Source organism: Liolophura sinensis, chromosome 1, assembly GCF_032854445.1.
Source record: "Liolophura sinensis isolate JHLJ2023 chromosome 1, CUHK_Ljap_v2, whole genome shotgun sequence".
In the NCBI taxonomy this organism is placed as follows: Eukaryota; Metazoa; Mollusca; class Polyplacophora; order Chitonida; family Chitonidae; genus Liolophura; species Liolophura sinensis.
Window position 1 is genome coordinate 73885931 of NC_088295.1, and position 72089 is coordinate 73958019.

Here is a 72089-nt window from a genome sequence, read left to right on the forward strand (position 1 = left end):
GGGCCTTTCTGTGACTTTCAAATCTATATCCTCTCTCTGCAGAACTCTGTGAAAATATAAAGCATCATAAAGCTCGGTATGAGTTTCGCGGTGTTTTAGTTCCAGTTTTGTTAAGAATAACATGGTTGCTAACCATGGTACTATTCCTTTGAATACCTCTGCCAGTGACAGATTAAGTTTTTCGCCATTACTGTATTACATAGTTCAATTATGTTTTATTTATTAACGGAGCTGATATATTCAAGGAAAACTATAGTATTACAAGATGGTGTCTGTTCATTTTATTGTGGATGCCATGTTCAATTCCGTTTTTGTAAAAAAGGTATTCCTTATTGGACGTGCTCTCAGAGATTTTGTCAGGAAAGACATAGAACACCGCAGCTTAGTGTTTACAATTATATCAGAATTCAGAATCAGAAATCAGAACGCAAAACAATTTATCTGACGATGAAATATTCACATTTTAGTAATATTTCCATTACCCCAGTTGACAAAAGCTGTTATGCTGTTAGACTGCTAAGCTAATCTAATTCTACACGTAGCTTTGCATGATGGCTTATTTTTGTGGCTAAATGAATATTCTAGCACACGCTTATCGCAGTTTACTTAATCGAAGCAGATATTATAGGCCTGCATGTATATAGCCTTTAGGAAATCGTATTCTGGACCAGTCCTTCAAACGATTATAACAGTATATTTGTGTTTAACTAAAATCGCCAAACCAATCTGAGCTTTAAGCTTACTTCAGAGAAAGTGGAAAGCTAGTCAGATTTAAAGTTGATACTGGTCTCAAATCTTTAACATAGTTTTGAGTAACTGGTCCCTGGTTCTGCTTAGCGGCCCGCTGCATTTTCTATGCCAATAAACCTATCATCTTATAAGATTTACTGCATCAGATGTTTGCTTCAAGTGTTTGTCTTCCAGGCTAGGCTCATTTTCATCACGCTGTGTTGTAAATTTTCCAACACAAGTGCTCATTTCATAAAATAGCGCTCACATAGTAAGCGGCCGATGGGTGATCGGTCATATAGTCTCCTATCTTTTCCCAACTCATTTCGGGTGGGCATAATCTTGGGCTTGAATCAAACGTTGTCATGTAGCTTTCGCTTCATTCACATTATACCTCTGCCCCATTTCATATTGCCCAGGTATTTTGTTAGAACGTTTAAAGGATGTTGCACTGGCAGTCTTGCAAAGCCTGTGATTTGCCCGTCTGGTTCGCTATTTCGAAACCATGCCTTGCTAGGTACTTGTGCGTTTGCCATTCTCTAGTTGATTTATAGTGCTGACTGTGTCATAATGATTTACCTTGCCACGAACAAGAAAAATTCTGTTCGCAATATTTAAAGAGTTTTATGAGTTTTATGTGATACGGCCTCCTGCTAGGGGAGATTTTATTACCCTGCCGAATAGCCCGGGGTGAATTTTCCGCGGCGACTGATTGGCGGAGTGGAACCACGTGGTGCTCAGATCAAAGGTCAACTCTGCACAATCAAGCGGCTGGTCCATTTTGAAGAAAAATAATGAAAGGATTAATCAAAAGGACGCCGGTTTCGCTCATGGCTGCCTTTATTTCTTTGTTATTTCGAAGTTAGGCGAATCGTTGCAGCTCGGGTGTCTCTTCGAAGCTGTGTGTTTGGTTTGTTAGGGACTGAAGGATTCCTTAGATATACTTCATCGATGCGAGTCGGAAGTGATACGCATCAGTATACCGGCTTTGGCGGAGAATGTTTACCGAACGAACCCTTGGAAATTCACTCGGGTAAGCATGCCTTCTTACACTCTTGTCTTTCACCACCATTGTGCCTTAGGTTGCTCGTGTTAGTGTAGCTCTACACTCAAGCTACATTATCAGATCTATTTCATCAAGTGCATCGTTCGTAGTCTTAGAAGCAATGTCTTCCTCCCAGACGCGTTAATATATCAGCCAGCCTTAATGTATCCGCATACATTATCGTAGCAAATCTGTAAGCTACTGCAGCCAATAAGATTCCCCAACAAGATCCAGCCCAATCACAGCAAATCCGGTACCACTTACTTATCACAACTCGCCAGTGGTGCTTCCTCAACAAAGTGTAAGCAACTAACGAATTACGAGCTGACTATCGGTTGTTTGTATCGCAAGTGTAAATGTTTTCCTGATTTCAATGTTTCATTCGTAATCTGAAGAAAATTTCAGTTTCTCCATGTTAATACTCTCAAATGACACAAAACAGACTCATTAACCGCTTCATTTTCCTCTGCAAAACTGTTGTATAGATCGAATAGGAAAAAGGAAATTGTCTTTTCATTTTACATACAGCTGTGGCTTAGATTGTCTAACCATAATGTAAGATTTGTTAACCGATATGATTAATTAATTTGTGCCAGCGATTAAGGTATGTTGTTGTTGTAAAGCTTTTACACAACGGATTATATGTAGTGTGTTATAGTCATTCATCACGAAACATATAAGATGCTATTAACGTATACGCTATTAACGTATGATGAGTCACCAACGGTTTTGGATAGTTCAATGACATCAAATAGCTCAGAATATAGTCAACGCTACACATGGTTTCATTACATATTTTTTACTTTATAAAATTTTGTTTCTTTTATTCTTATATAGCTTGCAGTTGGGGTAGAAAAGTTGTTGTTGAAAAGGAATATCTTTGATCTTGTACCTTGTGAATAAGCCAATTTGTAAGACACACCGGGACGGGTTTTGTGTCAATATCTAGCAGAAATCCGTGTTCTGTAGCCCTATACTCAGTTCCCTCTAATTTAACACGTGTTTTATGCGTGGGTCAGAGTTATAGGGTCTCTGGTTTCATATCCGGCTGTACATGTAATCACTGTGGGTATAAGTGTGTGGGTCATCGTTTTGTCCGAAGGTGTAGGACCCGGCCCTAGAGTCGTGATTTATGATTAGACTATCAGGTGTGTTGTTCAAATACACAGTAGGGGGAATTCACGATTGTAACACAGCCTGGCTGATACTTGTGGGATTATATATAATCATATCTCATTAACGTTGTCACTCATCATCATACTCTTTCACATGGTACCCTTATACACGGACATTGCAGAAGACTTTATCTCTCACACTTTATCTCTGTATATTAACATAAGGAGGTAATATACATATCAACATGATATTTTTGTCCATTGCACTTGTATATCTAATGCATTTCATGTTTGCAAAATTACCAAATAAATAATTCGGTATCACATGCGTGCGCAATCCAGCTTATAACTCATATCCGAAATATCAACTCATAAAATCACTTCCACTAATTTTGTCCCTGATATCACTTCGTACATCCGATGTTAGTAAGAGCAAATGCATCTAAAAGGAAAACAGAAATAATTTAGAAGCGTTGAATCTATGAACATGTACTCTAGCAGAAACGTGCTTTCAAAACAGACTTTTAATAAATATGCAACCAATTTCTTTTTCTAGGTATTATTTAAATAATGTCTTGAAGAGTTTAAATTCAACTCGTGGGTTTTGATTTTGTGATTTTTTCAAATACAATGTGCTATAAATTACCATAATATTCCCATGATTTTAAAAACCCTTTATTTACGAAAGCCCTAATTTTTATGAACATGTATATTGTTTACACAGATACAGTACAATACATGTGTTGACTCATGTAATCTAAAAATGACTTTTTGATTAACATAAGCTAATAACGAATAATTTTTGAAAGTATATAAGATCTTGAATTATACAAACCATCCCTCGATAACTATTGTTTGGTAAAAATATATCCCTATATCTGTTACTTTAATTATTTTGCCGAAAACAGTGGTAAATTCAAAGTGTTGTCTCGCAGAGTCTTGTATGATTTGGTACGATGCTATATATTGTAGAGTAATACTTGAATTCGTGATGGACAGACTGTTTATTAGTTGTGATTAGACGATTTACAGAGAGGGAAATGAACATGAGTGAAAATAATAAACCTTGTTTTGTAGAGAAATATCATGTTGTTTACAATTACATTATTCATGCTTGTTAAGGAAACACAATAAATAATAGGGTAATAGTGGATTTATGTATATCAGTGTATAAATTCTGTAGGAAATAGAAAATATATCAGGCCTTTTTTTAATTGTAGCAATAAATACATATACTTAGAAAGAAATGAAATGTATCAGATTTTTGTGAAAAACGTTGAAAGATAAAAGTATTCATTTGTATATTTTCTCTTCTATAAATGTAATGTGAAATCTTTTTGACTAAAATCGATTAATCACGCTTATTTTTACCCATTACCCATTCACACCATAAAGGATAATTTATCAGAGTCTAGGTATAATATTTAAATTGTGGTCAGACTTTTACTTGTGCAGAGATCATATGTAGGGTCAAACAGTTTGTCATGTCAAACAGTGCATGCACACCTATACAAACCGCAATTTTAGCTACATTATACACTCTGTGTATAGATTTAATTGGATATTGACAAGAATTTTTTAACAATAAACACAATTACAATTATCTGATATTTTCACTGAACAATAATAAACGCTGTGCAGCTCTAAAATCTCGCTCTTTTTGTATCAAAGCTATTTTTGATCAGTGTCTCTTGTGTGATATGTTCAGATTTGTAGATAAAAATATATCTTATCGTCAGATCTTGTATGGATATGATATATCTCGTTATTTGTGAATTAGAGTTACATTTCAAGACAAATCTTTATTTTAAAAATAACCCGAAAGCATTTTTTCTCAGAATTTTGATATCATATTCAGTAGGAATGTTGGATTGTCTGAAATTTTATTGCATTGTTATAAAGTGTCTTATACACTTTTATCCGAAAATAATTTACATTAGTTAAAGGGGCCTGAACTTTTTTATATTCACCCCCATGACCACAAGTTACCCTCTTGTATTTGTGTATCTATAAGTAACTTCAGAGGAAATAGGTCGATTTCCGAGCTTCGATAAGCATTAGAAAATGTTAATCGAATATAGTAACACTATGCTTCTATGCTACTATGCGTTAGCAAACTCCTCGCACTGCCAAGTAGAGTTTTGTCTCTGCTGCGCAGGCCTTTTACCCTGATTTATCGACTATTCCTCCGCGGAAAACAGGTTGAGGTCAAACGCGTTTGATCCGTGTGTGAATTTCCTCTCAGTGCTTTAGCATTCCAGTTGTGAGTTGACGTTCCACGGACAAGGGGAGACAATAAGTCTGTTTATGTTCTCACAAACATAAACACACTGGCTCACCAGCTCACACAACCCATAGTGAATAAATTAGCGCAGTATTTTACCAAATGCATCACGGATGCAACATTTAGTCACAGATGAATTTAGCCTATTTGCCCACAACAACTAGACCGACACATGTATTGCGTGACAAAGTGAAATAAATGTTTCATATTAAAAGGAAATCATTGGCTTAAAGTGAAAATTACATATTTCTCAAGCCATACTGATTTAGCCCTTTGTGTTATATAGAAGTAAATGAGTTATTTAAGTAGTTATTAACTGATGTAATAGTTTCAAATGTTGTGTGCTACCTGCGTCCCCATGAATATATTTTCAGAAAATTTCATTATGTTTCTCTCTATGCACACCTTTAAATAAAATATTATCTGTTTTTTTTTTCTCACCTGTACTAAATGGCTCTACCACCGAAAGAATCAGTGGACATTGAAAATTTTCATTATTTACATTAACAAAACTAACTCATCAAGATGGAAAACTAACTTCAAGCATGGAAGTCTCAACTTCCATAAGTGAGTCTATGTGGCGTGATAGAATATGGTGAACTGATGTTATCTAGAAGGAGCGGTTGATATTCTCTTAGATGATGGACTAAATATTTTCTGTCATAGTACAATGGGAATATCTGTCAATTTTTCTCCATTGGTTTGCTTCGTCGCGAAGAAGGCGAAATTTCTCCTGTAATCGCCAAGGAAGGTTCAGGGGTCATTGCGGACTTCTTGGCTTGCGTCTAGTGCTTGATGTCCAGACGAACACTGTCTGTTCTAGGTTATTTTGACAGATGAATTTATAGGACCGTTATCTTCTTCTGGTATACGCTTGATGTATATTTATCGCCTTCACACTTCATAAAACAACACCGGATGGTTTACCACACAGCTCGGATTTGGTGGAGCAAAGTCGAAAGAAAGTAACAAAGACGGTAGCTATAGAATAATTTACGAGGTCACAACCTTAAGATGCTGTCAAGAGAGCAGCTTGCGCATTCCAATGGTCATCTTGAATCTTGGTTTCGACAACAAACACAGTATTCCAGTTTTCCCATTATAAGGTATATCTACCACAGCAATCCCCCCCCCCCAAAAGACAACAGATAAATAAGAAGTCACATGAAATCGCGTCTGCTACACAATCGATGGAAATTAGTTTGTTTGTTAGCGGGCCGGCATAAAGTCCGCGATGGCTTTAAAAACAGGCTGAGTCGAAGCAAATGTCCGACGATTAATTAAGATAACTCTGTGATGTGTGACCAATGGTAGCAGGCCCTATGTAAAACAATATCGCTTGTTGGCTATCTTGACCTTTACACCCCTGACCCCTGACTCCAAAGACCTCCCAATGATGGCGCTGATGTGGAATCAATCTCAAGTATTGGAATCTGACTTCAAAGTGCCGCCACTGGCAGCCGGACAGTAAAATCATCGTAAAACTGTCCAGAATGCACGAGTCGGACTCGACGAACTAATTAATTGACCTTTTAGTAACCAGGAAACCAGGTTTATTTGACCTCACTCGCCGAATCAACATAAACTTGTCTCCACAGAAGGAGCCGTCTTATACAGAATCTCTTCTACATTGTTTCTTGATGTTTCTGACGATGATAACACACGAAATTGGCTACCAAGAAAAACAGCAGCGAAACAATTTATTTGGAAATCTGTACATATTGACAAATTTTTACTTTAACATACAGAAGGAGTATTATAGCAGTATGTATGGTTAAAACTTGAGTTTTTGGATTTTTAAACCCTGGCACTCGTATACCACTGGAGCGTAAACTTTGAACGGGGCGTTTTAAGTCGATCATTTCCCAAATAATGTAAACTACCGATCTCTAAATCTTACCAGGGTTATCCTCAATGTGTTTCTAGTTTCGACAAAGAGTCAGTTTTCTTGGGTTGTTCCCCTTGATTATTGGTCCTCAATGTAATTCTCGATGTCAGCGATTTTAGCTTTTACCATTTATGCATGGATATTTTATGTATCGATAAATGCATCCGGAAATCGGTAATGGCTGCTTTTAATCTAAAACGTCAGAGTCCTTGAGTTCCTTAATGCAAGTCATATTCAAGGCAATAAGAACACTTCAGCCTCTACTGTGACACATATAATTAATTATATAATATTTCATAACAAAGTATTTTCAATCAGTTAAATTGAACCAGATTAACGATTACATAATTTTATGCATTCCTAAGTTATTTAGCATTTGTCCTTCATTCATATAGTTCTATAAAATGCACAGGGGATGACAGTTATGATGACCTCATCAAAGCTTTTGTCTTAATTGTAAGGGTTAAGTGAGAATAAAACCCTTTACACACGGGCAGAGAGATTTGCAAAAATGAACATCTTAAACATTGGGAGATAATATAACAGATAAAGTAAATATGAATTTAAAAAGGCGTCTATGAATAAAACATTTAATTGGATATGAGCTATGCCTCACGTGTTGTCATAACTCTTAAACATGCTGCATGTGGCGAAAAACATTGAGAAAAAAACGATTAATTCAGCTTTACTGTCGAGCCGTTCAGTTCAACATAAGGCGATACATTAAATATTATATTTAACAAGGTAACAATGCCACAGACAGCGGCGTCTTGCTTTCATTGACCCCTGAGCAGTTTTTACCATAATATTTCCTCAGTCTGGCATATATGACAAATATGTATCCATCAATAATTTGGATCACCCACGTGTCAGAACATAGAATAAGCTGTCATATTGTGTTTATGGAGTGCTGTGCTAGGCCACTCGCCTCATCCATATTGAATACTCTGTATAATAAGACAGTTAGGATTGTCTGTTATGATGTAATACCCGATGTTTTCTCAACAATGCCTGGGGAGCATGTCACCGATGGTTGTGTTAAACACAGCTCTCTTCCTCACCCGTCTCCTGTGTCTTTACATATCTGCAGTCACCCGGTTTATTAGCTTTCTTCACCATACCGAGGTAAGAAAGTAGCATTTTCTCTATGAAATTACTTCTTAGCAGATGTTTTGCACAAGCGGGCATCTCCGAGAGCCTTGCGTCGTAACACAATAGCGGGAAGCTTTTCTGTTTTTACACTGCAGGTAATTAAAAAGGGCTTATGGCTCCAACTTTTCCTTACAAAAGATCACATACATGCCTACATGTTAACAGACAATGAGTTTGCATGAGTTTAAATATATCAAAACTAGTAGAAATTACCAGGTAGTAAGTTGTCCAGCGCGATACGTTTAAGGACAAAGATCTTGTTAACGAAATTGACCATCACTTCAATTGGTTTTATGGCAAAGCAATTTGTCGATGGACATACGAGGGACTTTGCTCTATACCCTATAGTGCAGTTTTGTAAACCGAACAATTTGAAAGATTGAATGGAAGTAGCCAAAGAGATTGTGGCCGTGCCTGCTCGGTCCAGACATCTCCCCCAACTTTAAAACCCCAGAAGAAATTTGCTAAAAAGGGTGATAGAGAAATCAATTTGGTGCCCTTGGAGAGCGCTTGTGGCTACCCGCTAACGTTCTAGATTTAGTTTATCACCCTTAAATTCGGAAAGTTGTCAGGAAGGAGCGTAGAATTGGAGAAGTAGCACCGGCTGTAAATTACCTGCCTTGTTAGGAATACTTGCACACCAAACAGCGCCTTTAAACACTTTACAGAATTTTCCAAACTTTGCCGAGTCATGCATAAGAACAACGTACCATTGCCGCGCATTTTTGTGATACTGGATATTGGGTTCACCAAAAAAACATTTGTGGCGTTTGAAGCTATTGATTTGGTTTTATACGATTCTAATTGTATTCCACCAAGGCAGAAGGAATCTGTATCCCGTATTGTACTTCAAACTGATGGTTTCTCTCTCATTGCATGTCAGGTCTTTTCCTCATTGATTTTATTCCCTTGTCGACCGGGCCACACGGCCAAAGGGCAGATAACTCAGGCTAGCACAAGAATCGGTGTACACATGTCTTTGCATATACTAGCTGGCCTTTGTATAAGAGTAATCAGTTTCGTAAGGTCAGTACTTATACCTAGCTAGTTTTTGTGTTACAGTGGAGGTATTGACTGATTAAAAAATACGTTTTTGTTCAGTTTTTTTTGACATTGTGACATTGATTAAATAAGATAATTAGGTACAAATAGGATCAGCTGCGTGATTCAATACATCAGAAGGAATTGTTGGAGGATTTCTGAAAATCCCAAATTCTTTCAGGCAATAATATTATGAATAAAATACCCTGCATATAAAGACCGATGATTAATTTCTGTTTGACGGAATGACCTTACCCCTAGTCTCTGCCTTATGCTTCCTCATGGCAAACGACCCTCATCTACTGTTTCTGGTGCTATCAGCACAAAAGGTCCCCACATAAAAAATCATCCATCGGTCAAGATTGATGTGCGGTTGAACTCAATTAGGTTCTGCTGGCCTAGATATATACAACCGACCGGATATCGGACTGCCTCCCAAACAAAGTTACTGTAGGTCATCGAGTACACCACAAGTCATAGTCGTTTCGGTGGGAGGCCTTAAACTAGTTCACTAAATTTGTGGGCTATGGCCGTTTCTAGAGTCGACTTATATTGCAATTTTGTAAGAAACAAAATTGTGCTTTTTTAAAATTGCTTTTATGAAACATTTCCGTGTTTTCAGAAATTAAGATGATAATAAGCACGCAGAGCAACCGACGAGAAGGAGAGATTTGCAGAACAAATCACTAGATACAACGAAAGAAATAAAAAACTACAAGTGATAGAAGGCAGTGATTGGGTTTGCCAGGGCGAGTCTTTTGTCACCATTAGCGAACACACAGCCAGCAGATTCCGTAATCACTTCTAGTCCCTTTTTTCCTGTGACTCGTTTATTGAATGTGGGCATCTTATTTCAGGCTTGTCAAAGTGTGCATCTCTCCACGTTATCTAATTCTCTTCAGCGTGCGTCAGAATAAATCCCCCTTGCCGAACTGTGGTACGTCGCCATCTTGCCAGGGATTTCGCGCGTGATCTCTACCTATCCTATTCAACTAGATTTCAAATCGGTATGTTACAAACTCTGACCTGCTACGATAGATCACAACTTAAACTACATATTATAACCAGTATAATCTTTAATCGTTCATTAGGCTATATTTAATGTTCACAATGGACAACAACATGTGCAGTGGACACCATTTTCCCCGGGTTCACATGCCGCCTCTCTTTTGTTGCATTCATGCCAGCTTGGTAGTCTTAGATCAGGCGTAATATTATGAGGAACTGATTACTTCCAAATTTCTGGAACGTCAATCTGTCTAAACAAGGTGGCCCTAGACCCTATCTAGACTTATATGTAACCTTTATCTTCGCGGAATTAAAGTCCCCATGCTTGGTTAATTAGAGTATGACATGGATCAATTTACCCAGTAATATTCTCTGATTGTGCAATTCCTCATGTCATGGATGACAGAGAGTTTAATTTATGAAGACCTTTTTCATTTTTCTTCCTTTTAAATGACATATAAATATTGAATTTTTTCACTAAAAATACATTTCAGAGAAAAAAAACCCAAATACTACTCGACGATTTCAGCTTGACATACGATAGGTGTATAAGACAAAAATAATATTTAAGGTTGGTTACCTTGGTTTCGCTGAATTTGTAGCGTATGCGATATTATGTAAGTTAAAATTGCTCGTGTGCATTGATGACAACTTTGCAACAATATTCAGATTTAGCTGTCTTTTTATGCCATGTTTATTAATTTTCCTATTCATCCTGAGTTAATCTAAGAAAAATTATGCAATATCTTTAACTAAAACGTTATTTTTTTTGACGGAAAATTATACATAAACTTCAAAGTTGACAGAGTATGTACAAGACGAAGAAGAGAAGAGTCTCCTTCGGGTGACTTCGTTTCCTATTTAACTGAACACTGATTGATTTCAAGTCACCTGAAATCGGAAGCTCTCGCTAAAGTCGCTTGAAACCCCTTTGGATTTATAAGGTGGCAGGCGATCTATTGTTCTCATCTATCTTCGTGTAAAAAAGTTAATTTCGTACGGCCTCTGTAGGTGCATCGCGCTACAGCGCCGCTGTCTGTGTCGGCGTCAGATTAGCCAAGAATCTACACTGGCTTCCATGCTTATTACCCTCGTAGATTGAGCGAGCTGATCAATACTGGCGACACGATCGATTTTCTATTCTCTATGTGAACAGACCACTTTTCCTGTCGGTCTGATGAGAATTAGCGCACAACAACACCCGCTATACTTTATTTAAACAATTTTATTTGTCTCTATGTAAAGTACCAAAGAATATGAAAGTTTAAGGAAAAGTAAACAAAGACATAAATAAAAATAAAAGAGAAAAAGAGAAAAAAGGTTTATGCTTTTAAATGTCGCATTCCTAGGATGAATTGTTCCGTATGATTTATGTATCTGTTGCCAATTCATGTCTGCAATCAGTGAGCTATTTTTAATGGCAGCTTTTTGTTTCATTAGAATGTAGCTATAGAGATGAAAACGATACCCCGGGAACCGTTTACTATAGTGATCTCTGGACCAAAACTGTATGTAAACATAAAGGCTTCCTTGACGACATACCCACTGGGTGAGTAGAAAAATTACTTTTGTAGCCCACTGGGTTTCGATTGCGTTCTTTTTCTCCTCGAATTCCACGACGTGGAAACGGCAAAAAAATCAATAATTTCCTTTAGTAAAGTGCAAATAAAGCAGTATCCTCCCTGACTGGAAATGTCATCTCGGATTTCAGAAGAGTGCAGATCGAAAGGTTTTGCAGAATGACACAAAATCACGAAAGATCTGCGTGTGAAATGGTTATATTTTGGTAATTCCCATATATGCGTTCTACCACCGGGTTTTGATTTAAGATAATGTTTATTTATTTTCTCTGTAGTGGATAAATTAGATATATTTATCCTGCTAAAACTGTGCATACTTGTTCTGCAGAACTTAACACAATTTGCTCGTGCGGATCACATAGCATATTATGGCGAATTGCTGTCTATGTCGCGAAGCTTAAAGCACAGAGGTACAATGTTAAGCTGCCGTGATTGGGTCTTGATTCCACGTGTCTTCAGTTAAAAAATCCTAATCATACTAATAGATAATTGTTCAGTTTTATTGAACCACGGGCTTTTTTTTTTATAGAAAACTTTGTGAATACTTGGAAATGCACCAGTGAAAAACGCTGGACCAATCCATGGTTTTACTCTACCGGCTGCTGAAAATGTTGGAAATGCCCATGTTTAAGGAAGAACACATTTAAATATTTAGATATCTCACCGTAGTCTTAGTGTTTTTTCGAAGATTTAGATTGCGTCTGTAGGGATGAAAATAATAGGCTAAATGAGGATCTACGGATAGGTTAAATGGTGCAGAAAAAAGACAGATCATGGACACCCTCGGTAATGAGGATAGTTGTCCACAAAAAGGCAAAAATTGGACTCTCAGTTGATTTTAAATATTTAACACAAATGAAATCCGGGTGGAAGAAATCCCGTTTTAGGCATTTTTTTTTTCTAAAAGTTTTTTCGTTCTGTTGAAACAATGAACTTACATGGAAATAAAAAAAGGGGGATTTTCCAGAAAAGTTTAACCATAACTTTGATCGCCTGGCAAACTATTTTTTATCTATCCATATTGAATTTATTTTTTTGTCTCGTTTATACTCTAAAATGGCATATCTGAAAATTGTTGTCAAACTATATGAAAAAAAAAACAACAAAATTAACCCACAAGAATGTAATGTAACACCAAATTCCAAGAGATTGGTGTGGGACCGAAATTTAACACAGAATGATCTTATGAAATAGAGATAAATGGACTGTCATGTCGGTTCGTCTTGTGTTTTTTATTTTTTTTATTTTTGATTCATACTTCTGTGATTCTGCAAAAATCTGAAGTAGTACAGGTTTAGGTGGTGGGTCACATTTGTCATAAAGGGTTGGAAGTCAGGCCACAAGGGGGAAATCTCCCAAACCTAAACCCCGAAATTCAAGAACTTGGGATTTTGTCTTGTACTGTTTGCACCATCAACAGACAACCGGCCTCTCAGTCGTTTCCATGCCAACGAGAGCAGTGATTGACAGGGGATCTATGGCAGATCAGAAGCACGCTGTTCTGACGCCCCGAGACCAACCATAAATGTTGACTCCCGACTGGAATAAAAAGCCAACAAAAACACCACATAACTGGCAAGCAGTTTTTTACGACCTCTGCCTTTTGAGATTTGCGGTGCATTGTTAGCACTCTTACCCAATTTTCGCAAGAACTCGTGTGTGATTTTGTCGCTTCGATCAAATCCAATAAACATCGGTAGCTTTTTTCTTTATCTTTTCTATTTATATATTTAATTATTTTTTTTTATCACTACAGAAAGTTAGATTTTCTCCATACGGACAAAACAATTTTTTTTTAATTCTTGTGAGAAATGATATTTAGTATTTGCGCTTTAAGTACGGTTGTCAATTGTTAAATAAAAATCAAACACAACTACTTGATGTTATGCGTGGAACATATTCGTCAGAAAATTTGCATTGCATCAAATTCTATTAACATATACAATTTATTTCTCCTCTCTCTAATACACATCAAAAAAAGTGGGTCTGACAAAATTTACAGGTTTATTAACAAACCCAAACTGCCTTGTAAGGAGTTGATCGGTACAGTCTATCGTGACACTTTCATTCTCAAAATCATTAAAATGTGCCATTTTCAACTTAATATCACATATTGACCAATTAGATATATAAATGGAACCATTCTGAAAAGTATCAAAAGAGACGAAACGCGTTAATGGTTTAAATACAAATATGATGTGTTAGTCACCAGAGTTTTAGTTCATTGTACAATTCACTAGCTGTAGCTAGCAAATCATTCTCCCAGATATATCACACGCAAGGACATATATATATATATATATATATATATATATATATATATATATATATATATATATATATATATATATATATATATGTATATATATATATATATATATATATATATACATATATATATATATATATTGTAAAGAAAAATGTTTTCTTTCTTTTCATGAAACACATGGAAAGGCAATAATGACATTTTGTTTTATATATGTCTCATTACATAGTGTTGTTTTTGTGGGAATGCTATGTATATATACCACAGAAAATATTGCATTCAAAATTTTATTCGAAAAAATACTATTTGTACAATTTTGTTACAGCTATAAACTTTACACAAGTTATAACTACTAAACTTACCTGTGCTTTTTAAAATAATTTTCTGCAGTGAATTCATAATTCGCCTTGCTTTTCTTATAGCGGTATTCAAGGACATGGGAGTAGAAAATTAATATTAAAATAACTTCCTTTTCTAAGCTAGGAGAAAACAAGAAAGCTTTTTTTGTAATTGGTAAATTGTAAGAACGTCTTTTGTTATATTCTATCCATTTAGCAAAAGGCAGTGTTGCTAGGTGCAAGGTTTGTAAGAACCGTGTCATGTTTTCACCCTTCTGTGCAGGCTGCCTCATAAATCACGCTGCAGTGCACAGCCACTTGCAAAAATACTTAATTGATATTTAATATTTATCTGTTGCGCAAACTGCCATTCATTTGGCTAATAGCAGATTATCTCATCATGAAACATCACGAAGCTTATGAAAGAAAAAAGAGGTAAGATGAGATTAAATTCTGACACCAGCTTGACAGGTACATTTTACATCATTGAACGGTACTTTGAAGAGTATGTGTGCGAGCTGATTTATGTTGAAAGTTGAGTCGCAAATCTCCCTACTTTCTATCAACCAATCGGGGAGCCGTAAAAGGCTGTCTAGCTAAACTGCCGCCTTGGTCCATCCCCTATTACCATATAAATTATATTTGAAAGACATTGTCGTATTTTTTGTATCACATGGTAATACTTCTACCTCGGTGGTCCACTTTTCATTAAGGATCAGTTTTGGCGACACGTTAAGATGGACGGCGTTATCAACATTGTGATAACTTAATGCATTTAGCTATAAGATGACCCGGCCTTTTCCATCCAAAGTGATGCAGTTATACCTCAGTATTATTTTACGATAATGAAGCATAGTTACGTAATTGCTTTATAGTATAGCGAAAGTGTTCATTAAGCGGTACACTGGCACCAAACGACCTGTATTTTTGACGTGCTTTTGTAGGAAGAACATTGATTTATGATCCTGGTAGCGACCAGACCTGTCTTGTCTTTCAACTTTGGAAAACTTTTCTGGAAGATGACGAGGTACTGACAGGAACGCGTGAAAAATTGGAGAAGGAGAGGGCCTTCTCTTCAAAGGAGAGTTAGGGATTCATGAACACGCTGGCGTTTTGTGTTTGTTTATGTCATTTTCTCGCACCAATACTTTCCCTGATCTGGTCTTTAGTCATAGGCTGGGTCTCCCCCAAGTCGGTCTCTGCTGTCTTCATCTACTTTGAGCATCTCTGACAAATGCCACATCGTCTGTGTATACAAGTTTAAGATTTATTTATTCCACCGCGTTCTCTGTTCTAAACACATGTTCGACATGACGAGTTAAACACCGACTTCGTCCCTGTGAGATTTTCCTCTCAGCCCCATGCGATATCTTGCTAAATCGTTTGCCTGGTCAAATACCAATAAACTATTTCGAACAAATTTTAGCCCAAGTGACTAAATATTTATCCGCGGATTAAACACTTAAATAGTTCATAATTTTATTAAACACGACTGGAGTATACAGAAGTACTTTTTGGGATGTGATTGCATGGAACAAGAACTGTATTGGCGCGATGGGGAAAAATATCTCATATGAGGACAAAAACGTGAAATCAATTATTGTGTTCTAAAATATACTCGGTGTGATCTCTGGTCAGACAGTGCACTTGCCACCAAGAAGAAAAAACGAGATGGCATACCAACTGCGAATTGGCGCTGCGGCTAATTATGCTTTATTTCTCCCGTTAATTATTAATCTGAGTTGATTAAACTTAGATAGCCTGGTGCTTGTCTCGCGCTGACTACTGACCTTTACGATACGACTGACTATCTCTCTCTCTCTCTTTCTCTCTCTCTCTCTCTCTCTCTCTCTCTCTCTACACGTCAACCCTCCAGCCTCTTCAAACTTTCTTCCATGCAAACATATATAGATGTGTAATGTACCTAACATGAAACCTTTTAGATGAAGATAAAGGGGGAAACGACCGTACTGTTCAAATTAAATATCTCATTAACTGTATGAACTGTACGCAATTTCCGGATGTTTTGTTTGCACGAACATCGCACGAAAACGATTACAATAATTTTCTTGGAGTTTTGAAAAAAAAATAAATACAAAGTACACTGTTCTTATTTCTGTGTGTTGGTATTTATGCTTTCCTTTGAACGGATTATCTTGTACATTTTATCTTGGGATATGCAGCAAGGTTCACGAACAATGACCATAAAGGGAACAGTTCGGCCAAAGGGTTTAGCTGAACAGCAAAATATAATTTCCTGGGGAGAATAGAATGGCCAATGTTTCTCTCAAATTGGCCGTGTTGAGTTTCCTATATTTTGGAGCATAAATGAAATGTGAGGAGATTGTGGCACGTTAAATGGAGATTGTGCTGAATTATGACCTTAATATTTCCGATATCTACGCAGCAACAACGCCAGGTTTAACAGTTTCATATCATTTCTTCATAACTCATACATTCGAATCCGAATTGTCTTCTGTTTATATGGGTCATGCGATTTTTATGTTTCACCGCTGATAGTATAAAGGGGCCCGGGAAGAAAGACAGCAAGCGGTAAAACGGCTGATTTCGAAAAATGAATTATTCGTAGTGCAACACCTTGTGGCTATCTGCCGTGATAGAAGCCCTCTCCTAGGGCTAAAAACAAAAGCCAGCGCTGGCCAAATGATAAAAAGCCCTAGTGATATGTGTATGGTGATAAACTAGACGATTGGAAGCTTTTATTGCGGTGCCGTCGGTGATTTGACAAAGTGGCACTTGGCTGAATTGGCCTATTTTGCCAATGCTTGGTTGTAGACGCCGCTTTGATTTATGACATCTTACATAATATAACAAATCAGGGTTGACGTATAAATGATAGAAATTAGGCGATGAGCGTTACGCTGAGTTTCCCTTAGGGGAATATGGGGCGATATACGTGTTAGTGTTAACCCCAATCTGGTGTTTTATGTTCATTTAACATGTTTTATAAAGTATTCGATAAGAATTAAATGGAAATTTACTATTAATCACAGACCAAAATCATTTTTATATTTCAAACAAAACAATATGAGAAAGTGCATACAATGGTAAAAACTGTAGTCGAAGTTTGCAGCTGTTATACATACCAAAATATTTATATTTCTAAAAATCAAAGGTTCATGATAAAATGCATAAGGTGGTAAAGTTAAAATTTTTAGAAGTAATTCAAACCAGATACGTTTCTATATATTCAAAATCAAAGCTTGTGTAAAAGAACGTGTATTTTTATTGAGCAGCCAACATAGAAAAGCGTGTGTATTTTTATACAGCAGAAACATTATAGAAAAGTGTGTGTATTTTTATACAGCAGAAATCATTATACAAAAGGCATGGAATAAGTGCATTACAGACCGGTGTTTGCCGAACTTGTGCAGGTGACCAATTGGTGGTATATCCCATGAGTCTGCTACTCTCACAACCAGCATCTGGTGAGAACTATACAAAAACCACACCTCCTCACATACGGTTTTCCCATCATCAGCGCTTTCAACTTCAGTCATCCTTCTAACATCTGTGTTTGGTCACCTGGTATATAGGGCGCGCATGACCTGTGTGTACGTGTGTGTGTGCTAGGCATTACCGATATACAATTTAAATTAAAACCTTTTGGCCGTGACATAACTCTACATTTTTCCAGTTACGAAATATTTACCATTTTATATTTTCTTTTAGTTGAAAGTACATTTTCAAATTACAGCCCTCCGGTCTTTGGACGATTGAAATATTTTTGGAAACACTTTCCAAATAGTCATCGCATACCACCCTGCACAAATAATTATATAGTAGGCGGGTGCCATGTAATTGTTTATGGCTAATTCAAACCTTTTAAACCAGTGTAAGATAATGGGACGTGAGTCTATATACACTTACGCCTTAAGACTGGAGTATGTTATATGCCCGCATACAATACGGAGCATAACCAAGTCAAACATCTTGACTTAACTCTCTAAAAACAGAGCGCCATTGGTAAAGAAGATATCCTGGAGTAATTAGTTAATTAATTAGCATGCCAATTATTGCACGTTGTTGTGTTTTGAATTGATTTTCGGGTTCATATCTTCCCAGATGTTAAATTAAATTACTATTAATTCCAAACAGTACAGTAATTTGCAAAGCCCTTATGAAGAAGAACGCCAGTGGCAATTTTTTATTTCTCCGTTGTATTCAGCTTGTTAGCCACATTATTAAGCTTCGATTGCTTTTAATAGTTGTGCTCTCAACATTTAAATAAAGAATAAACGGGCTTAAGGACCATGGGTGCCAGTTTTACATACACCTACTAAGCTTATCTTCAAATATTTAGCTGGGTCTCTTTGTAATCTTGAAGCCTATTTGCGTTTTGTTAAGTTAAGTGAAACACAAATAGAAAGACCCGCGCAGATTGCTATCGGTGTTAACAGCAGTAACAGCAAACTAATCGCACTTTTATGCGTACTTTAAACCATATATTGCTGTTCAAACTAGGTGGCTTTTTCTAATGAATGGGACATCTTTTATTATCTAATGTCTTAAAAGTCTGGTTTAGCCTTAGGCATCACACTGGACACACAAGCGCTGCTGCTGATTAACCGAATGAACCTATAATTATCTCCCCTTGCACACATGAGCCAGTCTCGCGCATCCACGCGTGAAGTTGCATCAGTGGTCGTTGACGTAAGTATGCATAATAAGCATAGCAGAGGAAAAGAATGTTTCTGTCATAGTCGTAAGCGAGCTCCTTGTCGGGTAGTTGATGGTTATTTTGTTATGACTCCATTCACACATGCCTCCTACCATGTACTCGGGTGACTAAGCAACATACAGTATATAAAACTGTTTGCATGCCTACATAACAGGCGTCGTACAATGCTGCGGTATAGGTTTCTTCTAAATGGCAAGCCACTGCTTTCTCCTCCGCTGGCTTTAAATGCAATATTTGTTTGAAAATGGACATAATGACTGACGCACAGATGTGATACATACGCTTATATCTGCTGAGTTCTGTTGAAAACCCCAGGATAATACCGACGTGGATCGAGGCTATATGCTCTTCTGCATTTGAAGTATTGTTACCTAAACAGACTGGCAAATCACACATAAAACTTTACCATAAAGAGCAGTTATATTTCATGGGTTTTACGGTCGCGTATTAATCCATACTTTGTATATTAAAATCATTTAGGCCTCATAAATTCTGGATTCATCTTTGGCTCAAATAAACTCTTTGATTCTAACACTATCACAGCAGAAAGATTAACCAATCGATTTAAAGGAGATTTGTCACGCACTGGGAAGTATGTTGGTTGCAAAAGAGACACGAAGTTTCACAACACAATGTAATGAATATTCATTTTGTAGCCAAGGAACTTTATAGATATTCCCAGTGGGTTACTGTCAACTCGTGAACGATTCCGTATTCAATGCGGGAAATCTGGCCTGTTAGAGACGGAAGTCCGACACAAAAGACCTGCGCCAAGTGGGAAATAGAACACGCCGTTTGATTGGAGCACATCAGTCAATTACCCCACTACCGGCTTGTTACTCTACCAATCACTAAGCACGGTTACATAAAGACGATACCAATGAACAGCGGAAATCCACCAATAGATGGTGGTTCTATAGAGCATGACAGTCACGGTGTCACCCAGTATGGTAGTAAGTTGTAACAGTTCTCCATCCATCAGCGACGTTTAAGAATTTAAGTTAATATATTACGAAAACTATCCACTTCTGCTGAGAAGTCCGTATTTTATTTTGTAGACAATAGGTTACCTCCCCTCGTTATTTTAACATAATCCAAAAATAACAGGTTGTAATCAATATTATTGGCCAAAGTATTTCGCGTGAATGTGCGTCATGTGTTTGCTCAGTTGGTATCCACTATTTTTATACTTACCAGTATTTTGGCTATATTTAAACCCTTTTTCCTTTTTCGTGGCAAATTCTATATTCTTGTACATTTTACATTATTGAAAGTTGACTGTAGTGTGTGATGTTGATTTATATAGGGAAATAGCTTTAATACATTTGCTTGACAAAACGCAAATAAAAAGTAATGATAAAAGAAAAAAACATGACAGAATTATTTGCGTTATTTTTTTCTTTTTGTACGATTGATAAAAATTTAACGCGGTTCTGTGCAATGGACGAGTTATCTAGATCAATGCCCAAATCCCGAGGCTAGCGGGTGTTTGGGGACTTGTTCAGTTTTAACAACCATTCGGATCTCGGTAACCCCCCAGGACTGGACGAATGTAAACCTATGTTTAGCCTAGTTAATGGCCATTGTATTGGTTCAAAATGAACACGATATGGGTGGGTAAAACGATTCGTGAGACGTCGTTCTTATTCCCAACCAAGGAGTATGTTCCCAGTTAATCATCTCTTGGTTAAAACTTTTCACTCAAAGCAGAGTAAATTGCGAAGACGATTTTCCGCCGGTCGTATAATTTTGGTTGTTGAAATTCATGGTTCTTGTTAACCCAGGCTAAACCCTTGAAAGACAGCCCACTGTAGCTGATTCATTAATGGCTGTGGGGCTCTGTTTTGAAACTGGCAAGCCGCTAGAGTGAGTACGACACATTACAGTAAAACAGCACAAAAACTTGTAATTTTTCGTGCCAATAGATGCTGTACTTGTATACCTAATCAGCTGGTTTTAGCAAGGAGACAAAAAACTGTCTATATAAAAAGGCTACATATTTTCATACGTAGGCTTTCCTTTTTACTTTACTTTTGTATGCAATTTTCGCGATGGAAAATTGTAAACCAATGTTTTTCTTACTGAGGCATAACTTACAAATTGTCTTACTCATTCTGTTGTTATGGGTCACATATCTGGTTGGTTGTTTTTACCCTGTAGAACCGAGCGAGTGTTTTAGATACCTCACTGTTCGCTTCTCGGGGTTGACATTACCAGCTTAAAATCAACATCATCTGAAATCCCAACTTTTTGACAAATATATCCGCAGAATTTTAGTCTCTGGAAGAGAAAATTTAAAATGTAAATATTTACATGTAATATATGTTATTTAAAACGAGCTGTATGGTTAGAATTTGTAAAAATTAATATTAAAAGGATTTGTTTTAATTTTCTAGGTTTATTGCAATAATTTTTTCAACAGACGCTTACTGTGTGTTTAAAGTAAAAACTATCCCTTTTTAAAGAATTTTCATATGACAGAGATAATAAAATGGCTTAGATAAATAGTTAGTGTAAAGGTGGATAGCGAGTTTATTTAAATAAATACAACATAAACAATCGAGTTATTTTGGAATTTTAGACATTTCCTTTAAAATGCAGAGATTTGTTAGATATCTTTAAAGTGTCACATGAAGTATGTACTTGATTTTTAAGATCGCAGATTTAAGCACCAATTTGAAAGTAGATCCATGCGGACTCGATCGAATCTCTCGAGGGAGATGGAGCAAGCCTTGTACGGCCAGAACACATCCTATACGGTAAATATAAAGGTTACGTGAGCGGCTTGTCTGCCTGCAGCGGAGGCTTGTCCCGGGCAGGGGAGATTGGCGAAAGCCCTTCTATAGGCCGGGGCTAATCGTGTATGAGGCGCCCTGGTCAACATCATAATTTGGCCGTCGTATTTGCGGAAGCTGCTCAATCCTTGACTTGTCTACAAATGAGCCAAAGTTCTTACCCCGCAAACAAAACCGTCCGTTAAGAGAGAAACAAATCACAATTCTAAATCTCATAGATTACCTTCATTGAGACGACATTTCAAAAAATTTACATTTTCTAGTGATAGCTAAAGCGCCTCAAATACCGCTAAAATTAAAAGATTTTACTCCATCACTCTAGCACAATCCGAATTCTAAAAGCGTGGAAATCATGTGCATGCTAAATTCTCAGGTAGGTACTTCAGATCATCTTACCGGTGCTTGGAAGCATCTGTTTTTTTATTTCCATAGATTTATAACTCGAAACTGCGCATATAATGTAAATATTACAGACTGTGTGATTTTGACAATGCAACTTGCAAGCAAATTTATGTTGGTTCCAAAATATTGCATAGCACCTAGAAATTAAAGGTGCTTAATGAACGACAAACTTGACGTAAAACCATTTGCAAAAACTAAAGAAGAATACAAGATAATTGGGGACCGAAAGGAAATTTTGCAACTGGAAATTTTGCAACTGGAAATTTTACAACTGTAAACTTGGAACATTTCCAGATCAACCTTGAAGTTAACATTTATTGGTAATCATAAATAATAATATACGATGACAAATACATACTTCACTTTCACAACTTTGTGGGCAAGAATTAGCGCTGTTTCTAAAACAACAACATAAATGCCTGAACATGTGGTAAAAACACTGGCTGTTAGTCTGTGATCGCGCTTTATGTGCTTAAGACCGATGATTTGTTTTAAACAAGGCGCCTGTGACACCAATACTTGTCACGATGAAAAAACTTATGTGAGAAAATATATATTTATATGCAATTATTGCAATCATAACTGATTGTTCTGATATTAAACCTGAGATGTGTACAAAAAAGAACAATAGCTCTTATAATAATTGTGAAAACTTCATTTACACGATAGTTCTATCGGATTTGGATTTAAAAATATAACACGTGTCATCTGTGGCGATTTTAAAATGATAAAATTTGTTGGGTAATTGAAATTCTTGAAACGTAGAGGCTCTTAGTCAGTATTTTTACTGATAGAACAATTTCAAAAATGAAGCAAAGAGGTTGCTGATTGCGATTAACTGTGCTTCTCATTTTGCTTAAGTGTCAGTGCAACAAACTTTGCCCATGTTGTACATCTATATAGGTTTGCATTGTTATCTTTTAACAGTGTCGTAATGGCTGGAAATGAACCAAAGAACACCCGTATTATTACTAATATTCTATACTCTCAGCAAAGACGTGTATCAGCAATATCGTTCAGCCAAACCTTGAATGTTGTCATCAATGACTTTAACATGGATGTTTGTATGTGTATATAATATGAACGTTTAAACTCAGGAAAATTTTTAAATTTAAAACCATATATTGTCTATAATAAAACAACCGCAGAATTTAAAATAGCCAAAATATAACACGCTTAATGTTGTAACAATATTTACAAATAAAAGGTCTGATTCAAGAAAAAGGGTTGAAGAGAATTTTTTTAAATAATAGATAAAATAAGTTCTTCTATTTGTGTTTTCTTCAAGCGCAAACGCCCGACTCTAAATAATTTAAGCTAGTGATCTGTGTTTAAATGTACTGACGAAATGATAAAAAAATGAAATAACCTACCTTTGAGTTAATACAAACGTTACGAACCATTGTGCGCAAAATATCACAATAGGGCAAAGCTTTTGTTTTGCTTCAATATAACACTGTGATACGTCAGTCAATACATAACCCTATTCAATGCCTTAAATACTGTTAACGAGAAGTTATTATTTGTTCACTGTTTCCGTTTAGCACCAAAATATCGCATAAAAATGTCAGATTGGAAAGTGTCCTATCACGCGTCTTTAGAAAGTTATTTATTGTCATAGAAGGTATAAAAATCAACATCCACAGCCCTCCATGGATTCAGAATTGAATAGGTCCACTGAACACGGACCTCTCTGTGCCTGATCGCCATTTTGGTTCTATAGGCTTCAGAACTAGAACGGATTCTACCGCTAGCTTGATCACAACACAGGAATTGTTTGTTATTTGTGTTTTAATACAACAGGACACAAACTACGAGGTGGTAATCACTCTAATCCTACACGGAATTCCCTTACCTGGTAGGCTATCGGCCTTTGTTACGGGTCGCTACTTTCTCAAGCGCATCTGCTCTACCGTAGCTGAGTGCTGCGGTCCTGCCAGAGCCCTGCCCTTCAACACTTCTCTCCTTAAATTTGATTGGCTGCTATCGTAACACAGAACTTAGAGGAGAAGAATGATTTATTTTGGTGGAGTGAGAGTCTTCAATGCCACAAATCACTCGTTTCATAGCGCATGTACTGCCAGATAACTGATCATAATTTTCACAGAATGAACTCATATTTTCCAGCTCCATTTTTGGCGCAATATTCGACTGACAGCACACCGCAATATGCTGCCGGCTACTGTTCAAATGGCTATGGACTCTTATCCTCGCGATTTTCGGACTCTTCCGGGGGATATCAACTACAAGGGTGTGCGGGCTACGCCGGGGTGACCGGCCAAAACTTGACCACTGGTTCGTTTTCCCCACCACCCAGATCAAACAGTGGCCTAATACCGGGATCCTCATCTCACAGCGATGGTGGAATTTTGACACTGTCAAACAGAGTCGGGGGACAAGGGTCAGGCGACTCCAGGGTCCTGCCGAGTTCGTGTGGGGGTAGTCCCCACGGTGAGAAATCTTCCCCTGTACCAACATCGTTATCAGTTTCCCCTCGCAGGTACGGTCCAGTCCCACAGCGAGCACACAGTCAGAATCAGACGTGGGGAAACCCGGGACTCGGGGATGCTTCACACCCCATCCCCACCCACGTCCAGTCCCACGATACCGGACAACTTACCCTGAACGGGCACCGAGAAGGCCAGCCCCTGGGTAGGGCAGAGGAACTTGATCTCAGGACAGCTTCGGTAGGACATTCTCCTCAGCTTCATTGCTCCCCTCTTCACATGCACGACGGACAGGCACGGCTACAACACAGTTCCCCGCCCCAGACGATGAACGGTCTTCCCCCGGACCATGCTGCACAGGTCGATAACTCGCCCTTCTATCCATGGATGGGAATCGTTGGTAAGTATAGGGTAGACTTACTTCATAACCCAGTAAAAAATCAACACCTTCCCCGTAAACAGCATGCTGTAACTTGTAGCGAGAATGTGGCGGGTAGGGGTATAGACCCTAGGGTAACGTGTACCTCCACATCCCGGGTAATCCATACAATTAGAAATATAGTCCATAAATGTATCAGAATAGGTGACGAATTGTCAGGCAAGAAAAACCTACAAGACTCCTTGTAGAAAACCTGTTTTGTCTCTACTAATACTTAGTCTACACTAACTAGGTTAAGGGCTTCGCTCTACCTTTAATATAAACATGGCGAAACTAATGGGCCGCCATTTTGATAGATTTATGACAGCTCCTCTCTTTTTGGGAGAGTCAGCATTTTATATACGCGTTAACACGCAAAGACTCAGTCATAAAATTTTATGACCCCCATAATATTTTCCGTATAAGGACTGTCCAGGTACTTGGGGCTGACGACGGACGCCTGTGTTTGTGATTTAATTATTATGTGGCCATATAAATTCCTGGTGAAGTCAAAAACGGCCTGGAGGTTTAAACACTGGACAGTCGCAGGCCTGCTGGACGTCATAAACTTTGTAAATAGTCATTTACCATCATTATCAATTGACTGGAACATAAAATAGAGACGGGACAAAGGTCTGAGCGTACCCTGGCCGACTGACGGTGGGCCATTCACTGGATAGGGAGCTGTTTTAAGTGTTTTATAGCTTTACTTAGAGCCCGTCCTTCTACTGTCTTCTGTCAATCGGCGATTTGGTCCTCATAAAATTTAGTAGCTTTGGTGTGGTCAGCACCCTTCCTGACTTTGAAGTGGCCGCTGGACACCTACCCTGGGGCCGATAGGACTGTGGGTACAAGCCATAGCCCCCTATAGTTATTACCCTCTCCCGTCCATGCTGTAGCCCCATAAACTGTAGATTTGAAGCCTCTATTCTTCTACCCCCATCTCCTTGTCGTCTTCTCAAAGTTTATGACGTGACAACCAGCATAAATTCCGTGTCTTTGAAAGCCTCTTTTGCAACATCTTCAGGATACCGCCTTCCAAAATTTAGCATTACAAAAGCATTTATGCTATAATATGCTGTGTGTCAAAAGGAAATCATTGTCAATGATCAGAGGTGGATTCTACACAGCAATGCCTTCTTTTAATTTATGCAAGCATTTGTATTCTTCTCAGAACACGCCTGTTAAAGGACTTCTTAAGAAGTTTCAGAAACACCTTCAATATCCTACAGTGCGTTGAAATATGGTCAGTGGGATGATTTAGAAGGTGAAAATCTTCTCACTTGATGTATGGTATCTGCATTTACTACCACACTAACGTTTTTGTCATAAGTTTTGTGATTTTTTTTTGTTTTCATTGAAATGAGTATGGAATTTAATGGGCTAGTGCATTCTTTCGTAAAAGGGTTTGTTGTGACAAATTTGTCGGTTGATAAACACCAACCACAGAAATACATCTGGGTAAGTTTTCATTACACATGGGGCTTTATTTATTTTGGTTCTTATTATTATTTTTGCTAGCAGGGGATTTCTTTGCTCATCCTACCTACAAAATAGTCACCATTTTAGAGCAAAAATATCAACAATCTATAAATGGGGCTAAAACTGTATATACATGTAAGTATCATTCATGCTAATCTATAGCAGTGTTTTCAAATTAACAGGGTACAAAAATCTTGGACTATAAAGAGTTTAACCTAAAAATAATAAGTTAGATACGCGTCGAAATAAGCCGCATAACTGGACCCTTTTTCATTAATTTGTATATGGAAAACATTTTGGGATATTGTTGCCAGAAAGAAGAACTAATGTCAAATTCAGTACTGAAGAATATGACAAAATATGTGTATTTCCTATTACCAGATTAATTAGTAAACAATTTTATACATCACTTTAATCCCTTCATAAGACTTTCATCATTACAAATTATAACAGAACGCTTTTGTACATAATATACATAGCTGTAGTGATCGGCTCGGTGATGTACACATAGTGAACTGAAAAGTTTTACATAAACCAATGTATTAGCACAAACATTTCAGGACTGTATCTCTGGACAAGATTTTGTTATCATCATGCAACATGAAGACAAAGTATTAAAGTCGTGTGATTTGTTTAAAAAATTTTAAACAATGAAAAACCTCAATTTTGTTGATCAACATTTATGTCCTACATTCGACATAAAAATTAACATATTTCTGGAGTGCAGCATAGTTCTGGAGTGCAGCATATTTCTGGAGTGCGGCGTAGTTCAGGCAAAATTGGTTGAATAACATACAGATAAAAGTTGTCTATGTGTTATATAGAAGCACGTATTTCTTGTGTTTAAAATTGACAGGAATGCTTCTCTCGGTGTGACCAGAGCTTTAAACATGACAAATAGTCCATTGATTCCAAGGGCTAAGAGCGAGATCTCGGAATATTGTCCAATCATAAGTGACGTCTCAAGGGAAGTTTAGATTGAAAATAAAATGAATCTGTGCGGAACAATTTGATTGTCCATAGAAATGACAGATTCTAAGTTGTTTTGGATGAACTAAACGTAACGCATGGATTGATTATGAGGTAACTACTGCCTGTAAAAAGTACGGTTTGGGATGAAAATGCACCATTGTGGCATGTGACTGTGTTTTGCTGATAATATCTTCAAATGATATTTTTTAAAGTGATACCTTTGCCACTCTGTTTTATATCAACATGCCTAGAACCGCTTAAATCATAAAATCATTAAAAAATTCTGAGAATAATTTATTCAGCTTACCTAATAGATCTGTGGTTAGGATAAAAAAATACAAATTCTAAAGTGGAAAATATGTGGAGATTATCTTTTTAAACAAAGATTACTTTTATCATTACGAAAGCAACTATGCATGTGTGTTCTTCTAAAGGTAGCATTATAGTTTATACTTTCATTCACCCATCGCTCTAACTTGGACCCACAACCGTCTCTGTATACACTATGTGGCGTGACAGCATACTTAACCAGTTACACGTAAAAAGCTCTCTTCTCCCTGAAGTTGTCATTATGAATGGGTTTAGCGTTGAGTTTAGGGAATATAGCTTTTGGAGTGTTGGCCATAGGGACGACCTTAAATTAGGATGTTACGACATTTAGCCAGATGTAAGATGCCAGACGATGTCATTAGAATTATCACCTAATAAATAAAGAAGCTACACACGTGAGTAGACACCATTTCCAGCTATTACACCATTAGTACATTAACGTGGTTAAGTCTACAGGCGGGAACGTCACCGGGCTTAGTATCTGTTTGTGTTAGGGAGCTCATTACATATATTGCTAGTTTCCTCTACCGACAGCCTAACGGCAACGACATCTTGTCCAAGACGGTTGCGAACATTTTGTAAAGTTTATTTAGCTGTAATCGCGCTATTTTTGACCCAGCGAAGAAACATTTTTTGAACCAATTAAACTGAGCCATAAGTTATAAATTTAATTGTTATATGCATGGAAATATTAAGTATGTGATAAGTTGTTCTTCATTTGGAGAATGTTATTTTGTGCCAAAATAAATGGGTGACGAGAACGAAATAAATATCGAAGAAGGTTTGGATATTCATTAAAACTCACAAAGTGGCAAAACAGCAAATGTTTTAGATGATTTCAGTAAACCGTTGTACTAAAATGCGACTTTTCGCGGCTTAAATACACGTGTGGTGATGCCATATTCGTGTTCTATTAAAGACTTTTCGGGCAGACAATATTAATTTCTAATGATATTTGTGGGGTTTTTTTTTCATTATGATATATTGGCACGAGAACTTTACACTATATTAAAGGTTAAAAATACAAACAAATTCCTCGAAAGTCGATTTTTAATACGGTTTTGAATACTGAAATAATGCTTTTCGATAGTCTCAATTCACGAATCAGTAAATTGAAAAGTATTTGTTTTGTGCTTGGATAATGACGTGTTGTGTTTAACTGTCCACAGACTTAAAAGAAGGCTTTAATATGATGCTACTGGAAGCTAAAATACATCACATATGATCTTTTCTGCTTAAACTAAATTCTGCCACACTCGATATTATAAGAGTAAGAACTCGAAATCATTTCAACTGATGATTCAAGGTGTATCATACCTGTTCAATAACAAATGAAGAAAACAGAGTCATGTTAAACTATTCGTAATTAAGTATAATTGGCACTTTACCTGTTATCTCAGTCGTTTGCAAAAGACAGTAATGTAGTTCGATCCTAAGCACGATCTGTATATTAGTCCAACTGAAACTCCTCAAAAAGTTTCAACTGGCCAAAGAGCTTAAAACGGTTGATTAAGATCAAAGAGTTTTATTTTTGGAGACTGTGGCCAGCCCTTTTCAAAAGCTTCAGTATGATTGGACACTTGGTAATGCAAAACGTGTCATAAAACTTAGCCCCGAGTCCTATTGAGGACTTTATGAGGTTTGGGCCATGTGGTGGCCCTGGTGCACTAAAACCCTAGAATTTATGACTAACTATTCGTACTGGGCAGAAGTTACTGGTCTACAATGTAACGTGTTCCTAAAATGTAAAATGACCCAAGCAGTGCCTAACAAAACGTACATATTTCATCCTTAATCAGTATAGGCGGTGTATACTTAAGGGATAATACAAGGGGAAAGTTTAACACAGTACTAGCAGTCTTAGTACCGTAATAGTAATAAAATTACAAGTTCATGCACCGGATTTAAAACTATATGTATTTTTTTTTTCACAATTATAAAATGAGACAGTTCTTGTATTTTCAGAACACTATATATATATATATATATATATATATATATATATATATATATATATATATATATATATATATATATATATATATATATATATATATATATATAATGAAATCAAAGAAGAAAGTAAAACAACTTTTGTAATATTTGTGATAGTGCTTTAGAACAAGTGAAACCTCGAGAAGAGATCATTTTTTTATTGCCAAGAACATTTAAAGAAAACAACAGTATAAGGCCACAACACTGTGATTTGAAAGCATTTCATCTGCATGCTAGCAGTTAGTTTCATTTTTCTTTTAATCCATTGTGTTGTGCCTTAATTATATCTCTAGTACAAGCCAGTTAGCTACAGTCGCCAAGACTTCCAGCTGTTTGGGACTATAAGCTCGGGTGATTCCATTCTCTCACACTTCAACCTTTGTTCTGATGATGATAGTGGGACTAAATACCAGAAAGCTAGACACACTGTACACTTAGAGTTCGGCAGAAATGTATCATTTGACAGGGTGTACTCTACAATCGTCCTCAGTTGTTAAGTTTACAGCTTGAGCGAAAGCCTATGTGCATTTGTCTGCCTTTCAAAAGTTTGTGTGCTTAAGCAAATCTGGTCACCAGAAGCGGTAGTGAGCAGCAGTAGTCCCTTGTACTTGTTGCAGGTAATAAAAAGCACTGACACTTGGGATGGAGTAGAATGGGAAGGCATTGAACACAATAGTTTTTAAACATTGGGAGGGAAACCTTTCCTCAAAAGTTTAAGAACTTGGCTATCCGAATTTTAGAATATGTGACTGGCGTAGTAAGATGCAGTATGAGGCTGGCTGTCTGCTGTTGTCTACAAAACATCCTGGCGTCAGTTAGAGTAGATATCATGACGTATCTCTACAACAACGTCTAGTCTTACCTACCCTTGTCATTCACGCTTCACCAGAAACAATGAGCAAGCCATGACGGAGGACGAAGAAGGAGGCGAGCGTTTTGTTCGCAAACAGGAAAGCCTTAAGATATGACAGTCATAAATATCAGTTCCATCGAGGCATTTTGGTTTGTTTCCAAAGATTATTTGACTGGCAATCTCTTCTTGGCAAGGTTTCTGCAGGTTTTAATATCCTTTTTGCGCTTACAAATCCGTTGTTAAGATGAGATTGATACCGTCTTCCTTTTGCCCTCTTACGTGATGCGGTACACAGGAATATAATGGCTCGTTTCACCGGCCTGTTCAGAAGTTCTTGTACTCGCCGTGTTCACGCTCGCAGAATAATGGAAGTCCCACAATGCCTCTATTACACAACACAATGCTCGCCGTACCTGTTCGATACCTGGGTGCTGAGAGAGGATGTGAAATCGGATGACTTCGGTGATACCCTATCAATGTCTCCCAACGGTTGTTGATTTATTGCACAAATATCCAGTTTATTAGTGTTCTGTCATTTACTAAGCCTATTATCATCGCCGAATAAAAACAAAACGGTCGACTATAAATCAAAGGGAAACACGAGCGATCAGCGAGCGGTAAGACGAATCAGGAGACGGTTGCCTTTAGGGTAACGGCTATCACCAATACGCTTGTTACACACTGCACTACTCTCTGGTCGCATCCAAGCCGTCTTCTGCCTATTTCACTATACATTTATTGATTGAGAGCCCTGGAATATCTTTTCAATCTTATTCTCTGTCTGTCAGAGTGACGCAAAATATTTGCTTTTAAACAGTTTTTTCAAGATAGCGTTTGAAAGAAAAAAAAACACAACTGGTTCAACCGCAAGTATCGTTTAATATTGATAAAAACCATTAGAGTGTCAATAAAAGCTATTAAGGAAGCTGAAAGATATTTTACTACTAATGGCAAACGGGATTATTCGCACATCGATAGGCTGTATTATCCTCCATAGGCATCTGGAAAGTGTGTTCTAGGCACTCTTCGCAGTAAATACAATATAGGTGACTCACTACTTTAAAGCGTATACAAATTTACTACTCTATTGTTTGAACGTTTCATTCACACAGGTTCAGTTTAGATGCTATTTTAAACGTTGTGCCAAATGCATTGTGCTTTACGACGAAAAAGTTGAAAGTCTTCATTCAACACAGAAATATGTTACCCAACATATTAATAATGAAACACAAACTTGTGTTGAACAGAAATGAGGTGATTTATGCAATAGAACAAAAGACTTGTGTATTTTGCTACAGGTATTGTGTAAAACATGCAACCCATCTTGTCATCAATTCTTTCAACACAAGATCTTGTGTTAATTCAACACAAGACATGGAGTTGTTCAAATATGACACCAGGCTTTTAGTGAAGTTTGTATTCATACAACACAAGTGTTTTTTGTGTGCTTGATATTATTGTTGTTGTTGAACACGAGGAGAGCACGTTACGGACAGGTGTTTTCAGAATGGAGTTGGTGACCAAAGCCCGTGCTCTGCACAGTCTGTCTGGATACAACTTGTCGAGAGGCTGTAAAGCAGAAACATTAACAGAGATACCAATATTACAGCGGGTTCTGTATCACTTTCCGTACACTTCCTTCCGATGCTATTTGTAGACGCCCTAATTAGGGATCATTTGCTTTTGTAGTTCATTATTTACCTCCCAACAGCTGTCTAGACACACAGTGAGCGCTCATTAATTGTTTAGTGTCTCGAACTTTCAATTATACTAGCTTAAAAAGCATATGAAATATTCAAACGATTTTACAGCGCCAAATGCTTAACACTAGTTCTTGGCTACAAGCACTGTACTTCTTAATTGGAAAACACACAATGCTGTCAAACTCAGTCCAATAAGAGAATTTCAACTCTATATGACGTTTGTTTAAACGTATCTAAATGACATTTTTGACATTTTTTACACATATCTCCCACGTGCAGTGCAGTAAGAGAATTTCAACTGTGATCGACAGCCATATCAGTACGCACGAGCCTTTGGTTGCTGCTTTTGAGTATAACATGAAAGTTTTTTCCCAGCATATGATTTAACCATCTAACATTGTTTGTTAGTTTCTATTCTTATGCAGACTATCGATATGATACAACAAAGATTACTCCTGTTGCAAGAGTCACAGAGGAAGCTAACTTAAGATTTCCACATTTGGATTATACTGTTAGTCAACTACAAGAGTATTTACCATTGCATTAAGCTACAATCTCACGTTGACGAGGTTTTGATGACTTTTTCTTTGTCTAAAGTGTGTTACACCCCGAACTTTGATTGGTGTCAGAGACACTAATCACAGGGATAATCAAGCTGCCAAATAATTGTAGCCACCAAAGAATTAAACTATTAATTCATATTAAACTAAACACTGGTGTTTCTTCTAAAGAAGTCCCTTTGTCTCTAATGTACAGTACGTCAAATGGGAAAAAAATCTTTAGTAACTCTGGCTCTAAATCGTGATTTAATGAATTATTAAATGTTTCAATTTCCCCCAAAAGCTTAGCACTTTACGAGAAATTATGGTGTGTGGGAGTGGGAGGAGGGGACAGGGCAGGGTAGTCTTGGGTTCTTTTCAATTAACCTTTGGGGTTTCTGTCAGATTCCTATATAGGTATTTACCCATAGATGAACACGTTTAGGCATTTGTGGTCCACTTACCACCGGCGAACGCGTCGGCTGTAACTTACGCCACAATCGCTCAGGCGAAATATATCTCTAGTTGCTATAATATGCTTGACTCTTAAAGTACACTATTGTTACGAAGTGAATGCTGAAAGCCGGACAAACAGGTTGAGCTTTTTCCCACATGTTTAATTTGGATTTTGATTAACGTTTCACTGTCTGGCATCACCTGCCACATGCAATATTTCTTTCCAATGTTTGTTGAATCCTTAGTGGAAAATTGGGGAAGAAAATAATTGCTGTGGTCTAGGTGAAGTAGACCTGAAAGAAGACTAATCTACTTAGCTGAGAACTTAGGTAATAGTAGAAATACTAGGTCGGGCATATGTAAGGCTCGGGTTAACAATGTTGACGCGTAATGCCATACTTCACTTGTTCGCCAGCGTCTTACACCGTGGGCTTTCTCCAGCGGATCGTCTGCGCGGGAAGTAGTAACTAAACAGATAATACTGTTTGTAGCCTGTTTCACAAGTAATATGAAAAAATGCAAGGCGATGGTGGCATGGTACACGAGGTTTTCATACTTCATGTTTGTTCATTCTGACTGATGAATCTATAGTAGCCGGACCATCTTACGACAGCATTGTCCAGTGTCGTGTATTTCTAAGAAAACATTTGTATTATTTTTCTGTTCTTAAAGACAGTCCATTGCCGATTTTCACATCGCTCCGTTTTCAAACTGTTTTCACCCGTGTGTTTCCTTTGCATACCGTGCATGTTTTGGCTTAAATGTTTTGCCACAGCAATCACCATTCGCCAGTGTGGTTCGTTTGGATACATGTTTTGTGTAGTTTTTGCTGTGGTAATAGTCAGTCAAACCCAATTATGGGTAGTACCTTTGCTTTATTTGTTCACTATTTCACATCAGTACTGTGGACAAACTGGTGGAATTTTCTTTAACTTAAATCCTGCCCCAACCATGATTCTTACTGCTAACATTATGGTGTCACTTTCGTTTGATTGTTCAATTTCACTTCGTAGGTTTTGGTGGGATATCAAATAATGTGACTATAGAATGTCTGTACATTGTCTGTGATACGTTATAACCTGGGTTCATTGCGTGATATTCGTACGCGCATCTGTTGACTACAACTAATTCTGCAGAGTGTGAATAGAATGTTTTATTTATTACCTGGTTATCTTTGTTTCTTTTGTCAACGTATGCCGCCATTTCCAATACAGTTAACAGACGTGGAAGTATGATCGCCTTGTAATAAGATAATCCACTTTGAGAAGGTAGCGCGTGAGAAGAGAAGGTATTAAATGTCCATAAGACGGATATGTGTAGACGGTCTTTACTTCTGTGTGGCATGTAGACAGTACTGACACGATCGTCTAGAATTCAGTTTAGGGACATCTGTTAAAAGAAGAAGTATAGCTGGATATGGTGATCAGATAAAGAGTGTTGTGTAGTGGTATGATAAAATCATGTTGTAGTTGGTGCACCGTTAAAAGACGCGGGTGTCGGTTCCTTGATATTAAATCGTTCACAGAAGATAAATTAATGTTTTGATTTATTTGTTTCTTAACCTGTATAAACGATAACGTGGTTACATTGTACACGCTGTGACATACCTGGGGAATACGTGAAGTGAATCACGATACACAGGATTCCCCACGCATCGGTCTGTGTTACAAAGAACTGGCGTGTTGATCACAACAACTACATCTGCAGAGGTTATAAAACTATCCCTCAGTATTATGGCAGGAGATTGACTTTTTCTTGCTGGGTCATCCCCAAAACTTCATAAAACAATTGTATTGTAAAATTAATTCTGTGACTATGGCCTGAAATACATTCAGACTTTGTAGGTAAAAATTGTAGACAATAGAAAACGCGTGTTGGAACGACTTCCGATGCTTCGGTTGCAAACTTAAGTCAGAAGGTTTGTCAGGTACATTTTACTGAAAATTTTCACAATAAAATGATATAAACTGCTCTGTTGTACAAGTGTCGAGACCAGGTAACAGGAGTCATTGCTTGAATTATCATGTACAAACATAAAAACTTCTTAATTGCATTAAAAGGCTCCCGTGTATTAATACGCTGAGTTCGAGACGCGACATTACGACAACTGAGTGATGTCCCTTCGTGAAGCGAAGTCGTCACCTGACAGTTAATTTAAAGGCAATTTTAAAATGGAGTGTTATATAGAATATTGAAAACTAATTAAATAGGATTTGTAGTGATAATCTGAACCATCTTATTGGATAAGTATGCGTTCCCAATATTGCAAAAATTACGACATTCTCTCGGTAGATTAATCTAAGCGCGAATACCACAATGTTTAGTGATAGGGAACTAGCCCTACAGTGCTGTAAAAGGGTGACGTCATTTTATATTGGATAGTCACTCTGTTTTCCTAATGACGTATCTCTAAAACTTTGAGATGGTCTAAATCTTGTGTAATAAGAAATCGACCTCAGATACTCATCCAACATAATCATTTAATTTATCAATCTGTTATTCGATCAGTGTGTGAATAGTTTGTTGTACTTAAGTTGTTGACGTCGCATTTCTCTTTATGAACTCAAACTTAGGTTGCTGACGTCACATTTCTGTTTATGAACCTATATATATGTTCGTCTCCCTTTTTTTCGTTACATGTATAGGACCAAATTCGGCGCAGAGACGGAGAGGGAGGCAAACTTACAGCCGGTATCAGACACTGGAGTTAGAAAAGGAATTCCAATTCAACCACTATCTCACCCGGAAACGAAGAATAGAAGTTGCGCATGCGCTCTGTCTGACTGAAAGACAGATCAAAATATGGTTTCAGAACAGAAGAATGAAATTGAAAAAGGAACGTCAACAAATCAAAGAACTCAATGACAGTTACAAAAAGCCCGATATTAAAGAAGATGTGGATGAACTTGTGAGTGATTGATATGTAGTTGTATTATTTTAAGACTTACGGACAGCAGGACAATAGAATCTCACTGATCAGACGTTGAACTCCCAGATACGAGATAGCGATTACAACGAGAATTACGCCACGGGAATCTGGCTCCTGATGAAAAATGGCCCCGTAGGATCCGGAATAAAACTTGATTCCAACAATCTGGCCTAGGCGGTCGATAAAATACAAGAATCATAAGAAGGTTTGAAAAGACGAGGAGCAGAGCGTATATTTACATTTACGAGATTTGCAATCCTGCCCATAGAGGTTGTACATTTAAATAGTGACTTATTTTGTTGGTAAAAGTTGTGATGTAGATAATGGGGCTGAAATAATAATTTTAATTTCGTTTTAAAATATTTTAGTGCTGGTCAACTGCTATGTTTTCCTGCATCAGGTATTCGCTAGCTGGTATGTTGGTAAATTATCTGTTTTCCAAGATTGTGAATATTCATTTGATGTAAATTAATTAATTATAAGTGTAACGGTTGTTATTGTGAGTTAGATATATTGTATTGATTGTGCGGTGTGTATGTGGGGGGTGATCCCACCCCGAGTGCGCAGATATCATGAACAAATTGTTTTGTTGCTAAAACGGGTAAACCTCTGTTATTCTTACATATGAATACTGTATTTAAAGTGAATGTGTTTTTTTTTTGTTTCTTGCCAGTTGACACCACAAAAGTGACTCTCATCACAGGCTATTTTAATCTTCGAGAATTCATCGAAAAACGTCCTTTATTCATAAGTATTGTGACTTTTTGAAACCAAAGTAAACGATAGCTTCTCCAAGCAGACATTGAAAATATAATTCTCAGTCTTAGCGCCAAAAACCCAAATTGAGATAGGACAGAGAAACAGCATATTGTGATTGTGTGTATAGCATAGTGACATCACATACTTCTTTAGAAATACTAGTTGTGTAACGCCTGGCTTCATCTAGTCAATTTCTGCCACAGTCTGTGAGAACACGCAATACAATGAGATCCATTTTCCCAAGACTTACTGTTCAGACTTACGGAAACGGTCACCTGTTTGTTTCGTGGAAGGATTTCTTACCAATGTCTTTTCTTGTACTTAAAGAATAAATCGTTGATTCAAAGGTTGAAGGCAGGCGCCTTGTGAAGCAATCTTTTTTTTGTTTTAAATAATCAGTACAAAATCCAGTTGTGGCTTTTCGCTTTAAAGGTGTGGAAATCCAGGATAAACTGTGTGATCGGTGAGTTTGTACCCTACAGTATTATTTGCTGGCTTCACTTTTGTGGTGTGTAACATATCCCATGGTGAGAAAATGCGACAGGGTTTCAGTGTATCATTAATATTTTGTATGTTTGACGAGAAATATCAATAACGAGAAAACAAAGAGTTTGTTTTTTTTTCTAGCGAGACTGGATAAATACCATGATTCCTCAGGAAGATTTATTGATGGTGACTATACTTACATAACTATATATTGTCATCACATTACATTATATTCACCATACATATTCAGCGTGACTGAAATCACACAAGTGGATCAAGCATTTGTATATTATGTATTAGATCGTAGTGTTCCGCAATAAAAGCTAACTGAGACCAGCTCTCTTGTCACTTTGTTCATTTCTCCAAACGTTTTTTGAGGTCTGTCAGCAACCTGCACATGGTCTTGGGCTTCCACCGGCCTCTGCCCGTTTTCTTCCGCCGTTGTAGAAATGAAATATTCTTGCGTACGGCGTAAAATACCCATCAAATAAATAAAAGATTATACATCATCGGCGTTTTTAGATGACATTGTGCTCGAGGAAAGAAAAAAATGTTAAAAATGTTTTAGATTGGAAAGACTTTTTTATGTAGATTGGAAAAATGTGTGCAAAGTACTCAGGTGAGTGCAGAGGTATAAAGTACACAGTACTTAAAATTGGGTTGGAAAAGTACAGACTAGAGAGGTAAATATAGAATAGAATGGTATATGTAGAATGGAATGCTGAATGTTGAATGGAAATAATAAATGGTGAACATAGAATACTAACTGTCACATGGAGCAGCATTCGTCTTTTGCCACCGTTCACTGGGTTTCTCAACCTTTCCATTATATATATATATATATATCTTCCATAACAAACGGATGAGAAGCCCAGTGAACGCTGGCAAAAGACGAAGTACGATGCTACTCCATGTAACACTTAGTACTCTATATTCACCATTTTTTATTTCCATTCACCATTTAGCATTCCATTCTACATATACCATTCCATTCTATATTTACCGAAAGACGAGGTACACACACACACAAAAAAACAAAAGTAGTTTGATTAGTATTTAATATAGTATGTTATATTATTAGTACCAGTTATAATAAAAATTACAAAGCCTAGGCACAGCTGTGTGTTTTATGCTCCCAGACTTATGTGTCTCACAAAATGTTTGAAAAAAATATGTACAGTGACGAAAAGGGGAATCTTTTAGGAGAAAGAAATATTAGGTATGTGTATGAAAACCACAATATTGCCTTCATTCGTTATTTATTTTTCGGGCCTTAGTTGAAAGTTGTTGTTAAAATAAAACCTCCCCTAATTGGAAATAACCGAATTAAAACCGTATTTATTGTTTTTAACCTGTCTTGTAAACATTATGAAGTACGTGAAGAATCAGTTCTATTCAACTATGGCTTGATGTACAGCCTCAGTTTATATAAGAAAGTGTTCTCATCCGTGGTCAGAAAAGATCGCTTTTACTCGATAAAAATTTACATATGTATAGAAGTGGCATGAAGTCATGCAGCATTTACTAACTGCTGAGTATTTTATAGGTTAGATATATGTCTATCCTAAAAAAAACTGTTAGAAAAATGACCGTTCAGATTTACAATAATTATCATATTATTATTTATTAATATAATTTTTTTATTATAATTATCTCATCTAGTCAGGATTATAAATACAAATAACAGAACATATATGTTTGTTCAATTCATTATCGACAAAAATTCTATCAGTTTTACCGTGATAAGATTCATAATAGTTGCAAGATATGGTTGTATATTCTGACAATATTCTGATTCTATACATACTTTGTTTCTGGATCATGGAAAAATAGGCCTGGTGTTGCTGCGGTGAAATACGTTGGGATTCACTATGTATATTGTAACGGTTAAGAAATCCAAACCAAACATTGAATATTGATAACCAACAATATACAGCTCAGACAGCCGGGAAAGAAAGTCCAGCTGAATGGTCTAAGTGCATTTAATACTAAGCAAATGACATAAACTATTCTGCGTGTCACAAAATGATTGAAACCACATTAAACTTATTTACGTTTCGAATAAGAATGCAACTGGTGTACATTGGTGTACATTCGTACTAACCAGATATTAGTATAATTTTCCCTGGAGTTTTAAACTTCATACTGTAATAAAGAGCGGCATGAAGTTTGTCAGCCGAACACTACAAATGTTTAGATGAGGCAAACTGTCGCTTTTTCTTTACATTTTGTAGAAGGCAAAATAGTATGTTTAGTTTTATAGTAGGCAATATAGTATGTTTAGTTTTGTAGTAGGCAATGCAGTATGTTTAGTTTTACAGTAGGTAATACACTATATTTAGTTCTATAGTGGGCAATATAGTATGTTTATTTCTACAGTAGACAATATAGTATGTTCAGCTTTATTCAGTAGATTGTACACCAATGGTACATATAATACTGAATACAGGAGAGTAGATTCACGCAAAGCTTTCTTCATTATACATGTAACTACTACTATATCCTTGATATTAAGAAAAACTCTTTACCCCTCCACCCCCCACCCCCCAAAAAACCTTGGGCAGTATTATTTATTTCAAATGATTTGTAAACAATTTGATATTAAGTATGCAGACCAAACCATCACGTTTCGGCAAAATTCAAAGAATTGTCGGCATAAATATGAGACGGTTCTCGGTTTTTCTATGACGAAAGATCGACAGTATTATTGCAAGTCAATATTCTAGAGGCGTGAATCCAAAGTTTGTTGCAAACTTATGTTAGAGGAATAACAACCAGGTCCATCACTCCATATATCTCGCTCTGCTAAACTAATCATATCTAGTCTTTACGTAAAAACTGTAATTCAACTATTGTGGTGTTTCAAGCCGAGTGAGACACAAGTTTTATACACGGCCATGACCCTGAGATTTTCTTCCATGTGTCTATATGAATTAAACTTTGCTTAATTAAGCACTTCCATGAAAAGAAATATCCAAATATCCCATATTTCTTTGAATTTTACCACACACAAAATTCTGAGTCATTATTGATGTGTCGTCATAGATTGACTCTTTCCTTTACCGTGAATGAATAAAAAATACCTGGAAGTTTTGTGTAAAAGTTTCAAATGCTTTCAAATTTAAATTTAAAAATGATGTTTTGAATCAACACCAGGCATACACTATGCGTGCTTGGGGTTTAACATACACTATGGATCATGATAAGATTGTTTACTCCTTGAATGTAAAGTTTACATCACTTCTGATAGTTATAATGAGTCATCCTAGCACAAAATGTAAAGGAGTTTCAGTTTTCGACGGTTGTACATTTTAATGAAACGAGATAACATCCACACAGTCTTGGCATGTGTAAGTAGATCTACACGGGAACACACTCTTATCTAGGTTTTAATATGAATGATTTCTAGGAGACTGTTGATGGGGTAAACATATACTGAAGTTATCCCTGGTAACGGTGTTAGAGGTAAGAAGAGGGACTGTCCATTTGGGATCGAACTAGACTGTTATTCTGGTGTGTTCACGTGTCAATGTAGTTGAGTCCCATAGACCTACAGCTGACACATCTCGACAACAAGCTTGAGCAATCGCCGGGAAACATGCGGGTGGGGACGTTAAAACAGACATCAAACTGACCGCAGGTCAGCCGAAGCCATTTCGGCCTAATATAATAGACCCCGTCCGTGCAGTTCGGCCATTGGGGCTTTTAGCGCCTACCTGCTGTCTACCTGGGCGGTACATTTGATCTCAGGATAAGAATAGGGCAGGTGCCCAATAAACTTTACTGGTGATGTTAGGCGGGGCAATAGCTACTCCCTGAACCATAAACGTCAAGAATTCATGGAAAGTTTATATTCCTCGGCTAACGTGCCCACCGAAATGGGATGGAAATGTTTTTAAATGGGAGGCGACACTTTTTATCACAGACACGCGAAGGGGAACCTGTAAAATCTGAACCTCACCCTTAGGTGATTCCGTAATATTTTCTGGGCTATTACCACGAAGTTCGATCAATGATAAAGCGATTCGTGCCATCATACATAAAAGTTAGAGTTAAACGCCGTAAAGCTAATTTTTCCAACCGTTATATTACGAGAAGATCCTATAACGTTGTCAAAGAAGAATTTTTCCGACAAGAATGTAGTGGATTTTGTGCTCTTGGGCACACTAAACCAATCATTCGCTTGATTATATGGAAGGAAGTGGCAATAGTGTTCAATTGTAAAAACACTTACGGATACCGAATGAAGCAGTTGTGTCAAACATAATGTGGTTCAAGTCGATGAATGTATGGTAATAAAAACAGCTAACGCGAATAAACATGTCCAAATTTGATGAGACCCATAACTTAGGTTGGCGATACAAGGGAAGTAACTATACTATATAGCAGAGTCATGGTATATTTTTGTCCTGTTGACTGACATGGAAAATATGGAATGATTTTCAGCTCAGATTTTACTAGAACACCGAGCCTAATTGTTTTGATCTGTACTGTATTGTTAGAGGAAGGCGTCTATATTCTGAACGTCATATGCTGTTTCCAGAAAATGTGTTTATCTTTTCGCCGTAAACACACGGCGAGCCTTCGATCTTATATTCTAATGATATCAGTAATTCGATATCTTTATTTATTTACTCTGGAATGGCATACGTCATCAATCTCTATCTTCAAGATATATATATATATATATATATATATATATATATATATATATATATATATATATATATATATATATCTTGAAGATAGAGATTGATGACGTATGCTTTATTCTTTGAATAAAAAAGTACAGATACAGATACAGTAAATATTGCCAGAAATCAGTAGATATATCACATTAAACTAAACTGGGGATCTGCCCGGTTTCCTCCCATCATCATGTTGGTCGCCGTAGTATAAGTGAAAGGAGTAATTCTTGAGTAAGTCGTAAAACATCAATAAAATAAATAAATAAACTAAACTAAAACTGTTTAAAAGGTATGAACAGAGTGAGTACATAATCATATCAAGGTTATGAAAACAATAAAATAGGATGACCTATAAAATAGGAACACGAGATGCATGTTGGGAACTGTTACGCACTTGTTACAGGACTACATCTTTATCATTAAACACTTCTTAACAACTTCAACAGCTGAGCATAATCGATATAATAAGCGCCGTTTATTTTAACTCCAACTTGATATTCGTCAGAATAACTGGCATAGCATAATAGTTTCTAGTGTAATATTAATGCTATAAATTAAAAAGGAGGCAGTAAAATATGACGGATTTAATAAATGTTAGTTACGGCCAATTGAAAGAGCTCATAATCTAGGGAATTTTATCCCACTAACACTTTCTTAACATTACTACATATTATGGATTCACATTACAAACCCCGTCGCTATAAAATTAATTCCATCTCATTTTTTTGCCGTAAATGGCTGCAAGGAATTGATAAAGCTTACTGAATATTCATCAATAATGTCCGAATACTGGCCACAATGCGTCAGAGTAGAGAAGGGAAATCTTGAACGAACTTAAATTGTGGGCGTCCAAATTACTACTAGGCCGAGTCGACTAGGACAGAGATGTCGTGCGAAGGGGTCATCCATATGCAATCTCTTCCCGGTTCACTGACTTGTCTAGTCTTGTGGAATGCCTTTAAGAAGCCTGAATAAACATTATCCCCACGTTGCTGGAAAAGGAGGGATGATATTAAAGAAGGGCCGTTTGTTTGGGACAGGTCACTAACGCTGGTCCGGATCCGCTCTCTTCATTCACCCAAACATTTGTGGGAGATGGTGAAGACGTGCTTGAAACCTGCAAGCCATTACTTAACTGGGATCAAATTGTACAGCCTCGATATCATTTTCAGGGCGCAAGACACATACACCTGGCCAAGAATACCCCAAGCCAACAGGAGGATAGGAAGGATTCAGGCTTCACCGGTATAATATAACTATTATACCTTAATATTTCAGTAACGTTTTAGTAATGACACCTTAAGGTTTAAAGATAAAATAAAGATAAGACCACCTTATGAGAGTAAGCGTGATTTTTCTGAAGGCTGAGAGACTTCAATTTTGAAATATGTATAATATTGCGATTGACGTTCGCGAAAAAATGTTAAAATCACACCTTTTTTCACCGACAACAGTTTAAAATCTCTAAGCTCTGGACTACTTTTCGGACTGACAACTTTTGATCACCGCCTAAATATGCCCGTTCCTTTGAAACACAACTAATAAGTTCGCGTAAACCGGTTAGCAATGTTCAGCCACTGTTTCACTCCAAGAAGCCCTTCTTTGTCAAATATAAAAAATGGTGATTTCTCCAGTGCTTTATACTCATGATTGATGACCGTCGTACAAAAAGTACACGGAAAGACAAATTTGTTTCCATATGTTTCCTCCTCTTGTATGAGAATGTGGAATAAATCTTATAGTCTACAGCCACATCCTATCGTCTACAGTGTTTGTGGGGTAGCTATCATGACGGAAGAGAGGTGGTTTTCCATATGTTTGCTCCTCTTGTATGAGGATCAGAATAGTGGAATAAATCTTATAGTCTACAGCCACATCCCATCGCCTATAGTGTTTGTGGGGTAGCTATCATGACGAAGAGAGGTGGTTTTCCATATGTTTCCTCCTCTTGTATGAGGATCAGAATAGTGGAATAAATCTTATAGTCTACAGCCACATCCTATCGTCTACAGTGTTTGTGGGGTAGCTATCATGACGAAAGAGAGGTGGTTTTCCATATGTTTCCTCCTCTTGTATGAGAATGTGGAATAAATCCTATAGTCTACAGCCACATCCTATCGTCTATAGTGTTTGTGGGGTAGCTATCATGACGGAAGAGAGGTGGTTTTCCATATGTTTCCTCCTCTTGTATGAGAATGTGGAATAAATCCTATAGTCTACAGCCACATCCTATCGTCTATAGTGTTTGTGGGGTAGCTATCATGACGGAAGAGAGGTGGTTTTCCATATGTTTCCTCCTCTTGTATGAGGATCAGAATAGTGGAATAAATCTTATAGTCTACAGCCACATCCTATCGTCTACAGTGTTTGTGGGGTAGCTATCATGACGGAAGAGAGGTGGTTTTCCATATGTTTCCTCCTCTTGTATGAGGATCAGAATAGTGGAATAAATCTTATAGTCTTCAGCCACATCCTATCGTCTATAGTGTTTGTGGGGTAGCTATCATGACGGAAGAGAGGTGGTTTTCCATATGTTTCCTCCTCTTGTATGAGAATGTGGAATAAATCTTATAGTCTACAGCCACATCCTATCGTCTATAGTGTTTGTGGGGTAGCTATCATGACGGAAGAGAGGTGGTTTTCCATATGTTTCCTCCTCTTGTATGAGGATCAGAATAGTGGAATAAATCCTATAGTCTACAGCCACATCCTATCGTCTATAGTGTTTGTGGGGTAGCTATCATGACGAAAGAGAGGTGGTTTTTCATATGTTCCCTCCTCTTGTATGAGAATGTGGAATAAATCTTATAGTCTACAGCCACATCCTATCATCTATAGTGTTTGTGGGGTAGCTATCATGACGAAGAAAGGTGGTTTTCCATATGTTTCCTCCTCTTGTATGAGAATGCAAATCGCGGAATAATTCTTATAGTCTACAGCCACATCCTATCGTCTATAGTGTTTGTGGGGTAGCTATCATGACGGAAGAGAGGTGGTTTTCCATATGTTTCCTCCTCTTGTATGAGAATGTGGAATAAATCTTATAGTCTACAGCCACATCCTATCGTCTACAGTGTTTGTGGGGTAGCTATCATGACGGAAGAGAGGTGGTTTTCCATGAGACTCCTCCTGTTACATGGACATGACCATCGGTTTCCTCCAATGCATGATATAAACATGACTATCGGTTTCCTACCGTGATATATAGATGACAATCGTGATATAAATGTGAAATTCTGGTGTCAGTGATTCGTGAGGTAGCTGGTTTCCCACCGGTTTCCTCCTGTGATGTTTAGATGATCATCGTTGCATAAATATGAAATTCTTCATCGAAAAAATCTCTTTTGTAAATCAGTTAGATGAGATGGTGAGAATGAATAGACATGTACATGAGTGAGTGAGTGAGTGCTTGGGGATTAACGTCGTACTTAACAATTTATCAGTCATACGACGACAAAGGAATCCTTAAAGTGCATGTAATGTGCCTCCTTGTTGCAGGACGGATTTTCCACCGTTCTGGTATCTAGTGCTGCTTCACTGAGGCGCCTTACCGAAGTAAGCCGCCCCGCCCGAGCCAATATACTGATACAGGTCAACCAGTCGTCTTCATGCTGAACGTCTTAGGTCTTAAGTGTGACTCGACCCAGGATTGAGACATGTACAAAACCTGTTAAAATAATGTCTGATAGTATCTCTTCTGACGATGGTGTAATATAATGCTTTTTAAGCAACACACATAAATTAAGGTAAGCACCTTACTGGCGGATAGACCAGCATAATTTGTGAGCATCCATAATCGCTTTTATTACGAATAATCTGCATCTAGGATTATTTGAAGACACATAGCTTACTATTATAAGCTTTAAACAAAGATGTGAAAATTTATGAAAAAAGTGCTTGCCGGAAATGGGAATGCCTGGTGCTTGCAAGATCAAGAAAGGCCGCCTGAATATGATGTGGTTTGTTAGCTCACTGAATAATTCAACGAGTGAAATGTGGGGTATACGTTGTATTAGGGGATTGGTAGACGCGCTAATTTTGTGGTGCTCATAGCACTAGTCAATGGATATGGTTGAACTCAAGAGAAAAGTATCAGTGGTAACGAGGGCTGTAATCAATAGCACATTCCATCAAATGGTAGAGACAAACTTAATAAAATATGTACAAGACAGTAAAGGTTACCCTGACGAAACACCAAGAAAGAGACAACGGAAAGAAACTATTTATGGACTGGTCTGGTTTTTCTGTGATGCGGCGTCTGATGTGCGGGAAACCCAGCAGACATCCTCTACCGGTCAACTGCCGCCTATTCTGTAATTGCCCGGATTTCCATCGGGGATCCCGCCGTAAGTGCCAGTCCTTGCCCTGATCTCTGCTGCCTGTTCGCTCTGCCCCTGTGGCTGTCTTACGTGTAAAGAAACGCGAGTTATAGGCGGCCGAAATAAAATCCAGCAGAGCACTATCGGAAATAGCCATGGGTTTGAGTCACTTTTGAAAGAGATATGTTTTGTACTGAAGGCAACAGTATTCATTTACCATCCCTATACCTGTAGGGCAGTTTCCTTTGACGTTTTTTTTGGTTGTTGTTTTCTTGTGACAAGTGAAAGGTATTGCAAATTGCATGTATAACAAAGACATTTACCTCCGGGGATTGATGTCATTGATTCGCGGACTGCATTACAACATCTCTGAAAATCGTCATCTGTTCAGTCCAGATCAGTTATAATGTGGCAAAAAAAGTTGTCACTGTATTGTAGTAATCGCTGTGTGTATAAAGAATAGACTGCGAATATCCAACGAACTTGTAAGGAGTATAATCTTCTCCAGGAATAATTTTTGTAGTTAGAAATTTCAAAAGGCCTATTCAATGTGTAGGTATTGTAAACTAGCCGCACGTTCGTTTGTTGAACTTGATACGCGTTCTTTATTAAGTCTGGCTCCCGTGTGCTCAACTAACAAACGGCTATGGCCGGCTGACTAAGCCAGTTGTCTAGCGCCGTATTATCCGATGAAGATTTATGCCAGGGTCGACTGTGAGCTCTTCTTGTTTCCACCCAAAGTGGACATCTGGGCTGTTCATAAACACATCCACTTTAATGTCCAACTGGCTGAGAAGACTTCAAAGTTTGCTCAACTTTTATTTATTCCGCTAACCAGCTGATATACACAAAAAGCAATGTGTTGAATTTTCTACAATAATCAGAGGAGTGGAAGTTTAGTTATTTGGTGCAAGGAAGGCACTTGAGGCTGTTGGCGTATTCTAAAAGACGCGAGGAGATAGATTTATTTCTTCTCTCACATCAAAAAGATGTAAATAAAACTAGTCATATATTACAGACAGGTTTTTCTGATGGGGTACTGTTAGAGAGTTTAGCTGTGTCCAAGAACGATTAGAAAACCATTCAACTATGATAATAGCCATGCATTATATTCGAAATACCAACAGGAAAATCAGGTAAAAACTGAACTCATTTTTTTTAAAGGCGGCTGTTGCCTGTAATTACCACAATAGTGCCGTGGTCGTCTCATGGCCTAATTTATATCAAGTGAACTGTTACAATAGCAAAATGGTAAGACTACGGACCATTGATTCCATCCTCACTCAACACATTTTTGGAAACAATTAACTGCGGCTCAAGGAATGATCCATTATTTTACCCACAGATCTGACTCTACACCAGACACATTATTTGGTTAATGGTCTGAAGTGCCTACAAGAAAGCAGTCATCAGCGGATATTAAAAACATGTAGCCTGAAGCTGGCACGTCATACCGCGTGAAATCCTGACCGAAGAGCCACAACAATGACGTCACAAGCATTAGTGTGTATCGTTCCTTTGGCCCTTCATGCCTAACATAGAATCCATAACCGAACCGAGCCTGTATATGTGGCGGATCAAACTCGAACAAGCTTTCTTTCAATGGAACAGCAATTGAGACTAGATGGATTCCGTCTATTGAATCTTTCTTTTTTTTCAACTAACCAATCCAGTCAATCAATCACTGATAAAAAGTCAATCAATCAATCATTCAGTCCCAAAACCTGGAATAAATCCATTATTGTGTGATTAAACATAAAAAATCAGTTTGTGATATAAACCTTTGATTTGTGTAAACGTAACACCCGCATTCAAACCCTGACCTTATGTGCTTGTCTAAGACTTCAAGACTTTTGTTGTCTCACGACCATCGGCATTAATGCGGATGGTCGTGGGTTCCCCACGGGTTCTGTCCGGTTTCCTCCAGCCATCATATTAGCCGCCGTTGTATAAGTGAAATATTCTTGAGTTCGACTTAAAACACCAATCAAATACATAAATAAATAAATTTTGTCCGTATAGTATGTTGGGACACACACATATAGTATGTTGTTGCCGTTTGCTTCAAGGCTAAAAAAAAACTATTATAGCACAGCTGAATCTGTTGACCATAAATCCACAATGGTTATGACTGAGCTACAGTAGACAGTCACTATGGACCAGGACAACTTCCAAAACAACGTTCACTATAAACCACCAGATAACTAAGGAAGCCTTTATACGATGTAAGAAATTAGGACGGATCGTGTGTTATAAAGTGAAACGGTGAACATATTTCAGCTCTGCCGATTGAGAAAACCCATAAAAGTTCAAGACATGTAACTTCAATCAGTATTCAAATCGTGTACTATGCTTGTTTGCTAGCTGTCGATAATTTCAAAAATTTCTCATTTGCACTTTTATTGCCATGTGCCACACACATTGCGTTCACACTTTATTCAGCACAATGCATACCCCATAACCAATGGCGAACCAGTAAGACAAAATTATGAATCATTGTGATTATGATATTCTATGGAAAATTCGTCCATACTTACTTTTCAACGGATTTATATACTCAGTAAAATTTTAAGATACTTCGAGAGAAGGTATTTGATGGAATAAATATGTCTTACTGGAGCGCCGGTGTTTTTGTTTTTCCTTTTTATTACTTTTTCTGTAAAGATTTCCAATTATTTATTTTGCTTATTGCAGCTTTACCAAAGAAAACTAATGCATATAGTGTATTACACTATAACCGAATGCCCATTTCTTACAGGTTTTTACCTTAATAATAAATCCGATGAAATAACAAACTCCATGCTCGCACTCATCCTGGAGTGCTTGTTGACAATAAACGCTTGATGAGTGACTGTTTAACGTTTGACTAAACACCACTTCTTCTGAACCAGTAAGGTGTGCATATCTGCACGCCACACGTGGAAATGATCCTCAGTAACTTGCCACAAGTTCATGGTTTACCACGGGCACTCCGGTTTGCTCCACTCATACAAATGAACGACGTTATATAAGTGAAAACTAAATTCAAATAACCAGAAAAAAAATATAACTTCGTGTGTTTCAAGAATAAAGAAGACTCCAAGGCAAACCAAAACATTTGATCCCTGATCTGCTGAATCAAGCTGAAAAGGCACTACATATTATATTAATGTCTATGCCAAGGTGGAATCTTTTAGTATTTGGTTACATTGTGTGAAAATAAATTCCTAACAATATACGATGTTTGTTTTCCAATCACAAAATAATAATTCAAATCCTTGTTTAGGAAATATAATTTTATAATATATATTCCCTTGTTTTTGTTTTTCAGATAGGTAATCAGCTACATATTACCATCCTCAACGTCAGGTATAAAACCGTCGTATTCCTTACGATTTCCCCAGTGTTTTCTCAAATTAACTTTTTGGAGTTAACAGAAAAAGTTGGAATCTCTGTCATTGCCTTTATCACTTTTCAGGATGGTCGAAGACTCCAGAAAACTTTCATTCGTGCAGACGGCTCAAGTAAACTTTAACTCGTGCACTGTGCCAGTTGCTGCTTTTATAAATACCATGCATTTGATGTATACCACGGCACGCAGAACACTATTATTTCATTTACTGAACTACATATGTTCTATAAAAGTTCTTTCACAATTTGATGACTGAACTTATTGTTTTATAAATAATTAAAGTATAACTATATTTAACATATTACATTTGTGTATAGAATGCAAATAAACTGATTTCGAAAATATTGACCAACAGTATTGTTTCATGGACAATAAAAGTATAACTTTGTAATTTAACATATTACATTAATGTGTGGATTGTAAATGAACAGAGCTGAGAACGAAGAAACCCTGCCAAGAAATCTGCCAATCAGCTCACCGAAGGGTCTGTTGTCGCCGGTATGGGGTTGAATGGAATCGTAGCGATGACACGACTGGGAGGCGGTATGGTTCCCCAGGTGTACAGCCTCCAGCCCAGGGGGAAATCACCCTGCGGGGTCAAACGAGCCAAAGGTTGACCTCAGGCAATAAACGTCGCCGGAGTGTGTCGCTGCCAGTTTATGACCATGCCCAAGGTGTCCATTTTCAAGATTTAATGTGTTTATAGTTTATCCAAGAGGCATGTCACACAGAGGGAAGGGACAAATTTTCTGAATAATCATCATATTACGGTGATTTCAAAACTTCCGGGGACATATATTTTGCTTAATTATGTTGACCGCTCGTGCAGTGGGTATGTCCCGTTGAGATGTCTGGTATCTGTCCAGTCACAAGAAATCCGTAGAGGTCTTTGACTCGACGACCTTCTGGATGAACATGTCTCTTATAATGGTCAACTTAAACCTATTTTCTTTTGCAAAACACCCATTTTACCAAAAAGTTACGTCATTGTTTTTGCTGAACAGTAGCTGGATGTTAATATGTGAACATGTGCTTGTCAGCTTAACATACATGATGGCGACATACCTAATGTTCAGTAATAAGCCTTCAATTGGCCCCCAATCGCGTGCCTTTTGCATACATCCAGTTAACGTGCGAACAATACTCTCAGACGGCCAGTAATTAGTTCCATCTGCGTTACATCCAATAAAATAAATCTTTCTAACGATGCCTCTGTGTCCAGCCTGACAAAGTACGTGGACAAGTCGTCCACATCTCACCATGCCAGCGTTCTCCTCCCAGTCGAAAGTCGCCATTTACCGTCTGTTCAATTTATATGTACCGGAAAACCGGCGCGTGTGTTTCTCGAATGTGTTCATTGACAAGAACACGTGATATTAAATCATTAAAGCATTTGATTGTCTTTTATCAGAATTTCGGGGTATGGGAGACGCGACATGGCTGTTGTTTTGAAAACAACGTATATGTTTCTGCTTTTGAACACTTCGCCTGAAACAACTGCTAGCTGTAAGTTACCTTAATTTAACAATGTCAGCTGAATTGCACATCCCAATGTCTATTCTGTACATCTGTAGCTCACACAACGTCACAAGCTTATACCAATTAAGCGTCTACACAGTACATATACTGTGTTTAACCTGTAGAATACCTGGTTAAGCTCCAGTGAGCACACTTAGCTAGCTGAACGAAAAAAACATAATATAATAATTTTTATAATGATAATTTTTGAAAATGATGACATTTATCCCACTGTCTGTGAAAACATTTCTTTAATATTGCTTTGAAAGAAGTAAACTCTGGATGCATAGCATCGGTCAAAATAAATTTGTCAACAAAACTAAAACTTCAGTTTGTCGTCAAAAGGGATTCAAATTTGGTAGTACCGACGGAAAATGAGCTAATATAAAATGATTGGTTGTAGCGGGAAATCTATAGCCAGCATAAAGTCAAAAAACATTCAGTTAATAATGATATTAAGAGAATTTGACGTCCAAAAAGGTTTTAATCTTAGCCATCTTTCTGGTGAACTTTTGTTTATAAAGCTTAACCCTTCATTCCGCATGTGCGCACATAGCTGTTAAAGTTTGTGGACAGATTCTTCTGTGTTCATGGCCGTGTCGTATTTATGGAGAGCCGGAATGACAGTCGTGGACAGAGGGGTCTGTTGCAGTCAGTTCACATAGATCCCTGCTCGACTTCATGCACTAGGCTGTGGCGAATTGTCGTGGCACGAGTGTTCATCTCAGATAAATGAACTGTGTCAAGAAAGGCGAGAAATTACGCAAGCTTTTTTTCACACCCGTCGACGCCTGGGGTTTGTGCAATGCTTCCCCTTTCTTCACCTATTGTGCCTGAGGGTCTCATCGAATGCTGTGACAAACCACTCAGTGGTCGGCCTGTAAATGATCGAGGCGTGACACGCTTACGAGACATGCTTTACCAGACAACAGAAAACAGAAACCATTATTTGTCGAGAGTATCAATCAGTTTTGCACGCGGGAAGCAGAAAGCAAGTAATGGCGCATTTAATTAACTTCGGCTATTGTCTCTGTTGTAATATCAATTACTCCAAAAGCGACATTTTGATACATGGCGATAATCCACGTTAAACCCACGGCACCGTGCTACTGGGTCACTGCCGTGTGTCGTTAGCGGTTTATCATTAAATAGGCTTTGGTCGCGTTTGACACCTTTTTTTAACCAAAGACCGCTTTAAGCGTGATTAAAAGGTTTAAATTCATTTTATGAGAATGCATTGAATTTGAATATAATTTAGCATTCCTTAACAAGAAGAAGAAAAACCTGTGTTGATTTTTATTATATTGAAAATGGCGAGTTATTAGGTATATAAAGTACAAGCAAACTATGTGTGATCACAAATAATGCATGGAAGTCAATTTTGTTTGTAGGGTAAAAATGATCCTAGGTTCCGCATAAATCTGTCTGTATCTCCGAGCAGCCCGAGATATGACTAGTATGAATAACCTTCAGTGGTTCTAAGTGAGTCAAGTCAAAATAAATTGCCTCATCTTAAATGTTCTTATAAGACACAATTTCATTGTCATTGACAATCACTGGCGTATATTAGTGAAAGCATAAAAAAATTCTTGCTAATAAAAACACCATTCTGAATGTCTTCAACCCAGTGAAGGGTAATATATTTTTAACAATTATCAATAAAGACAAAAAATCATCGACCTTTTAGGTTATTTTTAATTTTACGTGGGTGCAAGGCAATATTAACACGTCAGGAACTTCTGGAATTATTCTCAGCACAATCCGCATGATTTTATACAAAGAAGACATTATTTATGCAGGAGGCACTCGTAGGTTAATATTTTAGGCTGTATATGTCCACGTATTCTCTGGTCTGTCGTGTAGGAGATAAACAGTGACCACAGATCAGGGTTGTGTAAAACAGAAAAAAACTTTTCTAACCAAACCCAGGGTAAAGCGGAATAAAACTGGTGTCCTCCTATTGCATTAGTCCCGAACCCACTGAAGAATTAAATTCGCATTCACACCGGGACCCTATGCCGAAGGTAAAAACGCGAGGAAGCTGAAACACCAGTGCTATACACGTCCATGCTGTAAACACGGCTTAAAGTCATCAGGGATCATTGATCTATGTAATACCCAATGTCAATAAACACATTGCCTGCTGCAGTCTGACAGGGTCTCAAGGTCGAGGATCTGTTCGGACGTTTCCACTTGTTGTAATCTGTAAACCAACAACAACTTCAAGAATATCGAGCTTCTCGGGCTGGGCGAAAGTAATGAACAAGTAAAATGGGACAAATGAAGCGATTGTCTGTGTAAAAGTGCTCTATAAACACACTCAGTCAAGCAATACTTTCCCCACTTTCCCCAGAAGATTATGCTGGTTGTTGTTGGAATTCGATAAAATGCCGGCATTTCGGAGAGATCCGTCGGCGAGGCCAGTGGTTACTAGGAGCTGGCGAAGTGCGCGCTCCGATCTGACCGCGCCTTCAAATGATCTGTCGAGACTGCCAAGAGATAAAGATTTCACCAAAGGATATACTCCTCCATGGGAAATAATTAAAATATCCACTGTAACGTCGTGCGTCAGATCAAAAAAGATATTGTATTAAACCCGTGTGTCGCGTTTGATTTTCCAGGCATCAAAGAAAAGACCCTGACAGATTTACGAGGGGCTGACGTCGGAATCTTCCGGAGATTATCGATCCTTTACGAACGCTTACGATCATATTCTAGTTTGTCATCCAGCTGAATGAAAAATGTAGGTTGATTAATGTGATCAGGATAGGAAAGATAATAAGTACAACACGTTTACGGGGACCGTCATTTAATGACTCGTGTCAGGGGTACATCTGTGGGTAGTTCCTCGTAGGTAGCACTTGACCGCAGCTTGTCACGTACGTCCAAATAATACATCCCTGCTACACACATCCAAATAACATGTCATTGTCATCAATGTCCAAATAACACGTTTCAACTGCCGATTTCAGAATGATATGTCTCCAGATATTATTCTGATTTTAATATCTTCCTCATGATCCCGGAAACAAATACGTTTTGTCAACGATAAACACCCATGATCGATTTTGCGTGTTAAATAACACGTATATAGCATAACATGTTGCCTGCGGATACTCGATAGAACCATGAGGACTGTGCGCAGCTGAGGGATATCTCGGCAAGGTAAAGATACGGTAAACATTGTCAGAATGGAATCATAAATCTTATCATTTGTATAATGATACTGAAACAAAAAGTGACGAGAGCTAAAAAGACACAATATACTTCGATGGAGTCACAATGTTACGTCCAATGGTAGATGGTCTCAATGTCTTCACGGACAGGTACTATTCAATAACGGCCAGGCTTCTCTTCTCCCAGTGCTATGTATTAAATTTTACAATGGCTCGCCAGACAAACAGGTTAGTGGGTTCATTTCCAGGTCGAGCCAACGACATACAAGTTAAAAACTGACTCCGTGACTGAATTGTTAGCGTGTTAGTGCAGGTCATTAACTCAGCAGCCTCTTTCAATAGGATCCTTGTGAGTCCTAGTATCGTCCATGCTGGCGTCCTCTCCCGTCGTACATGTTAAGGCCTGCCAACCAATGTACCAAGACGCTTTAGGTATATCTGTTTTACTTCTTCAACATTGGTGGCCTTGGGTTTCCCTGCGATCTGTTATTTTTCCTCCCACCATGATGCTGGCATCATTGATATACAAGTGAAATATTCTTGAAGACGGCGTAGAAGATCCAAAGATCCAAATAAATAAATAAATAAATAAATAAATCTGAATAAAAAAACTGAGACTGTTGCTACTTCCTGGCTCGGTCCTATTCATAAGTACATAGAGGCAGTTTTGGTCATCATGAGTAGTTCCCCACAGCCCACGGTCAGCTTGCAGTTTGCCCCAGTCCCTTAAAAGTACGAGTTTTTTAAAACTTCTCTCTGGTGAAAATGAATGATCGTCATGTCGCTTACATGATGTATCATGGCGTAATTCGCAGCAGTTTCAGATCGTCTCCGCTATTTTGGCATCCTCCCTTGTATTATGTTCGGCCATATGAACACATCTTTTACAAAACGATGTTTATCAGCAAAATGTAAAAAAAAAAAAGAAAAACACTGTCTGTAGTTAATTGAAGGCAATTCAACACGAATTCAATTACCGCCATGTATCGGTATATACTGAATGATGTATATGAATGATAGTATATACTCAGTAGGGTGCTTTAGTACGTTAGCACCTTATGTGTGTGGATATTAAGAGAGTCCTGTCATACGGAGGCACTGTCCACAATTCTTTCACCTGTCGGATACTGTTTAGACGAGGTATAACTATCGGGCTGACAGTATTTTTAAGCACAAGTAAATTGTGTGCAAATGTTAGTGTTCCTGTGATTTATTAAACACGTGCAAAATCACACTAAACACTTTTCTAAAGGAAAAAACAATATTTTGTAACAAAATATATATACTTAGTCTGAATCTTTACTGTGTAGACTTATCATTATCTTCTGTCACGGGAAGGACAAGGCAAGATAAGGGTGAATGTTTGACTTATCACCATAGATTTGAGCAGCAGTTCTCAGCCAACTAAAACAAAGACCTGATACATCCAAAACACTGGGTTCTGATTAAATACTTGTAAAATTTCAACAAGAAGATTTTTGTAAAACCGACATTTTCAAAAACAGCAAAGCAAATGATATTATGATTTTAATTTGAAGTGATTTTAATTGCTGTTCTATATCATTCTATTAGTCCTGACTTGCTAACATTCCTGTTAAAAAAAACATCATCTTAATAACCCAAAAATTTAAAGAGATGAAAAAGTACGTGTTATCGCGAAAAGGACGAGAAAACGGTGTTATTCCTTATCGCTGGAATGTTTTGTAAGGGTACCACTATCGGGCAGTAAAGGTGAGAAAAAAATGGCTTGTGTAACTCTCAGATCAGCGATAGGCCTTACACAAAATCAAACAAAGAAACACGAGACGCTTGAATAAGTGCAATACATATATTTTAACAAAACAGACAAATAATAATACAACTGACAATAATAAGCAACACAATACAAAAACTTACAAATATATATATATATATATATATACAGCGTCCAATCCGGATGGAATATTCCGGCTTCCAAAGGTGAGTCAGTCTTTGAGATGACTTTGATTTTGAGTTAAGAAGAATTCCTCAATCTATGGATGACAATCCGATAAGTGGTTTATTCTCCTACTGCCTGTGTAACTTCTCAGGGCGGTCGGGTTGACAGTAGCGTCCGGGATGCCGAGCTGCCGATGTATTTTTCCTCGGAAATATACACAAAGTCACTTTCAGGGTAAGCTGGGGTGAAAAAAAAAAAGCATAAAGAGACAATGAGCGATACATGCTCCAGAATAACGTCTCCAAAAAGTAGCAATTGGCGAAATGCAAGCCCACATAGTGCTCTGTACAGAAAATGGAGTACAAATGAGGAATGTCGAATGGCGTGAAAGCCGATATCTCCAAACCCAACAAAATCCTGCACAGTGAATGACAGTAAATGCGACTGCTCTCAAATGGATTTTGGGTATATGACTGCTCACAAGTGGACTTGAACGAATAACTGTGAGCTTCACAACTTATTTAAGTGTAAAAGAAAATACTGGATTATTTGATCATGAACATGTTTACAACAACAATACATATTTCTAGAATGTACACTCTATTTGCAACGACACTAAACTCATCAGAATCGAAGCCTCGTGAACTCTCGTTTGAATTACATTGCACTCTAGAACGTACACAGAGCGAAAAATGTAGGTCAGACACTGCCAAATAAAAAATAATAAAAAAATATAACACAACGTTTACAGATGGGGTTCGTAACAGTTTAAGATTGTGTCCCAACTGACGCTGATCAGTGTAAAGAGTATCACATGGATTTTCCGTGCATGGGTACACTTATGAATCCGGTTACCTGTCATCGGCTCTAAATGTCATCTGATGAGGTTTCCAGTCTGTACATCCGGAGGAAGCACAGGCTTGTTTTCATGGCCAGTCCGGAAAATTCTTCTCTTATATGGAGATTTATTACATCCTATTCCCCGGATTTCTGGAACATAGTGAATAAATACGTATTAGTTTTGGTCAGTATATTTTACAGTATAGGCCTACAATTTGTGCCATGTTTCCAGCCAGTTTAGTTGAGTTTTCTTGCTTGATAGTGTTGCCTGCTAGATGAGTTGGACATTGACAAACTTTAATTTCTAAATGCTCTCAATGGATCAGGCCATATCATGGTCAGCAAGAACGGTACCGCACTGGTGTGCACTATACAGGGGTAAATTCTTAATCAAGACCTCCCATGAATCATGGCTCCTTCAAAACGGATCGATTCGGTGATTAGATGAAAGTCTCGATTTCACACTCATTTCTGACTAATGCGAGAAAACACGGGTGGTCAGAGTAAACCGCCCGATTGTATTAGTGCGCCTGTGTCCTCAGCTGATTGGTTGATGGACAGAAGCGGACAGATTAGTGGACTGGAAACATTTGAAAGGAACACAGCTTAAAGATCTGATTAATACGAAGCAACCTTCAAATTGGAAGGCTGATACGTCTTTTTCGGCATCATAATTAGTTTCTGTTAATGAAAGCAATCCAAGATATAAAACTGTAATATTTGCGGAACAACACCACGGACAAGCGTAATAAGAAATATGCCAAGCCTAATGTGACTTCGTCAAACATAAAGTTATAAAAGCCTCTTCAGGTAGAAGGAATTTGGTGGTATTTGTTCTCATCTTATTTCTTATAGGACATTGTACTCGCTGTTTAAGTCATGCCTGCTTGTAACACATGGCTGTAACGTTACATGTTCTGTGCATATGCCAGAAGCAGTTTCTATATACTTCTGTTACGCACACAATCTGAACATAAACCTCTATGCAGTCCTAGGTAATACAGTATTGTTTTGAATTCAAAAAGATTTAACGTGCAAATCATAAACTGATTTGAATCTGAATTACGAGGTGTTTTAGAAGTCTGAGGGATGGTCAGCGTGTGCAGGTACACGTTGTAGAGGCTACGAAATGCATGCCGGGGCCTATCAAGTGACATTGTGTGTATGCTATCGCTGATTTTCCCATTAAGGCTAAGATCAATACAGTGTTGAGCTCCCGGACAACAGATCCGGTAGACAATTGGTGTCCGCTCGCTGCTTTCCTTTGAAGATCCGTGTATTCGTGCGCGAGAAGCTAGCCCCGGACGTCCATTGGATATCGATATAATTGTTACTTAGCCAATCGGAAGACAGGTAGATTTCTGGGATGATTTATAAACAGTGAGGTATCTTCAGCAGATTTTGAACAGTAAAAACGATGGATTTATATATTTTGCTTGTTAATGTGAAATCCCCTTGGACAATAATTACAAACTTAACATTGACAAAATAGCATGTTTACAGAAATTAATTTGAGAACGGAAGGGAATAGGTTCTCTTTGTATTAGTCCTACGAGGAAAGCATAACGTTTAGAGAAATACGGAGAGACCCGTCTATTCCCAAATTTCAAATGGGCAGAATAAGTCATTTGAAAGTTCTGTTGCAGAAATCATCTTTACTTCTCCCATTTAAGACAAGCTATAGACTTCAGCATGTCAAAATTAGATTAATTCGGAAGTTATTTATCGTCATCTCTGTTTAAGGAAAGCTAAGAAGACAGAAAGAAGAAGAAGAAAAAAAACAATGCTAAAAATAACATTGCTAACAGATGAAAGTATCCTTTCTGAACACACACATGTGCATTCTTGTTTAAATATGTCAGTCACAGCACAGGATTCATATAAAATTAACGTTTGATAATTAGATGAAAACTTATGACAGAGCATTGCTCTTTCACTGATAAGCTTCACAAAGTAGAGTATTGGGGTAACTCCAGCAAAAGATACCAGGCGATGCATGGTATAATCATCCATCGCGTTATATCTTTTATGACATTGTCTATCACGAATTTCTCTAACCCAAACGCATGAATAATACAGGTTTGATCAATGAATAACACACAATGGGGAAAGCCTGAGTATAACCGTACTTTAACTCACCAATTTATCCGCACATAGAATATGGAAGAGACAATATCCACAATCTCATCAAATATTTCAATACGCACAGTTTAGTATATTCCATTATTTTGCGTACTTTTTTCTCAGTACTATAGATTAAAGTATGAGTCAAAGGAACTTTTGAAGCATCTATCATTTCTATTTCTTCATTTATTTCATTGGTGTTTTTACGTCGTTCTCAAGAATATTTCACTTATACGACGGCGGCTAGTATCATGGTGGTTGGAAACCGGGCAGAGCCCGGCGAAAACCTACCGACCATCCGCAGGTTGCTGGAGGCCTTCCCACTTACGGCCGAAAAGGAAGCCAGCATGAGCTGGGCTTGTCTATCAGTTCTACGCTAAGTATTAAATTCCGCTCTGTGCAAACGTTGTAAGTTGTTTCTTTGAAACTAGGACATCATCATTTTCCCTAAATAAAACAAGATTATTTGTCATATCATATATGCATCAGCGTTGTGTGCAAATATATGCATTCAGAATAATTTGTTAAATAAGACAGTTATATGCGTATACAATTTATATATGTGTGACCTGTTTTCTTGAGTGTATTTACATGTGAATAAAGGCTATGAACTTTGGTTTAATTGAAATAAATTGTAGAATTTGGACAATAATGTGTCCTTCACAGTAATCTCCTTTTTATACTACAAAATAAGATCTCAGCATGGGCATCGTTGAACATGATTGATCGGACCTCTGTAGCTGATATAGTATGGTATTATGGCCATGTTTCTGTCGGAAAAGACATGTTTGTAACTTTAAGTTGAATACCTCAATACAAAGGTAACAGCTTAAAACCAGCACTGGCATTCCCATTATGTCTTGTGTATTTGTTTTGTGTGTTTTAATCCAAAACCACAACAACTAACAATCTATATGAGCCAGTTCTAATGATATGAACTTTAAGTTTAAAGTTAAGAATGTAATAAGAATGTGACTCTCATTTAACATGGCCGTCAAACAAAATGGAAAAAGTAATAAATAGCTTTCGATTCTTGCATTATTGCTTAAGAAAAACATTTTAAAAATGCGCTTCTGACTTGAAAGAAGCAAAACTGTGGCTTATCCGCTATGTATGTTTCAGAACCTCGTTTATATACTGCATAGTATGTCATATAACACCCTGGTTTTAACACTTTCTATTGGACACCACAACGGGCCTGAAATGGTCAAATGGGTGAAATCCAGGCGGATTTGTTCCAATTTTGAGCAGGGGTCGGTTGATTATTAGATATTTTATCTCGACCGTTTCCCAAGCCTTACCCGTTCACCAGGCGAGATTTGGTCAAGCGACGTCCCCTTTGATCTCGAGCAGACAATCCTGGAAGCCGGCACAAAATGGCCTCTTCGGCAATTAAAGGGCAATAAAATGCCAGCATTGATGCTGTCTTGGCTACTGATTTATGATTTGCTTTGCAGCGCCCAATGCGTGGTGTGCATGCAGGGCTGGGTCCTGGGGAGAAAGGGCTGATTGTGTGTTGTGATGGGATAGGGCAAAGGCGCAGTATTTTCATACCCTAATCCAGCGCGGTCGATGACTTGAGACCAGTTCAAGATGGGCCTCTGATACACAGAGATACCCTGTGCATGTCGGCTACCCATCAAAACCATTACTTTACTTTATAACGTGTATTTTTTCCTTGGAATAAATATTTGGCCATGAATGAAAAGAAACTTTTTTTTGTAACTTATATGCGTGCAGAAAGAATGTTAACATATTTTTTTCACACTTTGACACACAATAAGCTATCAGTGTTTGCATTGTGTATATATACATGTATATAAAAGAGTTCATCCAACTCTTAAAATACAGCGTTGTACTAAATATCGCCAGTTCTAAATATCGCCAACCCTAAATATCGTAAATCAGTCCATCGAGGGCCGAAGACGTTCTGGCAATTTTCACACCCTGAGAAGTTTACTCCAGGTCGTAAATTAGCAGAAACAATATGCATAAATGATAACATATTTAATGAATATGGGCATATTTCGCCCGCCCTAATAATGAACCCATAAATAATTCCAAGTTGAGGAACGTGTCCGAGGAGATGATAATTATTTCTATTAGATCTGCGCAGGAGGTACGCAGTAAACAAGACGTACGATTAACAATACTGACGCGCTCTGACTCGAACCTTGCTGCATGCTATATAGCAATGACGGGTTGAAATTTCTTTATTCTCTGGGTAAAACCATTGGTAATGCGGTAACAACTCCTGGGGGTCTGGATGAACTTCACAACACATTTCGCAATTCAAATATTCACTATATTTATATATTTTGCTTAAACTTAAGCTGTATAGTGGGAAACATCCTTGAAACCAAAAATAGTTTGTTCTACGGATGTTTGTGAACGCCTAAGATTTGTCGACTTTTTTTTATCAGTCTTTCCTTTTTCAAGGCCAGATTTCAACGAACCGCAATTTTCAGAGACACTTCGGCGTGTTTGTAGATTAAAACCTATTCATGGGGACCCCGTCCGAATGTCTGAATTACTGGTCACTTGTTTTATTATTGTTTGACTCACAATAAGATAGAAATTGTTTATATTTTATTTTTTTGTTGTAATCTTTGCACGGAGATGATAATTTATAAATTTCTCCTTCTGAATCAGCGTTAAGCGTAAAACTAAGAAAGGGAATTTTCAGGGGTCGACTTTTACTCAGCTGTACACTGGGCAGTGCCAAAAAAGCGCCATATTGGGAGAGAAACGGCATCAGAGAATGCAAATAGACTAAGGAGTGGTACTCAAATCAGAGTGTGTCGGAGAAACACAAGTAGTATCCCAGGTATGTTTGCAATAAATATATGTCATAAATAAATATTCTGCATCTTATAGTGAACTTATGGTACATTTCTTTAATTTTTGTGAGATTTAGCCTATAATTCTCCGTACCACAGGAATACGAAAGATAAATATATTCCCGGTAAAATAAAAAGGTGAGCTTTTATGACACACACATCATTTAGTATCTGGATCATACGCTTCAAAGGATTAAGATAAAAGTGATACTTTGGAAATACGCAAGAAGCTAGTTGGTTTAATTTAATTTTCTTTAGAAATACTTACGTAGCCGGCTGCTCTTATTTTTAAATAATAGCATTTTTGAGAAATTGGGAAGCACTAATAATTATAAATATATAATTTTAAACATAATTGCTCTTTTATCCTACTCATTTAACATACATATATGAGCCCCATCGTTTGAGTCCAATCAGGTATTACTAAACCAAATGTCGTTTCGCTGCATGTATTCGGTAAAAGAATGTCCTCCACCTATATGGTAATGTGTATTGTAAAAATGTCTCGTTCATTAAACTATGCATATACAGACCAACACTTGAATCTTTTATTGTCGACATTTCGCGGAATTTGTCGACCAATAACACTAGTAGGCGCTACAATCCATGAATATATTATTTAATTATATATGTATGGCTCACGTGCAGGCTCTGCAAATAAGATATACGTTCATTAATTGGATAGCGTATTTATTTGCGATATTGTAGAACACAGAAAAGAATGGTTAGATATGTCAACATGCTATCTATTATTGACATCCCACCATTTCTGCAAAATGATTCGTATATTCATGCATTTGTACCCCAACGTCTTACATCATTTGTAGCAATATCCGAATTGCTAATTGCAGTGATAACAGCATATAAACCCGCAGATGATATCAATACCAGAAATATGCCTATGTCAGAAGTGTCTTCTTTTGTTAAGCCTCTTATAATTTACCTATCAATATATCTAGCTAGTTGATGACGTTACTCGGGCAAAAGACCGACCTATGGGAGAGGTGAATTTGGAGAGAAACTAGCCTGAAAGAGTTACCTCCCATTTTTGGAACTCATTTAAGTGTTAATAGAACCAAAGTAGCAGCAGTCCTTTCTGTGCATGCTTGTTTCCAAGTCGGGTTCAGTTAAATTATCAAATTGTACGTATTTAAACAAATTAATAATAAAATATTTAAAAAACGCGCCAGCTAGGTCTATCTTTATGTACGTTGCAGCATTCTATAGCTGATACGTTGATAAAATTTGTGGTGATACTTTCATATCTTTATTAAACAATATCATTATCATTTTGTCAAAAATCACGCAAAATCTTGTGGGAGTAAGACAAATGCATACACATACCGTTATACATATGTACATTGGAATATTGTAGTCATTTCAGGGGAGAACCATGAGCATTGTTCGTTGAATTATTCATAAATATTAGCCATCTTGTAACTTTAGTTCTCAGGTTTGATCAGATTTTGATGCAGGGATAAGACGAGAGCTAAATGGAACCTCAACCCCCTTAATCCTACGATGACTACCACACACCACCTCCCGTAATCCTACGATGACTACCACACACCACCTCCCGTAATCCTACGATGACTACCACACACCACCTCCCGTAATCCTACGATGACTACCACACACCACCTCCCGTAATCCTACGATGACTACCACACACCACCTCCCGTAATCCTACGATGACTACCACACACCACCTCCCGTAATCCTACGATGAATACCACACACCACCTCCCGTAATCCTACGATGACTACCACACACCACCTCCCGTAATCCTACGATGACTACCACACACCACCACCCCTAATCCTACGATGACTACCACACACCACCTCCCGTAATCCTACGATGACTACCACACACCACCTCCCGTAATCCTACGATGAATACCACACACCACCTCCCGTAATCCTACGATGACTACCACACACCACCACCCCTAATCCTACGATGACTACCACACACCACCTCTAAGACAAAATATTTGGAGGTATATGCTAAAACTGATCTGAAATTGTACTCATACAGAACAGTCTGTAAAAGGTTAATTTAGATTACCATTAGAATACCAGATTAGCAGAAGCATTCGGTGTATTAACATCACCATAGTTGTAAGATAAACGACCGTATTTACCTTTTTAGAACTTGTTATGACACATTAACTAACTCTTATGATATCATATGGTTTATCAATTAGGGTTGTGTAAGCTTTGTCTATTAATATAGACGTACATATCACGATCCTTGTTGCTATCGTATGCATCTTTCAATTAACCTGCACCTTTGCAATTGTTCTTTTTGTCTTTTGTCTTCTTTTTGTTTGAACCAAAAACTTTCAATAACGTGTTGTAATTCCTGACAGAAATACTAATCTACTCAGCACAAGAATATGTGAAAAATGAATTTTGCCTGTAATTATTTCCCTACCTTAAATTTAATGCAGTTTAATATTTGAAATATATGGTGGACTGTATTGGGACCACTTTGATAGCGTTAACGTATTAAGTAAAGAGATTTCACTTTCGAATTTATGACAGGATGGAGCCAGCCTTCACACAATGTGTTTCTAAGATGTTTAGTTTTCAGTTTGAAGGAGGCAAAAGTCGTGTTGAGCATAGTACATAAACCATTTGAAAGCACATTTTGGAAAGATGATTAAACATATGCAAAAGTCAGTGCTTTTTTTTATCAGTTTTGTTTAAGGAATTGATCTTGGAAAGTCAGGTCGTGGAAAGGAAACGAGTTGGCATGGAATGTTCCAGTATCGGTTCACTACTTGAGCTTTTCAAATCAGGTAATCAGCAGCCACTGCCTTGCAAGTCGACAGGTAAATACGGTCATTTATCTTACAACTATGGTGATATATATATATATATATATATATATATATATATATATAGTGCCAGTTCGGTCAGTGCCAGTATGTCAGTAATTTTGTGTAGCCTTATCCTAACAGGAAAAAGATTTCAGTATTGTTGTGCAGCCATATTTCGTCAGTGCCAGTATGTTTGTATTGTTGTGCAGCCATATTCTGTCAGTACCAGTTAGCAGTATTGTTGTGCAGCCATATTCCGTCAGTGCCAGTATGTCAGTAATTTTGTGCAGCCTTATCCTAACAGGAAAAAAATTTTGTATTGTTGTGCAGCCATATTTCGTCAGTGCCAGTTAGCAGTATTGTTGTGCAGCCATATTCCGTCAGTGCCAGTATGTCAGTAATTTTGTGCAGCCTTATCCTAACAGGAAAAAAAATTTTGTATTGTTGTGCAGCCATATTTCGTCAGTGCCAGTATGTCAGTAATTTTGTGCAGCCTTATCCTAACAGGAAAAAGATTTCAGTATTGTTGTGCAGCCATATTTCGTCAGTGCCTAACAGGAAAATTTTGTCAGTATTGTTGTGAAGCCACATTCAGTCAGTACCAGGATGTCAATATTGTTGTGCAGCCATATTCAGGCACTGTTAGTATGTCAGTGTTGTTGTGCAGCCATATTCAGTCAGTACCAGGATGTCAGTATTGTTGGGCAGCCATATTCAGTCAGTACCAGGATGTCAGTATTGTTGGGCAGCCATATTCAGTCAGTACCAGGATGTCAGTATTGTTGTGCAGCCATATTCAGTCAGTACCAGGATGTCAGTATTGTTGTGCAGCCATATTCAGTCAGTACCAGGATGTCAGTATTGTTGTGCAGTCACATTCAGCCAATAACCAGAACACAAGTATTGTTCTGCAGCCATATTCAGCCAATAATCAGAACATAAGTTTTGTTGTGCAGTCATATTCAGCCATTAACCAGGAATGAAGTATTGTTATTCAGCTACATTTGTCAAACAACTACTGAACAAACGACCTTAACTTACCTTACTAGTGACAGGTTATTAACTTGTTTACTTTAACTACATTGGATATCATATGGGGAAAAGGCTTGGCTCTTCCATTCCATGGAACACTCATACATACTGGACAAAACGTATATTTAAAAACTAACACACTTTCGTGTAAAAGCATTATATATGCTATTTCAATTGTTGGCAATTTAGTTGCTCATTTTAATGAACATTGCAATGGTTTGCCACTACAGCAGAGTCAAATAAATAAATAACTGATTTTAATGTATTAATACATAATTGGATTTCAATGTATCATATTGTATTTTGAGAAAGCTCAAAAGAGTACTTCGACAACTCTCCACAGAAATAAACTCTACGGATATAACACATGGTCATGCATTTACACTAAGCTTGACAGCAATCGAAAAACCTTGAAACGTAATAAGAATATAGATAAAAAGTTTTGCCAGATGGCATCATTAACTCTCTTATATGGAACAAAATAATTAAAAATATGGGACTGACTTTGCACTCGTTTTACTCTATTTTACCTTTAACCAACACCCACCCAAGATCAACATTTTAAAAGGCCAGAGACCAGCATTATGTTCACTAGCCACACTGCGTTTCAAGCTACTAATGTAACTTGTCACTCTACTTCATTAATTTTTTTCAAAGCATACATCTTCAGCAGGGACAAATGTTAGAGAGTTTATGTGCACCCAAAAGGCAAACAGAGCTTTACACGCCCAGGAACTGGAACGATTGGTAGTAATAAATCTCTGGGTTCAGCGATTCCTTTTTTTATCAGTTTTGTTGAAGGAATTGATCTTGGAAAGTCAGGTCGTGGAAAGGAAACGAGGCGTGAGTTGGCATGGAATGTTCCAGTATCGGTTCACTACTTGAGCTTTTCAAATCAGGTAATCAGCAGCCACTGCCTTGCAAGTCGACAACAACTTCGAATTACTTTCCTGACTTTTGCAAAAAAATTGGCATTCAAGGCGCAGGCCAAATACGAGATATAGGCTTGCAGCAGATAAAGGTTTTGTGAGTTAGCGTACAGAGGCATTTGTTGAATACAAAACATCTCGTTAACATCAGTACATTGACTAACCAATTCCTGCAAAAAGGTTTCTCTGTGTTGCACCTTACGCATTTCAACCATTTGAGCGCTCACTTTCCGTATAGTTTATGCTTCTCCGCTCTTATATTGGGCACTTGTATTTCAGCTTTTTCTATACGTGATTTATTCCATTGGGTGTTGTATTCCTCTCCTACTTAGCAGTGAGGCTTGCTCGCAATAAAGCTCACATTCTGAAGCGCTGATTGTATGCTTGACCAGTGCTGTTTATTAGCTCCGGTGACCAGTAATTATTGAGTATTTCCTCCCCAATGACGGGGTGTGCAGCCTGGTCGAACCATACAATTTCATGAGCGTCTGCAGACCGACCCACGGCCTTTTAATCTAACTATCGATTTGAGAACGGTTCTCAGTCGCTTCGATGACTTCGAATTAAACCTTGGTCGATAGAAAAGACTTGGATTAGCCTGGATTGGCATGGATATAACAGTTAGCATGTTTCGGCTTCAACCGATAAGTTCACTATAAATCAAAAGGACGTTCGGGAGAAAGAGAATAGAAAAAGTCGACAAGACACGAAACTCGAAATTGCCTCTCTGTCGTGGGATATTATGGCGTGAGAAGATATATCTACCCCTCGCCGAGCAAGGGATCACGCGTCTATCCCAGTTCGCTCAGTCGAAATAATTTCCAGAATTAGATTCGCTTACTGTAAATTGACTTCTGGGTATTGTTCTCTGTTCCAATTGCCCTTTTATGAAAGTGTTTTTTTCCTCTCAATCTCTGTATTATCTATCGTATCCATTTTTCTCACAAACAACAATAGTCCTGTAAACATCATCCGATTGACCATTTGTGTCAAGGAAATCTAGCGATACAGCAACATCCTAAATGGGATCTGGATAAGAGAAAATGTGCTATTTGAAAATCGTCGCCAATTCTTAATGACGATTAACTCCACAGAAAACCACACACTTATTGTTTTCAAGCTACCCAACATCAAACGTTATATCCTATGTGATGTTTAACGGGAGATTTGATCCTCAATTTAGGCATGCGGCATTCTATTCCTCAGCGAGGAAACATACCCACACTGGTTGTGACTCTATGCTCCAGCGGACACTGCTGACTCACCGGGTAGTGTTCAATGTACCTCGGAGTAGTCGCCCCTGAAAATAAGTACGACTCTGCCATACACTCAAGAATCGCGACTGTAACGAATGTACACCAGTGAATACGCTACTGACTGATGTGTTAGGGAGGACAAGAAACGAGCGCCTTCACAGAATGGACAGAAGCAATTAATATCCGGTATTTCTAGCCTGATAGGTATTTCTTGGAACTCATACATCTTTACAAACATACTATAACTCTTGAAACAAAAGTTTGCAAAACGAAACTAAAGGCATGTATTTTGTACCATGTAGAAATGAACAAATCTACAGTTGGAACATACAATACCTTCTACAGGAACAGGCGAGAAGTACCGTATACTTCTCTGTGTATATCCCAATCAGAATGCAAGGGCATCATCAAGTTTTTTCACAGAATGTTTAACAATCTTAAAGTAACTTTTGGGATCAAATGCTCTTGAAATGTTAGCTCAGTGACACGGGCGGAGTCCTTATTTGGTGAAGACTTGTGAATATTACAATTTACAGCTTGGAAAAGCTGTTTATAATTATAGTTTATTATTATTGCTCATGAAAACCGATAAAAAGATACACAATGCATCTAAACAAGGAATGCCTTAAAATAATAAATTTATATCAAGCCATGGCATGGAGTAAGTATGATACCGTTAGTATACGTGTAAAAGCATATGATGTACATACATAAATGTACATTACATAATACTGTCCATAAAGATTAAGACGTTTTCTTAAGCTGAACGCACGCTTGACATAGGTTTTATGCCATAAAGTGACTGAGGCAGACTACGAACACTGAGCTTCCGGACTGGAGGCTGGACTGTTTGATTCTCAAAGTCGTCTGAGATATTAATAAGAACGACACTCAGCCCACATAATTAATAAGATTAATTATTTTTAATTATGAATTTTATTAACGCTGACACCTCGTTTGTCTCCACACACTGAATTCTGATTCAGTATGGATAAAAATGTGCTACACTTCGGCATGCTTTTGGTAAGGTTTTGGTACACAAAAAGGACATTAAAACGCTGTATTCACATTAGCCTGACGACACGTGTTCAAAGTTCATTGCCAACTGGAGTCTTATTTAAGAATTCATCTTTGTATCTTAACCTTTGTGTTACACTATTTTCATCCCTTTAAATGCAAATGACACTCGTTGTGGTTAATTTAAATGATGCTAACAAATGGTGTGTCAAAAAGAGTCTTAGATTGCATATTCCGACAAGCGCTGGGGAAGGAATATGATGTGACATAACTCTCTGAGGCCAAGCAATTTATCACTTAATTACATAAGTCAGTAGAGGAAGAGGATCACAACTCTTGATAAGGCTCTGTTTGGCGGGCAAAATGACCAGCCATTTACTTGTACTGCTTTTGACTAGAGAATTTAATGAAGTTTTCTGAAAAATATCGACTAGGCTGAAACAATCTCGATTGAATTACCCGTTTGGCCTCCGGTGTAAAATTTAGGGGAGAAACCTTGCGTGATCTCGTTCTGGTGATGGACGGTCATAAATCATAGAGTAAGTGGCGTAACGGTAAGCGAGACGAGCTCACAAGGGCTTTGAGGACCTATCTGTTAATATAGCAGGAACAAAATTAGCTTTAAAAAAACAAGACTTTTACCCCGGCCGAGGCCATTGTGTTTGAATAAGGTGAAAGTTGATCTTGGCCAACAAAGTTTGTTGCACGACCAGATAAATGCCTGCAGAATTGCATTAAGGAACTTGACATGTTATATGGCCCCGTGACACGCAGGTGTGGTGTATTCAATAGCCTGAGAGTGCTGTATGAATATGACGTGTGTACATTGCGTATTTAGCACGTGCATTAAATCTCCATGGATTCAATATCTGCTTCACTTCACAAGATAAACTGTGTACTTTATTTATTGAACTGAAAACTACAAGACATGCTACAGTAGTATTTGTATTATTGATTTGAGGTTATATGCACCAAGCAGGGTTCCTGTGTTCTATGTAGGGTTCAAGTATCCAGGTACCTTAATGTATACTAATCTTTGGCTACATTTGTGCAGTGAAGTCAGACAAAACGGAAGTGCATAATTAAACTTATCTAATACAACAGACAGGTGTTCAGTGGATGTTCGTGACGTTTTATAATTTGAAAGAACACGTAGTGAATAGGTGTTTACGTGATGAATACTGGCTGGATAGTTAGCCAGTAGTTGGATGAATATGCAAGTCAGTTGCTGCGAGTAGGTGAATGGACAGGTGGTGAATACGTGAGTATTTGGCCAATTGTGCTTGTAGATAGTTGATCAATGTATGAGGTGAGCAAAGGGATAGCAAGGTACTCTGTGAATATTCCAGTAGTTGCGAATAGGTGTGAATACTATATCACTTGTCAAATGGGTAATATATGTTGAATTTGAGAATAGCTGGTGAGTTGTAGGAGCCAGAAACAAGTAAGTGAGTGATTAGCTACGTACGTAGTGAGTATCCAAGTTGCTGCGAGTATCCAAATTAAGTGAATAGATGGATAGGTGATGAATACGCGAGTACTTGGCCTAAGTGTTTGAGGTGAGCTAGTAAATGATTGATGAATAAATAGAGGTGAGAGATTTGTGAGTTAATGGTAAAGACGTTTGTGATTGAATAGCTAAGTACACGGGAATATGCGAGCGAGTAGCGGAATGGGTGAGTAGGCCGTGAATATGTGAGCAAGTGTAAACAGTGAAAAGGTCAAAAGGTGAGTGAATATGTGAATAGGAGGGTGGAATATATGAACTCTTTGTTGGTGAAAGGGTGGTGAGTATGTGAATAAATCAGTATAGGATGAGAAGAGCGCGGTTATCTTCAGAGAAGAGTGTGAGTCGGGTTCGCGAGCAGTGAGCAAGCTGTGATCAACACACGACTTAATTCTGTCCAGGCTTATCGTTAGGTTCTGAAATAATTGGGCATTCTGCGCCTGTGAATAGGTGAACAACAAGCGACTTAGCTCATCCCAGACATGGCGTTAACTTATGGTAGCTTTGGGTATTACGTCCAGGTGAGCGGGCTGTGAACAACAAACAACTTGGGTCAGCTCAGACGTGGTGTTCAGCTCTTGTACAATTGAGCATGGCTTGTGAGTGATGGGTGAGCAGGCTGTGAAAAACAAATAACTAAGCTCACCATGACTTGGCGTTAACTTCTGACAGAATTGGGTATGATTTCCAGGTGAGAAGATTGTAAACAACAAACAAATCAGCCCCGAAGAGACGTTCAGCTCTTGCAGAATTGGGCATGATGTGTGGGTGAATGGGTGAGTGCATTCACCAGGAAATGAGTTCTGGTACAACTGGACCCGATGTACAGGTATATATAGGTAAGCTGGTCGTGAACAACAAACGACTGAGTTCAGACAAGACCTGGCGTCAAGTTCTGGCTGATCTGAGCGTCGGTGAATTCATGCTGATTCCGTTTGTACACTGATTTGCCATGTCAAATAAGACATGAAAGCCTGATAACATGTAACCTA

At 37.7% G+C, this 72089-nt stretch overlaps 1 protein-coding gene across 1 annotated transcript; it reads left to right on the forward strand.

Moving 5' to 3' along the window:
• The first annotated feature begins 24298 nt into the window (after positions 1 to 24298).
• LOC135471847 (homeobox protein Hox-B7-B-like) lies at positions 24299 to 38043 on the forward strand. The gene is made up of 2 exons (XM_064751250.1): positions 24299 to 25192; positions 36186 to 38043. Exons 1-2 carry the CDS (start codon positions 24418 to 24420, stop codon positions 36458 to 36460), a joined length of 1050 nt encoding a protein of 349 aa, XP_064607320.1. The 5' UTR covers positions 24299 to 24417; the 3' UTR covers positions 36461 to 38043.
• Positions 38044 to 72089: the final 34046 nt, after the last annotated feature.

Bases quoted from the DNA above. Each gene is read 5' to 3' on its own strand.
- LOC135471847 (XM_064751250.1), top strand. From the start codon at position 24,418: ATGTACTGCCAGATAACTGATCATAATTTTCACAGAATGAACTCATAT. The intron at 25,193-36,185 runs GTAAGTATAGGG...TTACATGTATAG, and splicing joins TCCATGGATGGGAATCGTTG to GACCAAATTCGGCGCAGAGA.